We start from the raw sequence: 58,921 nt of genomic DNA, 5'->3' as shown, positions 1-58,921 counted from the left end.
CATCTTTTTTTACCCTCTACCCTACAGCCCCATTATGGGATGGAGGCTCCCCAGGGCCACTCAGAGAGTTGGAAGTTCATGTTTGCATTTATTAAGTCCTTACTGTACATTCAAAGGGCCTTATACAAATATAGCTTCATTGGTAAGACAGCCTCCTGGGTGTTGAAGCCATTAACTTATGCTGTTTGTAAGGTTATAGTTTTGGAAAGCCTAAACAGCCCAGTGGTCACGTCACACTGTCACCGGTCAGTGAGGTCGCCATGTGAATAGCTGCCGGTCATCTTGTCTCCAGTGGTGACACACAGAAACACCACACCATCCTCATTTCACACCAGAGTGGAGTCTCTTCTGAAACTGTCTCTCTCTCTCCTTTTTCCTGTCTCTCTCTCAGTTTCCCTCACACACACACACACACACGCATACAATGCAGAGAGACACAAAAACCCAGTCCCTCACACAGTCTACATCCAGATGCCTCTACTCTCCTCTCCTCAACCACAGTCTCACTGTAGTGGATTTAAAAGATTATTAAAAATTAGATTAATTCACATTGTTTAAATCACATCTGATTTATCACATCTGGTTCGGTGGGGTGGGGGGGGGTGGGGGGGTAATATTTGGTCACGGGCAGGGAAGGGAAATCTACTCAAGCCTGAACCCATGATGGGTTTCATAAGGAGCCATTTCTCGATGGTAGCTTTAGTACAGACACAAGAGGAGAGCAGCCTGGCAACAGTTCCTCAGTGAATGTGTGTGTGTGTGTGTGTGTGTGTGCCCGGCAGCAGGGCCTCTGACACGGAGAGCAGAGCAAGGAGTTCTTCAGCGTTGCGCGGTGGAGCGCTCCATCACCTGAGTGACAGAATGAGGTCCTGCATCTCACACACACACGCTAACTAAACCTTCTGCGCGCATGCTCACAAACGCACACACACACTCCAACTAAACCTTCTGTGCGCATGCTCACAAACACACACACACACTCCAACTAAACCTTCTGCGCGCATGCTCACAAATACACACACACACACTCCAACTAAACCTTCTGCGCGCATGCTCACAAACACACACACACACACTCCAACTAAACCTTCAGTATGCATGCTCACAAACACACACACTCCAACTAAAGCTTCAGCGTGCATGCTCAGAAACACTCCTCTAACTCTACCACGCTGAACGTGCCCCCACACTTACACGTGCACACCAGCAAGGCAAAAAGCTTTGTCCTTGACACATTTGTGCACACTTAAGATGAAAGAGTAGTATGCTGAAGCAAACCAAATCAAAGCATTCTTCCAAACGCCATCAGAGCAGGGACGTCCCTCTCAATCCTCAATAATCTCTGGAAAAACTCACTCACTCCGAGAGCAGCTCCTCACCTCTAACCTGAACATGCCGAACGTGCCCTTACTGTGCTGTTCTGAACCCCATCTCTTGCCAGTCCTCTAACTCTACCATGCTGAACGTGCCCTTACTGCACTGTTATGTACCCCATCTCCTGCCAGTCCTCTAACCATAAGTACTTAGTACTCTAACCTGCCGAACGTGCCCTTACTGTGCTGTTCTGAACCCCATCTCTTGCCACGAGGTCATGTTGAGGAGAATTAGACATTAACTGTGTTGGTTTGACTTTAAACGCTCTCTCTTTACCCCTCGAAAATTATCTCAGGCAAGATATGTGTGTGTGTGTGTGACAGTGACAATGACAATCAAGGAATGTATAAGTAACTACTAGTGCTACTGCAGTTATACTTGTGACAATCAAGTATGTAGAAGTTATACAACTGTTTCCAAAAAAGTTGGGATGCTGTGTAAAATGTAAATCATGTAAATCATATGTTTAATTAAGACTAGTGCAGACAACATATCAATTGATGAAACAGATGTTTTGATTTTTGGAAAATATGTATTCAAATTTGATGCCAGCAACATGTTTCAAAAAGGTTGGACCAGGGGCATGTTTACCACTTGTGTTAAATCACCTCCTCTTTTAACAACAGTCTCAGCATTTGGGAACGCGGACATCACACACACACACACACTCGGTGCTGTTGGTGACGTGAACACTGCTGTATGGCTCTTAATGAGTGCTGTTACAACAGTGCGGTGGCATATTGTTGGTCTCTCCACACCTTCTCCCCTCATCGGTGAACACCTGTTCATATACACCTTTCTACCGTCGTGACTTAACAGCCTGTTCACTACACCCCCTAGTGGCTATAATGAGTCGAACAAAATAAACACACAAATAACTAAATGTACCGCAGAGCGGTACAAAATATGACCGCCACCCAGTCCAGCACATTTTTTCCACAAAAAGGCTGAAAGGCCTATATGATTCTAACTGTCTCACTAAATTGCATTATCCACACTCAATTCTCACTGGTATCTGCTAGACAACAAGTACCAAAACATGATTAGTTCATAGATTTCACATGTAAAATTAATTTTATACAACCCCACCTCCATCTTGCCTGTTCATAATTCTGAGAAATTCTTGATTGTTTGTGTTATGTTTATGTTATGTGTGTGGGTGTGTGTGTGTGTGAGTGTGTGAGTGTGTGTGGGTGTGTGTGCGTGCTTGTGTGTGTGTGTGCCTACGTATGTGCCTGTGCATGCAAGCGTACATATGTCTACTGTGTGAGTATGTGTCATACGTATGATTACTGTGAATGTATATGTGTGTGTGTGTGTGTGTATCTGTTTGTGCACATGTGTGCACATGAAATGGGTTAACATGACCCCTGGAGGCAAACATACGGAAAAAAATGGTCATCCTAGGCCCTACAGTTCTCAAGATATTCACAGAGAACTGTGTCTGCCCTACCCTCCTTTCGGGGGTCCAGTCCAGCGGGGGGGCTACAGATCAAAACGAAAAATGACGGTTCCATGCTATCCATGTGGGGGTTGATGCCCACCAAGTTTTGTGTACCCCGGTCTTTCAGTGTCCCGGGAATCCTTATTGGTGATCACTAAATGTACACATAAATTATTTTATTGTAAGGCCCCCCATGAACGAAAGTACACAAAACTTGGCATGCATTCGGAGGGTGTCATAATGATCCTACACTTTTAATTTTGTGCAGTTTTGACCTTGTCAGCCAGAGATATTGTGATGAAAACACCTAATTTTTTGCTTTTTAATTTTTAACTAGGTGGCGCTTTACATGAAATAAGTGGTAATGGGATGGGTTGACATGCCCCCTTAAGACCAACATACATAAAAAAGGTGGACCTCCTAGGCCCTACGGTTCTCGAGATATTCACAGAAAACTGTCTCCGGCCACCTACAGGCCAGTTGGTGTATAGTAACATAAATTAATTTATTGTGTGGCCCCCCATGAACGGAATTCCACAAAATTTGGCGTGCATACAGAGGGTGTCATAATGATCTTACACTTCCAATTTCGTGCAGTTTTGACTATGTTAGGTCACAGATACCTTCAATTACAACACCTCATTTTTACTTTTTTGTGTTTAACTAGGTGGCGCTATACATGAAATGAGTGGTTATGGAATGGGTTGACATGGCCCCTTGAGATCAACATACAAAAAAAAATGGTCCTCCTAAACCCTACGGTTTTCGAGATATTCACAGAAAACTGTGTCTGCCCTACCCTCCTTTCGGGGGGTGCAGTCCAGCAGGGGGGCTACAGATCAAAACGAAAAACGATGGTTCCATGCTATCCATGTGGGGTTACATGCCCACCAAGTTTCGTGTACCCCGGTCTTTCAGTGTCCCGGGACTCATTGACGGAAATTTGGGCATGCGAAAAAAAAAAAAAAAAAAAAAAAATTCTGACTAAACCTATATGACCGCCGCTTCGCTGCGCGGCGGTCATAATAAATGGCTCCTACATATATTATGTACTATAGATGATACAATCCCCAAATTATTCACAATTTTACACCAAGGCTCATCATACTTATATTATTGCATTATTTGGCCAGACACACTGAACACACAGCGAGGTAAAGAACACACTAACCCTGAACAGTGAGCTGCCTGCTACAGCGGCACTCGGGGAGCAGTTAGGGGTTAGGTGCCTTGCTCAAGGAGGTGCTCAAGGGCACTTTAGGCGTACTGGTCAGGGATCGAACCGGCAACCCTCCGATTACAAGTCCGAAGCCCTAACCAGTAGGCCACAACTGCCCCATGGTGCCAGTTAACCTAATCAGTCATAAAATGTTCCTCCTTATGTGCTCTTCAGCTTTATACAACTTTTTTCTTGCCTCAGTCACAACTGTTTGGAGATGTTGCTGACATCAAATTCAAGATGAACATATATCCTTCATAAAACAAATTTGTTTGATACTGTATGTTGTCTATGATTTGCAGATTATCACATTCTGGTGATATTTTACAGTGTCCCAACTTTTTTGGAAACAGGAATGTGCATGACAATCTTGCCAGATAAAACAGAGACCAGGAACCAAAATAGTATTTTCTGAGGAATTTGAGAGATATGAAAAGCAAAAACTATTTCACACATTTTTGTTTTTACAAATGATTTATTCACTCATACAGAAAAACAACATGGCATCAGACACACACTTAATATTATCTTCAGAATTCCCCCCATGACATTCAGTTGACTAGTCTAGTCTAGTCTAGGTGGTTGACTCTACGTTATCTGTAAGTGATAAAGTGACCTGCTGAAGGCCCTGTGCCACAGCAACCGTATCCATGACAACAGCGGAATGAAAAGGTGCTTTGAATAGATGTGTGAACTCACCGAGACGTCGGCCCACCCCCCTCTCTCTCTCACACACACACACACATCCAGAGGACAGTCGGCTGTGGACCGGACGCATGATGAACTGAGACCAGAGTGGTACCAGAATCAAACCCAAACTGGGCAGAGGAGTGTGTGTGTGTGTGTGTCAGAATCAAACCCAAACTGGGCAGAGGAGTGTGTGTGTCAATCTGCAGTACTTACCTATAAGATTCAGGCCTCATCTAGCCCACTGAAGATGCTCGGACCCACTCCCATCACACACGGACACACACACACACACTCTCTCGCTCACTCACTCAGACACACACATGGGTATTGGAGTGTGTTCGTTCATGGATCTCTGTATCAGTAGTGCATAGAGATATGTTTGAAATGTTCACTTCTCCCTGTGTGCTTGGTGTAGTGGGAACCACAGGACACACACACACACACGTGCGCACACACACACACACACACACACACACACGTGCACGCATGCATCAGACTGAAACAGAATGATGAAACGACTGAAATGACTGTTTTACCAACTCGCACATTTGGCCAAGTCCAGTTGCAGTTACATGCTAGCAAAAAAAAAAGCCCAGCTACTCACTACAAACACACTAGGTATTTGTTTGCACACACACTCACTCTTGTCCAAACACACTTCATATCAACTGAGTGGAAGAACTAACACACACACACTTCACGGCTTCTGCAGCAATTCTGCCAGAGTGATGTCATCATTGCCATTGCCTCAGTTACCTCATTCCTGCAACCTGATCAATTGGCATCAAATACAATAGAGTGATTATACACTGCTATTACACACGCACACACACACGCACACACACACACACAAACACACACACGCACACACACAGGCACACACACACAACAGACTGTCTTAATACAACATACTGTTGAAATACTAAGCAGGCTTTTGATTTTAAAGAGTATTACCAAGTCCTCTTGTCAAAAGGTAATACTGTTCGTCATTACACACACAGACACACAGAGGTGACATGAAGTTCAAAGACATCACACAGCATGGAATGGCCGCTATCCTGACAACCCATGAAGCCTGAAAGCATGTCCATTTGACAGCGGAGTTTAGCAGAGAGGTGGTATCTAGTTTAGCAGAGGTGGTGTCTAGTTTAGCAGAGAGGTGGAGTCTAGTTTGGCAGAGAGGTGGTGTCTAGTCTCCAGTTCAGTAGAGATGGTGTGGAGTTTCTCCAGTTCAGTAGAGATGGTGTGGAGTTTCTCTAGTTTAGTTGACAGGTGGAGTTTTTCTAGTTTAGTGCAGCTGGTGGAGTTCATATAGAAAGTCTGTGAGCTCAAACACCAGCAGTTAGAACTGAGTGTAAAAGTGGTGCGGTTGCCCCCACTTAAGGTTGTTCTCAGGGAAGCCCATGTGGAAACTGCATTAGCTGAGCCAAAATGGCCGACGTTGATGCAGCTGATGAGCCGTAGAGGCTGAGGTTAACGTCCATTCCAAGGCACTGTGTGGACAAAGGCACTAGGCCATCTAAGGCACAGTTATGAAGAACAATTCAAAATGGCTAAAATCATGAAACACACACTAAAATGTGATTTCACTCACACACTACAATCTAAACGTACAGTACAGAGCGAGATGGAGAAGTTAATGAAATGCTTCTGTTGCTCTCTCTCACACACACACACACATCTGAAATACTTATTTTACTCATAAACACATATGCACATTCACACACTCATCTGAAATGTTTCTGTTACTCAAACACACACACCTATATGCATACACATATATTTGATTACGTATCAGCGTTCTAGAGTAAAAATGTAATATGAAGTTAAAAAGTGAGATTTCTACAGGGCCTGTGTAGTGAGGTTAGTGGACACATTGCGTTTAAAGGGTGTAGAGTCTACAGGACTCAGGAGTGTGTAGAGATCAACTATCGCGGGGCTGAGCCGGAGTCTATGCTACTCTGGTACACTGACATCCCTAAAGACGTCAGGTCTGCGGCTCTCACATCAGACTGTGAGGGTTAACAGCGCAGTGTCATCATCATCGTCATCATCATCATCATCATCATCATCATCATCAACAGTGCCAGACCGCATGTCTGTTTACACTGGGATAGAAAAGCAGTCAAATATGGGACCAGTGTGTGTGTGTGTGTGTGTGTGTGTGTGTGTGTGTGTGTACCAAATGACTACATACTACATGCTATATCTGGGAGGGCTAGTTTGAGGGCCATTTAGGGCTAGTTGTGGGGACTCTAAGGTCAATACTAGCCCCTCTGTCACCTCCTGTCTGCCCCCTGCTGGCAGACTTGAGATGGATCACATCTCTGAACAGAGAGACCATGTTGAGGAGGTTGAGAATCTAATCTCAAGTTCAGGGGCAGTCTGGAGTTTTCTGTTTCACGTTCCCATGGGAACAGGGGTGTGAGTGCTCATCTACTTCCTGTTGCCATGGAATGAGATTCAAATCAGAATCACAAATCCAAAAAAGAACAGTGGGACAACTGAGACAATCTATCATTCCTCTACAATACACACACACACACACACACACACACACACACACAGTCAGGTGGTCCAAACCGATAGAATCCTACTGCCTGGTCTGTCTAGCAAGTTTTGTTTTGAAGCTGGTGAGTGAACTTGGTATTTACAGGGAGAAACGTTCCAGTCATGACTAAACCTTCTTAAAACGTGTAGTGTGTGCGTGTGTGTGATGTGTGTGATGTGTGTGTGCGTGTGTGTGTGTGTGATGTAAACGTGTAGTTTGTGTGTGTGTGTGTGAAATGCTTCCACATATCCACCTCACCAATCTCATCTTTCTTCTTTGTCAATGTTTCTTCACTAGCATGTCAAGGAGTGTATTTGTTCGTCAGTTTGTATATGTGTGTGTGTGTGTGTGTGTGTGTGTTGCTTTGCACTCGTGCCAGCACCTACTACAGTAAAATCACATTTGCTTTGTCCGCATTTCGTTTGTTTGTTTGCTCGTTGCTGTCGTCCGTTTGACCGTTATCTTCCAGTACTCGTGTGGACGGTGACACACCTGCGCTGCGCGGGCCGGGAGGTCAGAGTTCACCAGCGCGTGCGTGCGCGTCGCGTGGCCTAGACGGAGTCCTCCTTGAGCTGCTCGTCCTCGGGGGCGTTGAGGGGCGTGGCTGTGTTAGGCTCCTCCCCCTCCTTCTCGCGGCTGGCGTTGTGGGCGTTGGCCTCCTGGTCGAGGGCGTCGGCCGCGCCGTTGAGCTCCTCCGCGCGCTTCTCGCGCTCCAGCAGCGTGTAGTTGATGCCCATCCCCACGAACAGGAAGACGCTTGCCACCACCAGGATCACGCCGCACGCCATGTACGTGTACCGGTAGTTATGGTAGACGTCCTTCAGCTTACCTGCAGGGGGAGACACACACACGCACACACACACACACACACGCATATGCAGACACACACACACACACGCAGACACACACACACACACAGATACACACACGCAGACACACACACACACACACACAAGAAAATGTCAGGAAATGTCATAAAATATAGTATATAATGTTCTAGGTTGTTTTTCACAAACTTTACATGTTGTTTAAGTATATAGACAAACGTATACATATCAGCATCAGTTACTCAATAGCACCACAGGAGCTCCTAAGGCTCTCTCACAACACACACACACACACACACACGCACACTCACACACTTACACACACCACTGCCCAATCAATGCCCATGGACTTAATATTGAGTGTTTATCTGTTTATGTTATCTTTGGCAATAAAGATAAAGATAGCCTGTCTGAAGTACTTCAAGTGGTCATTGTGCTAGAAAATGCTTACTTACTTACTTACTACTACTACAACCCCAAAACAGAAAAAGTTGGGACGTTGTGTAAAATGCTAATAAAAACAGAATGTCATAATATACAAGTCTCGTAAACCCATATTTAGCAGCAAAAAGGACATAGACAACATATCAAAATGAAAATTTTGACTATTCCATGGAAAAAATATGTTAATTTTGAATTTGATACCAGCAACATGTTTCAAAAAAAGTTGGGACGGGAGCATGTTTACCACTGTGCTGCTTCACCTCTTCATTTAACACAATTCTGTAAATGTTTAGGAACTGAGGAGACCAGTTGCTAGAGTTTTGAGAGTGAAATGTTGTCCCATTACTCCCCGATATAGGATTTCAGTTGCTCAACAGTATGGGGTATTCTTAGTCATGTATTTCATTCCATTATGCACCTAATTTGACAAATCTGGACTGCAGACAGGCCATTTTAGCACTCTTCTCAGGGGTGGGCAACTAATTTCCCCAAGGGGCCACATGACAAACTGGGACTGTTGTGGAGGGCCGGACCCAAAATACAGAACTCAAGTCTGAACTCCATTCTGTTCAATTCTATTCTGTTCTTGTATAACATTAAGTAAATCATATGGTTTTGATTACTACTCGTATAAGAACAGATGAAAATGTGAGGGAGACAAAGGAAAAACAGCAATATTTAGGCTAATATATGTCCAGTATTTAATCCTCATTCTCGAAAATTATTTTTTGACTTTGGCATAAAGAAAACTATTTTGAAAATGTAGGCTATGTTTTTGCTTTAACTTTATACACAACTGTGATTGGTCAACTCGCCCTGTGTGTTGAGCCGGCTGCTTCAAGCAACCTGTGGTAGCATCATACTCAGGGTGCGATTTGTAGGGGGGGATGGTGAGGATTTCCCCCCTCTGGTTTTCCTATCCCTACCTCTGCTAAATTATTTTTATCGTCGGGGGGGACAACATTTATCCCCCTCTGCCCCTCATATTGATTAATGATACTTCATATAAGTAAAGCGCTGCAACGTGAGAACAGTCTAGTAGGCTAGCCTACATAATAATCTGACATCAGAAACGCACCGTCACCGTCAGCACTGATGCTGCTGACACAGTGGCTGCGTGATAACTTAATTTGGCCTTGATCGTGCAGGACATTTCAGAATGTCGAGTGTGTAATCCATCATAAATGGCTAGGTTCAATGGAAAAGTTAGCTGGACAAATGAAAGAAAACGAGAAGGATTCAGTGAAGCATAATAATGTTTTAGAACCTTCAAAATTAGAAAACTGATGCAACTGAGATGGAGGACAACTGCACGTAGAGTGGAACGTAGGCCTATTGTTCGAAGGAACTTACATTAAATTAGGGGATATTTGCTGAATGTCACAAAAAGTGTTACAGAAATTGCTTGGCATCACTTATTCAATGGCTCTCTACCGAAACACCTGTAGTTTGCGGAGGACGAACGAGAAAGCACTCGTTTGATAAATCAGCCAGTAGTAGACAAATAACTTTTAGAAATAATCTGTACTGCAAAAACGAATGTTGGTGGGTATTTAAACTATCTAGCGGGTGTTTTAACAGCTGCAAGAAATAGAAGCTTCATGGTCTTTATGTTCTGGTTCGTAAATTATTTTCATAAAACTTCAAGTTGCCCTATAACTTAACTCTCCAAACTCTTCACTGCACTGTAGGAAATTAACTGACAGTATGATAGGCAATTTATTTTATGTAGGCTACAATTAACACATTTATTTTTTCAACTTTTGCAATATTAGGCTACGCACTTGGCTACTGAACGCAAATCAGCAGGAGAGAATGCACGTAGCCTACGCAGCGTGTAGCGCAAAGTGTAGGCTATTTGGTTACCAACTAACACTGTTAGCCAATTCACTAACTTAAGACTTCAGTGCCATCATATACAACGTTTTTTTACACAACAAATACAGAAAGGATGGAGGCAGCAAAAGTAGAGAAGTCATTTCAGATGGGGCAAGAACAAGGTGAATTTGTATGCTTGTCAAAACGTAGTCCTACCCTGCATTAGAGGAGCTGATCATCATACCAAGCACACTCGCTGTTTAAAGTCATACACCACGGTAAACTAAAACTAAAATGTTACAAAGGTGGCAAAAACAATATAGGGTATTATTAGCCATGACATTACTAGGCTATTAATCATTCGTTCATTTTTTTTTTGGGGGGGGGGGTTACAAACTTATTCAAAATCATTCCCCCCTCTGGTTTTTACACAAATTGCACCCTGATGATCATACTAGTTTGCTAACATAAGCTTTGCAAATAAACTCAGACAGATTTTGGTTACAATGACGGGGTTATCCGATTGTAATCTGTCAGTAACGTTTTGAAATGAACACTTCGTATCGCCAACGAGCGCGGGCCGTATGTTGTGCATGTGTGCTCCATGGAGAAATACTGTTTAAATATGTGCAGAATTCCTTTTGACATTGTTTTCCTAAAATATTCAAGGTCGTCCCTGGAAAAGACATTGCCTGGATGGCAGTATATGTTGCTCAAAACCTGTATACATGATTTAGAATTGATTGTGCTTTGCCAAATGTGCAAGATGCCCATGCTGTAGGCATTAATGCACCTCCAAACCGTCATAGATGTTGGGTTTCGCACTGAGCGCTAAAAAAAGTTGGATAGATTGGATAGGCCCTCTCCTCTTTAGCCCAGATGAGTCCATGATTTCCAAAAGAATGGCAAACTTTGATTGGTCTAACCACAGGACCTTTTTCCACGTGACTTCAGTCCATTTTAAACAGGCTCAGGCCCAAATAAGAGGGTGGTATTTTCTGTATCATGTCTAAATACAATTTTAGCTGTTACAATTTTGGCTGCAGTGCCATACAATGACAGGTCTTGAAACAGGTCTGGTGTTGATGCAGTGACATCTGAGGTCCAAAAGACCACGGACATCCACTTTGTTTTTCAGCTCTTTCCCTTGATTGCAAATATTTCTCTGGATTCTCTGAATGTTTTAATAATATTATGTCCTGTTGATGATTAACTCCCCAAATACGTCACAATTTTATGAAGCATTAAAGAAGCATTAAAATGACTTAAGAAGCATTAAAATGACATTGTTTCATCATTTGTGCACACAAGTTTACACAGAGTGATAAATACCCCTACATCTTTACTTCTAAGAGACCCTACCTCTCTGGGATGCCCTTTTTCATACCCAATCATGTTGCCACTTACCCTAATTAGTTGTGAAATATTCTTTTGTTTTCTTTAACTTTTCCAGCATTTTGTTACCCCATCCCAACTTTTTTTGGTATCAAATTCGAAATTAACATATATTTTCCATGAAATAGTCAAATTTGTCATTTTCAACATTTGATATGTTGTCTGTGTCCGTTTTGCAACTAAATATGAGTTTAAGAGATTTGTAGATTATCACATTCTGTTTTTATTCACATTTTACACAACGTCCCAACTTTTTCTGTTTTGGGGTTGTACTACACACACGCACACACACACACACACACACACACACACACACACACACACACACACACACACACACACTCCTGCTCACCCAGCAGCGGTGGTCCCAACAGCACGGGGCCGCACTCCACGATGGTGACGAGTCCGACGGCGCTGGAGAACCTCTGCGCCCCGACCAGGTCCATGAGTGTCTCGAACAGCACGGAGCTGAGCCAGCCGAACGCGATCCCGAAGAAGATGGCGTAGAGCGCGAAGCCCAGGTAGTCCACCGACAGCGGCGCCAGCAGGTGGCAGATGCCGTTGTACAGCACCGAGGCGGCGAAGAAGTACTGGATGCGTGGACGCACCCAGCGCGTGTTGGCCACCAGGCCCATGGAGGGCCGGGCGAACATGTCGGTGAAGGCCAGGATGGACAGCAGGAAGGCGGCTTTCTCCTTGGAGATGCCCTCGTCCTTGGCGTAGTTGCTGAGGAAGATGAGGGGCGAGAAGAGGCCGAAGAACATGACCACGTTGCCCAGCAGGTAGAGCAGGAAGCCGCGGTGTTTAAACAGCGTCAGGTCAATGAAGCTGTTGATGACCTCAATGGCCGATCGCTTTTGGGCAGGCTTTGCTACCGCGCTGGACTCCAGCTCCACCTGGGGATCACACACACACACACACACACACACACAAGGCTGTGAGTATGCAGTCCTCCGGCTGTGGACCCAACACACAGAACTGCTTTAATCCCAAACCCCCCCCCCCCACACACACAAACACTGGGCTAGGTCTGTTATGGACATTTCCCCTACACACACACACACAGAGTTATGTCTGATCTGGATCCCCCACACCCAATACACACACACACACACACACACACACACACACACACACACACACACACACACACACACACACACACCTTGGGGTCCTCTGTCTTGGGTGGCGGAGCCTTGGGTCCGAGGGGCCGCATGAGTGCTCCGGCCACACAGCAGTTGAGCAGCAGGCCGCCCAGTATGAGGAAGCTGCCCCGCCAGCCGAACTGGTCATACAGCCAGGTGTTGAGTGGCGACAGAGTGGACAGGAACACCGGGCTGCCCGCCATGGCGATCCCGTTGGCGATGGGCCGGCGCTTGTAGAAGTATTTACCGATCATCGTCAGGGCGGGGTTCAGGTTGAATGACAGGCCCAGGCCTAAGCACACACACAGGAAGTGACATCAGACCACTACTTCCTGCTAAAGTCTCAAACTGCCACACATTCAGAGACCCCCCTCCCCTCCCCCCCAAAACAGAAAGATAGACACCACACACACACGCACATGCCTTCCACACATTCACACCGACACACACACATACACACACTGACCTCCAATGACGCCCACACAGAAGTAGAGTCCCTCCACGCTGTTGCAGAAGGAGGCTGCCACTAAACCACAGCCGGACAGAAGCCCCCCACACATCATGACGGGCCGACTGCCATACTTATTCACCAAGATGCTGCTGATTGGTCCTGGGACAGACAGACACAGTGCAGGGCCGGTGAACAGCCAATCAGCTACGGACACTACTCACCAGGATGGAGACTGATTGGCTAAACTTCAGTTACTGAAACATGAAATGTATGAACATATGAACATGTAAGAACATATTATTTTGATAACTACTTTAACTTTTTAATTACAGTGGTACTTTGATTACATACTACATTTGATCTCTGAGTCTAACTGTAGCGCCATCTGGCCTGCTGTTTGGTCATTCGACCACCAGATGGCAACCTGACCTAAGGGTGAGCACACCTGACTGATGACTTAACAGGAAACACACACACACACAGTTGTGCACACTCACAAAAGATCATACACACTTGCACATAAATACACACAGTTGTGCAAGTAAAATGAGCACACAGACACTGTGTGTGCGTGTGTGTGTATATGTTTGTCAGTATACTTATAGAGCTTCAAGTTTGTGAAAGACAAATCGATAACTATAACATTATACTTTATTTTAGAATATTAGCTTCCTGTATTAGCTTCCTGACGTGCGTGTGTGTGTGAGAGAGAGAGAGAGAGAGAGAGAGTGTGAGTGAAAAGCATTTGAGAGTGTCTGGACCTGCATGAGATCCCTTCTTGTGTAACTTTATTTGGCTGCTACTTCTTATCTGTACTGTGTGTGAGTGAGAGAGAGATAATGTGTGTGTATATGGGAAGAGAGGGGAGGAGTAGTTTGACTGGACTACTCTACATTCTGTTAGTGCTAATGATAAAACAGTGGCGCGCGCGCGCGCACACGCACACACGCACACACGCACACACGCACACACGCACACACGCACACACGCACACACGCACACACACACACGCACACACACACACACACACACACACACACACACACACACACACAAGGACCAGTGTATCCATGTGAGGTGAATGCCCGGTAGGTAGAGTTGTGCGCGTGTGTGTATGTATGTGCTCATGCGTGCATTCGTGTGTGTGTGAGAGAGAGTGCCATTTTGAGTGGATAATGAGAGAAGGCTGGGACGCGTTTAGACCCTCTGATTACAGTAGAGCTTCTGTAAATACGGGCTTGTTTCAAACAGCATCATTCAATGTTTCCACTTTAAGGTGGGTGTGTGTGTGTGTGTGTGTGTGTGTGTGTGTGTGTGTGTGTGTGTGTGTGTGTAAGAGAGAGAGTGAATGTGTGTCTGGCTGTCAGTTTCTGATTCCTGAAGCCTTACACACCATACCTGCAAACTCAGAAGGGCTGAAAAAGTTGACATATTTCCTCTCGTGTCTACTGAGGCTGCAATGATCACATTCCAACTAAAGGGGCGGGTCTGAGCAATAGGCGCGCTATGTCAGTCTACTATAGAAGCCTAGGTCTCCCTTGTTGCGTGCTAATTATCAAGAATTATGATCTATATGCTACACAGAAAACAAACAAATTAAACACCTATCACTGAGCAAGTCAACATATTTTGCTAGGTCCACTTTCAGATTTGTTGCAAATAACTACATTTGGCCTTGGAAAGTCTGCACTCCCTGAGAACGTCATGTCTACCAATCATCGACACATGGAAAATATAATGCTAAATGAAATAACTTGTGAACAAGCCATAACTTTCCAAGACATTATTAAACTATTAAGCCGAGCTAAATTCACAGTCGCACTCAGTGCAGAGTCGTTTTGTTTTGCAAAGCAATTCAAAACGGCCAGCTGCGGGAACGTGAATTTGCGAGTAAACACTTGTTAACCTCACCTCAGCAAGTCTTAACAATATGATGTTTTACCTTGAGTTTATAGTCAGAGTGTAGCATGTGGCCCATGTTAGCTAACATTTTCTTTTTTTCCTTGGTCATATCGCTGCTGCAGGCCATAGCAGGCAGGCTATGCGTAACAGAAAGTGAGAAAGATAAAGCTCGCCCTCAGAAACAACTGATAGGTAGGTCTTCAAAAATAGCACAAAGAGAGGCCAATCACTTGCCTATCAATCTCGCATGAAATCGACGATAGTCTCACTCCAGATTATGGAAAGTTGACCCCCCCCCCCCCGAAAAAAAAACTCTTTGGATCTACACGATTCACGTGAATGACATATTTTGATTCAAAAACGGCGATTTTCGCCGAATGGTGACTAGTTTGCAGGTACACACACACACACACACACACACACACACACAACTAACTCACTCTCATTCTCTCTTCCGCAAACATACACTCACTCACTCAGTCAAACACACACACACACACACACACACACACACACACACACACACCACATACCGTAGATGCAAATGAATCCTGACACCCTCTTTGTCTGGGTGAGGACAGAGTTACACTCTTTCCCAAAAGAGGACAAAGACGCCTGTGAGTATGCGCACACACACACACAAATACACACACACACACACACACAAATACACTCACACACACATTACATAAAGCAGAGAAAGAAAGAGACAGAGAGAGAGAGAGAGAGAGAGAGAGAGAGAGAGTATGAGGGATAGATGAAGAGAAGAGAGACATGGATGAGAGAGAGAGAGAACTAGTGAAGGAGGGAGGGAGGAAAGGCATGGATAAGAGAGAGAGAGAGAGAGGGGGAACTAGTTAAGGAGGGAGGGAGGAAAGGCATGGATGAGAGAGAGAGAGAGAGGGAACTAGTGAAGGAGGGAGGGAGGAAAGAGAGAAGGAGAGAGAGGGAGTAGGAAAGCAAAGTAGTAAAGAGTGTAAGACACACACACACACACTCACGTTGCCCCTGACAGAAAGTGTCTCTGGCATCATAACTGTGAGTGTGTGCGTCTGCATGTAGGCCTGTGTGGAAAATATGCGTGTGTGTATATGTCTGAATGTATGTGTGTATGTATGTGTGTGTTTGTGTGTGCGAGAGAGAGAAATACTGACCACAGTCTAGCCATAGAAAAGGCAGACTAGGAAAGTCATGGTTGCAAGACAGCAAAGAACATGTGGTCACTGCACAACAGCTGAGATTGAGACTGAGGTGCACTTACACACACACACACACACAAAACAGATACACATACACATGGGCACCAATCCACAGCATTACAGGAACACACCACACATACATATACATGCACAGGCACACACAGACATAGAGAAACACCATACGTGCACACACAAACACACACACACACACACAAAACAGATACACGCACACACATACATACATACATACACACTCACCAGGTATTTGTTATTCCTGGATGCATATCTATTCGCAATGTAATGTATTCCAATCATTCTCTATATAAACATATGTTTAAATGTTCTGCTTTGGCAATACAAAAATCATACTAATTTCATACTAATAAAGTTCACTTCAATTGAATTGAATTCAGAGAGAGAGAGAGAGAGAGAGAGAGAGAGAGAGAGAGAGAGAGAGAGAGAGAGAGAGAGAGAGAGAGAATATCTAGGGGTGAACATGCTGGACTATGTGTGTGTGTGTTTGTGTGTGTGTGTTCGGGTTCATCAGTGCTGTCTTGGCCCTTCTGCAGAAAGAACTGTAAATATTTATAAAACAACTCTGCAGAAGCATGCCCCATACACATCAGTATGTGCATGCGCGTGTGTGTGTGTGTGCGTGCGTGTGTGTGTGTGTGTGTGTGTGGATATGTGCCAGTGGTGTTGACCTCTTTGACCTTAAACCAGAATCCCACTGATGTCCCATAATTTGAATGTCTATGTCTGTGTGTGTGTGTGTGTGTGTGTGTGTGTGTGTGTGTGTGTGTGTGTGTGTGCGAGAAGACCACGAAGAGCAGCTGTTTCCAATTAACCATAATTAGGCTGGCTGTGAGCAAAGGCAAAGACTGTGTGTGTTTGTGTGTGAGAGTGTAGCGGCTTATTCCAGTGACCCTGGTCATGAGGTGAGCGCATGCATGGACGTTCATGTGTGTGTGTGTGTGTGTGTAAATGAGAGAATCATTTCAGAATATCCTCTCTGTAATGAGTGATGTAGACATACTGGGATAATGTAATACTTGTCAAACGTGATTAAATGTTATATGTGCATGAGTGAGTGAGTGAGTGCATCTGTGTGTGTGTGTGTGTGTGTGTGTGTGTGTGTGTGTGTGTGTGTGTGTGTGTGTGTGTGTGTGTGTGCGTGCGTGTGTGTGTATAATGAGTGATGACCACACTGTAGAATGAGTAAAAATTAATATCAAACACACTTCCACAGTTTGTTTACGAACAGGGCGGGGCTTATCTGAAGGAGACCTGGGAGAAGGATCCGGAACAAAGTCCATAGGCCAGCAAATTACACACACACACACACACACCCTCTTCTCCCACCTCCTTCCTTTCTCAGTCAGGTGTATGGTCTTACGGGAGGGCTGCATCAGGCACACACACACACGGGAGGGCTACACCAGGTGCGTCACTGAAGCGTTCCGTTGGCAGAGCGAGAGTAAAGATGGCTTTAGAAGACTGATCTCATTTTTCCAATATACACAGCACTCTCAAGCCTACACACACACACACACACACACACACACACACACACACACACACACACACACACACTCCAAATGCGCAGCCACATTTACTATTCCAGTCTGCAGGATAGACAGAGACAAAGAGAGAGAAAGAAAGAGAGAGAGAGAAAATGACAGAGGGCAGAAGAAAAGGAGAAAAGAGGGATCACACACCCCGCCCCCGGACTCTTGCTGCCGGGCAACCAAAGGGTTCTGTTCGCGGAGCGTAAAAGTAGTTTTAGAACACTTGTCTAATTTTTCCGCATGTGAGCACCACTGACATTTCTAGCGTAGCCAGTCTCACTGATTCTAGTGGAGGCTAACTACTGCAGCCTACACTCCGCTAACGAGCGCTTCAGTAACATGTGGCCAGGCTGGTAAACTCCGCTAACGAGCGCTTCAGTAACATGTGGCCAGGCTGGTAAACTCCGCTAACGAGCGCTTCAGTAACATGTGGCCAGGCTGGTAAACTCCGCTAACGAGCGCTTCAGTAACATGTGGCCAGGCTGGTAAACTCCGCTAACAAGCGCTTCAGCGTGTGGCCCGGCCCTATCTTTCTCTTCCTCCCCCCATCTCTATTTCTCTCTCTCTTCCTCTCCTCCCCCATCTCTATCTCTCTCTTCCTCTCTCCTGCATGATATTTATGTCCTGATATATTACATTAATGCAGAAAAAGGAATAAACGCCATCATTTCTCTCCAAGTCAGTCTCCCCCTCCCCCTTCTCCAACCCTGCCTCACGCTCTCTTTTGCTCTTTCCCTATCATTGCCCCCCCCCCTTCTCTCTCTCTCTCTCTGATTTAAATATTAAAAATAAAAATAATGGTAAAAAAATAATACAAATGTATACTAATTAGGCAAAATAATACAGTGAAATGTAGGAAGGAAAATAACTCACTTTCTCAATCTTTAACACTCTGTCAGGAATTCTATTGCTATTGTCGCACAATTGTGCCCTCCCAACAAATACGGGAGCTTGTCTTCATTGGGTAGCATGGGGAATTGGGGAGCAATCTTGTCAATGTGGTCAAAGAATTTTCTCCTAACCAGGGTGTAATTTTTACACTTTGTGAGGAAGTGTAACTCATCTTCTACTACTCCTTCATGGCATTGTAGACATAGCCTTTCATCTCTTGGTTTCTATGTCTGCCTGTGCCTCTCTCTCGGCAGTGTGGTTCTCTCTCTCCTCGGCAGTGTGTTTCTCTATCTCCCTCTCTCCTCGGCAGTGTGTTTCTCTCTCTCCCTCCTTGGCAGTGTCTCTCTCTCTGGCAGACCAGCTGATGTTCTCTCTCTCTCTCTCTCTCTCTCTCTCTCTCTCTCTCTCTCTCTCTCTCTCTCTCTCCTCTCTCTCTCTCTCTCTCTCTCTCTCTCTCTCTCTCTCTCTCTCTCTCTCTCTCTCTCTCTCTCTCTCTCTCTCTCTCTCTCTTCTCTCTCTCTCTCTCTCTCTCTCTCTCTCTCTCTCTCTCTCCTCTCTCTCTCTCTCTCTCTCTCTCTCTCTCTCTCTCTCTCTCTCTCTCTCTATCTATATCTATCTATCTATATATATATATATATATATATATATATATATATACATATACACACTTTCTTTCTCCCCAACCAAATCTACCACAAAGCACAAACCACAGAGTTACACACAGACACACATATTTTCAAGGCATGCACTAAATTACACTACTACACTAACTAATAACACATGTTCTCACACACTCACACACACACACACACACACACACACACACACACACACACACACACACACACACACACACACACACACACACACACACACACACACACACACACACACACACACACACACACACACACACACACACACACACACACACACACACACACACACACACACACAAATATACTCCTACACTAACTAATAAAACTGAGATCGCACAAGCAGAGACAATTTCTGTCAATCAATAGTCTACATCAGCAAGTGTCAAACTGATGCATAAACACACACAGACAAACACACACACCAGCCCCCTAGTACTCACTCACACACACACACACACACACTACCCTAGTACTAAATCCCCCGGGTCTTAGACTTCCAGCCCCCTAGTGCTAAAGTACTAAATGACCCGGGTTAGATATTGCTTGCATGAGTAAAAAAAATCCCTAGCAGCTTTCAGCCATTCCTTTGAGAACTACTACTGCACTGGTAGACACAGGCTACTTTGGCGTGGGCCTTGGCTAAATTATGCATCAATTAGGCTAATGATGGCAAGAAGAATAATCACGTTATATTCAATTCTGACTCAACACAGTCCTCACGGGGGATTACCAAGTCTCTAGTTTAAAGGCAGTCGTTGGAATCCACTTCCGCAGTTCTGTAGGTTGCGGATTCGCTCGCAGACGCGCACAGGCATTGAGCTCAGTCTGCCAACTCTGTTGTTGACGGCACATTAGCTAGTAGCCAACCATGTGCACCTGGATCACGATTTCTTTTTTTTCCCATTTTCTAACGCTCCGAATTTTCACGACACCTTTAATGATTATCAGGCGAGTGACAGAAGCGCTGTATGCTCCGTTGGTCAGTGAGCTCAGAGCGGACAACGGAAATGATGACCGTCATCTAAAATGATTTCCCGACTTTTTCTCCTGAGGAAATCTTACTCCCAGCTGCGACACGCCGGAATACTTAAAGCCCTTTATTAACTGAACCTATATTGTACACGCACGCACACCACTCCCCCCATATCTGAAAGGGGCTACAGACAGACAGACACACACACACCACACATACACTAGGGGAATCCATAACCTCATGTCATCCTGTTTGCTTACTAAGGAGGACTCTGCAAGGTTTATTTGTTGAAACTGACTGTGCAGGGTTCCTGTTCCTCTCTCTCTGTGTGTGTGTGTGTGTGTGTGTGTGTGTGTGTGTGTGTGTGTGTGTGTGTGTACAGTAGAGCTGTTTCAGGAAAAACAGCAGCTGCACCCAGCATGCAAGTCATGACCCACAGCACACACACACACAGGCGCACACACACACACACACACACACACACACACACACACACACACACACACACACAAACATACAGGCACACACACACATGCTCTCTCTTGCTTTCACTCTCACACACTCTCGATCTCTCTCACTCTCTCTCACACACACACACACACTCACCTCCGCCGTACATGACGGCCAGTGTGATGGAGGAGATCCAGGACACCTGTGAGCTGGTGGCGTCGAAGATGATCTCGATCTCCTTGAAGAAGACGGTGATGGACTTGGCGAAGGCGTAGGAGAAGCCGATGGAGATGAAGGCGCCCACCACCACCATCCAGCCCCACCCCCCCTCAGGGGGCGTGTAGCCCACCGGACCACCCGTCGCTGGAGCCATCGCTCAATCCCGCACACACACACCTGGAGGACTGGAGGAGAGGGAGGGGCAGGAGAGAGGGGGAGAGATGACCATTAGTGACCATTAGGAAAACATTAGGCACAACTGGCCTCAGCCTCAGTGTGTGTGTGTGTATATACGTATGTGTGAGTGAGTGTGTGTGAGTGTGAGTAAGTGTGTGAGTGAGTGTGTGTGAGGGCTCTATCTTGCACACCAGCGTAATTGACTTTGTATACTCGCGATTTTTGTCTTTCCTATTTTGCAGTCAGCACATATTGGAATTTTCCCTCCACAGGTACATGTGCGCCCACAGGGGCGTTTCAGCGAAAAGAGGTGGTGTGTTCCGGCGCAAACGGTCCCTGTTGATATTTTGCAGTTTCAGAAAATAATTCCGCCACAGACCAGGAACCTCCTGGTCTAAAGTCAGTGGCGCAAATTCAGATGCTATTTTAAGGGCGCATGCATGGCCACAGGCCTGCAGAAATGAATGCTATGCACAGATGGAAACATTCAAAGCCTTGATAATATTTGTCAGTTTCCCGGTTTTGTTTGTGCATTGGTCAACTAAAAATTTAGTAGCCTATATAGTACATCTACATGCAATATCTTTACAACAACAACAACGCCTCATTACGACCTATTCATTTGGACAACTTTATACAGCCCTATAAAGGCTAAAGTTACCTTTAGTTTTGTTCCAATTTACCGTTGTGTATGGCTTTAAACATTGTGTGCGCTTTAACATAAGCCTATAAGCATTATTCCAGCTGCGCTAAGGTTTTGACAAGCACCACAATTTTGCCTACCTTGTTGTAGCCCATCTGAAATAACTCCAAACTTTGCTATGTTCCCCCCATCCTTTCGTTGTTTTCAAAAAACGTTTTATATCCATGATGGCCTTGAAGTCTTGAGTTTGTGAATTCGCTTAAATAAGCTTAATATGTGCTGTTAACCAGCAACCATAGACAGTAAAAGAAAGCAGCAAGTAGCCTTGGCTACAATTTCTGTAGTTGCTGCGTCCATTCATTGTTATTCTCTCTCCTGCTCAAACAAAAGTTGTGCGTGCATTAAGTTGAAACTCTACTTTACATAAAATAAATATTTTAAATAGCCTACTGTCATGCCGTTAAGGCGAGACACTACAGGTGAATAGGGTAACATTTTTAACAAGCAGATATCACTATGAAACTTACCCAGTTGATTACTTACATTAATATGAGAAAAAAATGTATTACAAGTTTTCTGTAATTTAATGTTTACATATGCAAATTAGGCATTATCTAATTAAATATGCGCTAATTTGCATACATTTTAAAACAAGAAACCTGAGCATTGGATACAGCCAGGTTCAAAATTATGTTTTCATTGTGTTCAGATAATAGATGTTGAAAAATGTACAGAGGGATTTATGAATATCTACTTTAGTTATCCTGTAAATCAGAATATAATGTCAATAGCCCTAAAAAATCGATTTTTGCCATGTTTTTAGGCATAAAATGTCATGTAAGTCAGGCTAGGAATAATATATCAACAAACCCCTCTGTAAATATCTTCGAAATATAGTTAGGCATAAGTCTAGAAAGTTTGGTGTATGTAAGTGCTTCTGAAGTGGAGTTTCCTTGCTCAGAGTGGGAGAGGAAACTCGTTTTGAGAAAACAGCCTTGAAAGACAGCCAATGAGATTCCGTTCTCAGCCTAGACTCGTCTTTGAACTTTCGCGATTGGTTGCTGATACAAAGGAAGTGTCCATATATGGATCACATAGCGTGATGCAGGAAAAACAGAGCTTTCCAACGGTACTACACACAATATGTTTTGGGTCACAGTCGCGGGAGTGCATGCAAGGTTAGAATGCTAACTTTTGCTGAATTTAGGATAAATATACAGGCGCGAGTAGACACAATATAATGAAATAAACACCTAAATGTGTAAATCGGACTTTTTTGTTGTATTAGTGTGATAGAATACATGCTAAGGTAACAGACTAGCTCAAAATCTCGAAATTGACCAGTGCATGAAAAAACGATGTTTTCACCTGCCGTGTCTCGCCTTAATGGGATACTGTGCACAGTTGGAAAGTTAGGTCAACTTGGAAACTGTTTCTCGTTGTTGGTAAGGTACTGCCATAGCTTACACCTGCAGGAGCGCTTGCTTGGGCGTCTGTGTTGCGCAATGCACTTTGCTCCTCTCATATATATTACGCAGTTCCCATTTCTCCAAACCATACATAATTACAAGGACAAGTATTGCTACACGAGGGAAATCAGTGTGGTGTCCGATGTGAAAAAACAGGTATAAATCTAGCGAACACATTTGTTGATGACATAAATTAGGAAATATTAGAGGACTTAATGAGACGTGATGTTGAACTGCATGCCGATGCCATTTAACCCAAATGCCCCAGCAGCAGCACGGGAGAGGAGAGCTTATCTGACAGATCTGCATTGTCTATAGTGAGGTAATGTTAGATTATATTGCAAAAATATCACCATGCATTCATAACCTCGTGATTCAGTGAGAGTGATCCCAAAACATCGGAAAGTGACATTTCTGTATTCAATAAAATCAATAGCAAACTGTTCCCAACTGACTATAGCGCTGTGAACCGTTCCTGGCTGCGCCTGGCAAATCCTCCATCATAATAGCATAATAGGGAATGTGAGATGACGCGCTGAGATGACACTCTGATTGGTTTATTGTACGTTACGCCCAAACCACACCCATGAATAATGTAGCTACTACAGACCACCCCATTTTAGATTTGCGTCGGGCGCAACAGTCATTATCCCGCCGGTAAAATAGAAACAGCGCCCAAGATCCGCCCACAAAGCGATTTGCGCAGTCAATTGCGCTAAAGTGCAAGATAGAGCCCTGAGTGTGTGTGTGAGTGTGTGTGTGAGTGTGTAACATTAACATTTTAATTTAGCGTACTCACTTAAAGCAACACCAAAGAGTTTTTTGTACCTTAAAATAATGTTTCCAAAATCGTTTCAGTGGTTCATCAACTCGTAACAGGGTAAACGGCAATTCTGCATTCGCTTCGTGGCCCTCTATCGGCTATAACCGCACTATGTAAGTTTGCCAGATCGGGTAGCGGATCTGTAGTTCGATGGAATGAGACATAAGAAACTACAAATTTGACTTGCATCTGATGTCGCAATACATCGTACTTTTATAAGGCATGCAAAATATTCTACCTTGTCTGTGGACATCGTTATTTGCAAAGCCGGTGCTGGATAAACAAATAGCTTGCGTGCGACAGAGGGAAAGTTCTTTGGTGTTGCTTTAACATGCTTTTATCCAAAGTGACTTATAGAATGAGGAATCACAGTAAAGCTGCAGTATAGAGGAGACCTTAGCTAGGAATCACTACTGCATCTGTACTATTAGTAGAGGATGAGAGTGTAGACAATAAGTAGGTCAAAGTGTGCTAGGAGGAGGAAGTGGAGGAGGGTCGAGAGGGAAGTATATGGTAAGTGTGTGTTAGGTGTGTGTTAGGTAGAGAGGGTGGTGCATGGTAAGTGTGTGTTAGGTGTGTGTTTGTGTATGTTAGGTGTGCATGGTAAGTGCACTCTTTAGGTGGATATGGTCTATAAATGCAGCAAGTTGTAAACAGCAAGTTTGTGCGTGTTTTGATGGTTCATTAGTACACATTCTCAGGTGACTGGTTAACTCATTCTGTTATCACAACAAGCAACTACAGACTTTGAGACGTGTGTGAGTGTGTGTGTGAGTTTGCACTCTTTTGCGGTCTCTATCTCTTTATCATGTTTTGTTCTCTTTCTCTCTAAGAATGAGAGAAGTTGAACTATAACCCCAGAGGTCAAACACCATTTCTAAGGTTGTAATCATTTGGGCTCCATATTCAAAGAAACAACAATACAACACACACACACACACCAAAGTGGCACTAGGCACAGACAACTGTTTCTTCTGTTTCTAACTGTTTCTATATCACCAGCCTAAACTTCTATACTTTGTTCCCCTCAATAAATGATATATGTCAGGCACACACACACACACTGTACACACACACACACACACACACACACCAGACTCATCCATCACCCTAAATAAACTCTAAATGAAAAAGACTGACCTCCCCAAGACGTACAGTAAGGCATTTTCCCAGGATGCACCACTACAGGAGTGATGGATTGTGGGATAGTAGAGTAGGGTTTGGGGGTCTTCAGACAGAACTCGCACCCAGACCCCAGACAGCGGCAACATACATCAGGGCGTAGAGTTTGTGTGTGTGTGTGTGTGCTTGTGTGTGTGTGTGTGTGCTTGTGCTTGTGTGTGTGTGTGTGTGTGTGTGTGTGTGTGTGTGTGTGTGTGTGTGTGTGTGTGTGTGTGTGTGTGTGTATGTGTGTGTGTGTTTGTTTGTATGTGTGTGTGGAGGGGGCTGGCCCATTGTTGCCATGATACAAAAAGGCCTCGTTATTTAGGGAGAGAACCTGATCTGAAAGACCTTTCAGTGATAAGTTTAAGAGAGGGATGGAGAGAGGGATAGAGGGATGACAGAGAGCTAGAGAGGGAGATGAAGAAAAAGAGAGGGATAGAGAGATGGTGAATGGAAAGAATGAACTGAATGATGGAGAGAGTGCAGAGCAGAACTACGGAGAGATGAGACCCTCTCTCTTGGAAAGGGTGAGCATACCCCAACTGTGTGTATGTGTGTGTGTGTCAGTGGGACCTTTTAGTTTAAACCCAGAGCATTCAGACCTTTAAATTCACCCAATGTTCTCAGACTTCACGAGAGCATCCAGACCTTTAAATCCACCCAACACCATGACACCTAAACGCAACACACACACACGCACCTGACACAACAGAATTAGAAATAAGGCCCTTCAAATGCCACATGAGATAACCCCACAGAATTCTGGGATATGGGAGTGCACATTCTGGAAGATTCCAGCGGAGCCAAGAGGATCTCACAGCACACAGTCATAAACAACATTGTGTCCAAGTCCCTGCGTCTCCACAAGAGACCAAAATAAACATGCACTTGCAGAAGCTCATTTCACAAGTAAATATTTTAGTTTTGACGGGAAAAAATAAATGTTTAAATAAATGTTTACTGGTGTCCCATCTGAGACACTGTCCCAGTGTCTCAGATGGGACACTCAAGTGAGATGACCTGTGTCGTGACCTTTCAGAGGCCCATCTGTACTTTGTGTGTGTGTGTGGGGGGGGGGGGCATACACACATGTGCAGGCAACACACACCCACATACATACAGCCACACACACACACAGCAACCTGATGACCTAATAAGTATAGAAGAACACTGCAGCTCTGTGTGTATGTTTAAGTGTGTGTGTGTGTGTGATTTTAGAAAGTTGCCATGGTGAGAAGTCTTTCTCAGGAACTTTTGACATCATCAGTATTTCCTGTATTCTGTTTACACCTGCTCCTTAGTCGCATACTGATGACATCAACACACCCTGATTCCCTCAATAGGCTACATGCACAAAAGGCTCTCTGTGAGCTTGTTTGTTTCCTGTGGAGCCAGGTGTGTTTGAACCTGCCGCTATTGCTATTGTGATTAGTGTCTACACGGACCCGGTTGGGTGTTGCACCAGGGAATCAGCACGTTCCGATGTAGAAGGATTTATGCGAGTTTTGTGTGTGTGTGCTTGCATGTGTTGTGTGTGCGCGTTTGCCAAGACACTTGACCACTGTTGTTTGCCAAGGCAGAGGTGAACAAGCTTGTTGAGGCCCCAATAGATAAGGCTGCAAATACCCATGTTCCAGTGCACGCACGCACATGCACACGCACGCGCACACGCACACACACACACACACACACACACACACACACACACACACACACACACACACACACACACCCAAACACACACTCAAACACACACTCAAACACACACTCAAACACACACTCAAACACACACTCCTGGTCAGGGCTGTTTTATAAGCTCAACTAAAATGAACAGATGAAACACAGATGGGTGAAGGAGAGATAGAGCAAGAGAGAGAGTGAGGGAGAAAGAGAAAGACATAGAGAGAGAAAGAGAGAGGGAGGGTGGGAGTGAGTGAGGGAGTGAGAGAGAGAAAGAGAGACAGAGAGAGAGTGAGAGAGAAAGGGAGAGAGAAAGAGAGAGGGAGGGAGTGAAAGAGAGAGAGTGTGAGGGAGATAGAGATAGAGCAAGAGAGAGTGAAGGAGGGAGAAAGAGAGAGACAGAGAGAGAGACTTTCAAGATTTTCACACTTTCAAGATTTTGACAATGATGATAAAATGGCCATACTTCTTGGTGAGGGGCCCTCTGCTGCCTTAGCAGCACAATTTATCTTAACATGTGAGGATCTGAGGGACTAAAACAAATTTGTGCCTGTGATGCACACACACACACACACACACATTTACACACACACACACACACACACACACACACACACACACTATTATACTCTTGTTCTTTACTGCTGTTATTTTAAGACCTTTTATGTCCACCCTGATGTACCCACCTCTCCCTTTGTTTTTCTTTGATGGATTATGTTCTTGTGTGTTATGTTGTATGTAACAATAGCTTTGACAACACTGCCCCCATACAGTCATGCTAATAAAGCAACTTTGAATTGAATTGAGAGATAGAGGGAGAGGGAGAGACAGAAAGAGTTTGTGTATGAAAGGTGATTTAGTGAAACAGACACATCAAAGTGAATAGATGAACATGGTATAGAGGGAGTGTACATTGTACACTGTAGGTTGCTTTTTACATGTGTGATGCTGGTGTACGTGTGTGTGTGCGCGCATGTGTGTGTGTGTGTGCGCATGTGTGTGTGTGTGTGTGTATATGTGTGTGTGCGCATGGGTGTGTGTGTGTGTCTGAGCAGAGTGAGGTGCTGTACGCGTCAACTTCCTACAGGAAACACATCATGACAGCCCTGTTTCAGCATGCTGTTAAAAAGTGTGTGTGTGTACGTGTGTGTTGGAGCGTACGAGCATGACTCAACACGCTGCTCACGTACACCACGTCTCTCTTTCCTTCCCTCTCTCTCATTAAATAATAATAAAGTGGTCAGACAACATCCACATCCACTCTCACACACACACACACACACACACACACACACGCTGTCACACACAAACACATACTCTCACTCTCACACACACGCTCTCTCACACTGTGAATCGCTGTGATCTAGCCATGTCTCGTTGAAGGTACACTTTCCCAGACTGTATTTCGCGGGCAGGTATTGCATTTATCAAGGGATTTGCAGTTTTACCACCGCGTACGTACCAAGACCAATATCCCCCAGAAAGAACTACAACACACCAAAACCAACGTTCTGAGGGCAGCGTTCTGCTGGTTAGCAAAGACTCTAGAGCTCCGCTTTGTAGGCTACGAGTAGATACTTTTTCACTACTTTGTAATAACTTTCTGCGGCCGGCGTTTCTGGAAATGAACGAGGGTAAAACCTTTTTTAGACCTGACTTGATGAAATTTAAGACCTCGAATGAAAATCTTTTAGACTTTTTAAGACCCCAGAGGAACCCTGGGGAAAAAGCACCAGTAAGGCATTCATGAGTCAGACGATTTCTTTGTCACAGTTGGCCTGTCTCTCGGGGCACACACACACACACACACACACACACACACACACACACACACACACACACAGAGAAAGAAAAGAGGAGAGAAGAGAGAGAGAGAGAGAGAGTGTGTGTGTGTGTGTGTGTCCATCACCCTCCTAATCCTGGGGTGTGGCCTATGATTGGCTGTGTGGCATCACAGACACAACCCATGAGTCCAGCCTACCTCTGCTCTGATTGGCTGTCAATCATCTGGGCCCATGCCCAGGAAACCAATCAAAAAGGCCTGAGAGGGTCTAGTGCGCGTCTGTTTCCACGTTAGCAGTAAAGTCACTCTGAGTGGACTGACTGTGTTTTCCTTAGTCAAACACGGCAACACACCGACACACATGCACACGCGCACACATACACACACCACGCACACACACAGGCAGAGAGAGTCCCCTTGAGGTATTACCCTTTACAGGAGATGTTGCATGTGTGTGAAGAGAGGGATGAGCCTGACCAGGAGTTACGAGAAACATGTGAAACATCTATCCAAACACACACACAGACCTCAGCCTCTGCACGGAGTCCTCCAAATGTGTGTTTAAACCGGAATGTTTCATTAAAAAGGAATGTCCATTTAGAATAAATCTTGGTCAAATGTTTGTTTTATAGTTTGTGTTGAAACAGGAATGCACATTTGGAATTAGAGAGGAATGTTCATCTCAATGGGAATGTTTATTCTGAAAAATGGTATTGTCTCAGACTGGAGAGATGACCATCGGAGAGTTATTATGTAATCTGTGGTCCACTGATTCAGCAGTCCTGGCGATGACCATCTGAGAGTTATTATGTAATCTGTGGTCCACTGATTCAGCAGGCCTGCCGATGCCAGCTGCTTTGTAATACGTGGATTTGCAGTGCAACAGTTGAATATCTGTAACATCACTGAGCACTATTATAAAGAAAAGCACTTTTTAATGATTAATAAAGTTGAATCTAATCTAATCTTTGTAATACGTGGATTTGCAGTGCAACAGTTGAATATCTATAACATCACTGAGGCGGCTGTACACGGTTGAAGCTGCTGAGGGTTGTAATCTTAGGCCCCATCAGGCGCGCGCACACACACACACACACACACACACAGACACAGACACAGACACAGACACAGACACAGACACAGACACAGACACACACACACACACAGACACACACACACACACACACACACACACACAGACACACAGACACACAGACACACAGACACGTTCTGCCGCTCAGGTAGTGCCAAGTTATTTTCAGTGTGACCTGGAAGAGTGATGGAGGGATGAAAGATGTCAGGAGGAGGAAAGAGAGAAATAAGAGATCAGAAAAGAAAAGAGAAGGGAAGAGAATTGGAGAGAAGAGAAGAGGAGAGAAGATGCTCTATTTCTTGCTGGAAGAGTTCCTATTATGCTGAAGGGACACTCATCTCAGTGCATACCCACATCTCTCTCTCTCTCTATCTCTCTCTCCTGTTTACTCTCTCCCCCTCTCTCTCTTTCCTGTTCTCTCTCTCTCACTCACTCTCTCTCTGTGCAAATAAAAGTTGATCATACAGATACATTCACAATGCCAGATTGGTTTCATAGTGAAGCATTTTGTATTATACGAGTTTGTATCTGGTCGCACTATAATTTTAACATCAGTAAGACTCTTGACGTTGTGTTCTTCAGCAAAATCTTTTTCGGTGAGTCTGTGTGTGTCTTTAATGGCCATTGCTGTGTGCCATCAAAAAGTTGTGACAAATACTCAGATATTCATGTTGGCAGATTGATTTCAGAGTGCCATAAAAATGAACACAAAAGGTAATTCAATTGGTCATTGTACATTATTTGTATGACAGTTAATTGTTGTATTAACACTTAGACTAAACTCTAGCAATTTGAAATTGGTGTGGTTCTACATAGCTACGAGTGTCAAAGGAGTTCAGAAGGATTCAAGAAGGATATTGGATTTCAAAGGATCCCTTGTGTTGGAAATGAGTGTGTGAGTGTGTGTAAGTTCTTTTAGGAGAATGCACTAAAGATCATGATGACCTTCACTAAAGGTCACACCCTTCAGGAGCAGTGACCTCCTCCGTGCCCTGAGCCTCATGGCACGCACACACACACACACACACACACACACGCACATAACATTATTAGCTTTAAACGTCCCATGACTGGCGCCAGCAAAGTATTATGGGTAATTAGGGAATTGGAGCCATACCGCACAAACACAGAAAGTTATCGAAAACAATGTGAGGGTTTAAAGCACAGGTAATGCTGTCTCTGCTATGTGTGTGTGTGTGTGTGTGTGCTAATTAGGAAACTGGAGCCATACTGCACAACCTATTACGGTTATGAAAGAGAGCATGGGCATGCTTCTATATTACTGAGAGAATATGTAGGCCACTAAGATGATGAGTGTGTGTGTGTGTGTGTGAATGTGTATGTGTATGTGGGTGTGTGTGTCACTACACAATAACATGCAACAATGTGACATTTTAGTGACTGCTAATGCCATTGTCCCTACACACAATATCCACCAGTTCTGCAACCAGTGTGTGTGTGAGGTCTAGTGTGTGTTAGAGTATGAACTTGGCTGTGAGTGTGTAAATGTGTTCCTGTCCACAAATAGCATACGGCAGTGTGTGTATCTTCCCGCTGACGTAAAGGTCAGAACACGGCACACACTCTCAGCCCAGCGGGTCACTGTGCTGGCAACAGTTGCCCCCGACGACAGGATTCCATAGAGATCATGGCTACAACTCACACTGACGAGACCAGTGCCAGAGGCACACCAAAGGGCAGACCTGTGTGTGTGTGTGTGTGTGTGTGTGCGTGTGTGTGTGTGTGTGTGTGTATGTGTGTGTGTGTATGTGTATGCGTGTGAGTGTGTGTGTGTGTGTATGCGCGTGTGTGTGTGTGTGTGTGTGTATGCGCGTGTGTGTGTGTGTGTGTGTATGCGTGTGTGTGTGCGTGTGTGTATGCGTGTGTGTGTGCGTGTGTGTATGCGTGTGCGTGTGTGTGTATGTGTATGTGTATGTGTATGTGTATGTGTATGTGTATGTGTATGTGTATGTGTATGTGTGTGTGTGTGTAAGAGAATTTGACTGCACCAGGACACTGGGACCACTGATACGGTGAGACTGGTGACCCGTGAGGACGTGCGTGTTCTTTCGTCGGAGGCAGAGAGGTTGCTGGGAAGATAATGACCACTCACACGTTATCAGTGTCTGATTGGCTGGAAAAGGTCAGCTGACCAAGTCTCTGAGCAGAGGGAACACCGGGGTCATGGAGAACACACACAGGGCTGTGAGGTTTAATCTCTCTCTCTCTCCCCCTTTCTCTCACACCACACACACACACACACACACACACACACAAAAGCTTTCTCTCTCTCCCTCTACATAACTGGTCAACCAAAAAAAGCTCCATACTAGCAGGCTGAAAGGGGGACACAGCGCCACCTATCGTTATGGAGTCAAACATCCCTCAATACATCGACTCCCATCCCATGCTTGTATAGGGGGACAAGGACAGTAGTCAACTGAATGGATGTTATTCAAGCTCTAACTCTGCATGTAAACATACTGACTCTGAAGGAGGTGTTACACTGCTCTACTGCACATCTATCCTCTTAAGGAGATGGCACACTCCTCTAGTGCACATCTGTACTCTTAACTCATTGAATGCCAAGCTGTTTTCGGAAGCTTTGTCCTTGAGTGCCAGCAATCTAGACCATTGTTGATGATTTTTGTACAGCCACAGCATATTCTGTGTTATAGCTATGAACACGTAGAATAGCTCGATTAAAAGGTGAGACTTTAAGCTCTCAGTGGGTGTAAACCGTGTATTTCTACACGCCTCTGTTCCTGAGAAATCCCAAGCTAAACAGTGGCTAGTTTTCATCGCTGTTTTTTTCTAGAAATGGAGATATAACGTCTTTCATGAAATATGAAGTGTTGCCTGTCAACTTTCCGGGAAGTGATCAGCGAGAACTGGCGAGACTGCCACCTGGTGATAGACCCACGGAAATGGCCTGGTTTTGACCTGACGTGCACGAGTCACTGATTCGACCCAAAGCGGCAACCGAGTTATGATAAAATGTCCAGATAAAATGTGCGTTTTTCATGAGTTTTCGATCATCATATATTTCATTTCTATTCATCACAGAGTTCCCAAAATCACATATAAGGTGTGTTAGAGTGTCTAGTTTCGTAATTTAAAAAAAAAAAACACACACACGCAGGACTATAGCAGGCCTCTAACACACACACACACACACATGCAGGACTATAGCAGGCCTCTAACACACACACACACACACACACACACGCAGGACTATAGCAGGCCTCTAACACTGACACACTCTCACAGCAGGACAAGCAGGAGGGTGTACTGGCTTTTTATGGATGCTTACGGAGTCAGGTCCAAGGAAAAGTCCTCTATGTACTCTAGGAGGGAGAGTGTACACACACATACACACACATCATTTAACAACTCTGAGAGACACACACACACACACACACACACACTGATGATAAATATACACACACACACACACATACATACATACACACACACGCTAGTGTTGAGTTCATTCAGATGTATTTGTGGAGATGAACCCAGACCTTTAATGCAGTGAGGCCTTTGGGGAACACCAGCTGCAGTCTCACCCACACACACACACACACACACATACACACACACACACACACAGGTCCTGGTTAGTCCATTCAGGTGCATTTATTTCCATTTTCCATTCACAACTCATAATTGCAACACTAGTGAACCCTGCAATGGGCAATGAGTATGGTTAGGGTCACTAGCGAACCCTGCAATTAGTATGGTTAGGGTCACTAGCGAACCCTGCAATGAGTATGGTTAGGGTCACTAGCGAACCCTGCAATGAGTATGGTTAGGGTCACTAGTGAACCCTGCAATGAGTATGGTTAGGGTCACTAGCGAACCCTGCAATGAGTATGGTTAGGGTCACTAGTGAACCCTGCAATGAGTATGGTTAGGGTCACTAGCGAACCCTGCAATGAGTATGGTTAGGGTCACTAGCGAACCCTGCAATGAGTATGGTTAGGGTCACTAGTGAACCCTGCAATGAGTATGGTTAGGGTCACTAGTGAACCCAGCAATGAGTATGGTTAGGGTCACTTCTAGGCTGTGGAACCATTGGCCTTTAAGTTTATATGCTAATATCGGAACACTCTTTCTGTGCATTGTGGAACTCACACACACGATACGACTCCTTCTCCCTATTCTCCCAGCTAAACCGCCTGCTGGAACGCACTCTGCGTGTGTCTGCGTCTGTGTGTGTTCGGGAGTATGACGTTGTGAGTGTGTGTGTGTGTGTGTGTGAATATGTGTGTATGTGTATGTAAGACACGGTACTGTGTGTGTGTGTGTGTGTGTGTTCTGCCAAGCGTGCTTTGTAACGCAATAAAGCAGTGAAAGTCTCAGAGCTCCATCAATGAGGCCTTTGAGGGGACTCAAACCCCCCATCCCCCAGACACACACACACACACACACACACACACACACACACACACACACACACACACACACACACACACACACACACACACACACACACACACACACACACACACACACACACACACACACACACACACACACACACACACACACACACACACACACACACACACACACACACACACACACACACACACTGGCACACACAGTGGAGCGGGCATCACTTCAGCAGACACTGGGTGGAGAGCAGGGTGGCCTACATACAGTTCTCTCACACACACACCCACACACACACACAGCCCCCGCAAGCCCTGACCACAGGAGCTACAAAGAGGTGCTGGGAGGTTTTAGTGGTTTGTCTCTCTCTACACGCACTCACACTCACACACACACACACATTATCTCACACATGCAAACACAAATACACACACTCACTCTCTCTCCTTCTCACACACACACACACTCAACTGACACACTTCCTCTCTTACACACTCAGCTATCTCTCGCTTCCTCAGTCACTGCCAGCTCCAATGCTAATATGCTGACTTAGCATGACATTAGGCCCCTCAGACACGACAGAGAGAGAGAGAGAGAGAGAGAGTGTGTGTGTCAGACGTTTGTGGTGTAGGCCAAGTAGTCTTCGAGCAACAGAAGTGTGTTTGAACTTTTGGGGAAGCTGACCTGGAAGGACCGAGATTACCCTTAGCTCCGCAGGAGGAGACAGGGAGGGACACACACACACACACACACACACACACACACACACACACACACACACACACACAACTCATGCAGAATACCGCACCTCTCTCTACACACACACACACGCACGCACACACACACGCACACACACCCAGAGGAAATGCTTTCAGCTGACTGAGTTGCTGAGCAGCAGCAGAAGGAACCAAAACTGTGTGTCTGTGTCTTTTCTGTGTTTGAGGTATGTCAGTACACACCATGCCCCACAGGAAGTGACATCTCACCTCACCTCTACCCCTTAACCTGACTGCGTTAGCACAATGAAAGGGTCTCTAATTGGACACCCACCCACACACACACACACACACACTCATACACATACACACACACTCACACAAGTTACTGATGTGGCTCATCTGTGGGCAGGATGTCTCAGGTGGGTGTGACCTGAGCAGGAGCTCATCTGACGATGGCACACCCTCCTTAGAGACCCCCCCCCCCCCACACACACACACACACAAACACACACTCCCTAGAGCCACCCCCCCCCACACACACACACACACACACACTCCCAAGAGCCCCCCCACCACACACACACACACACACACACTCCCTAGAGCCCCCCCACCACACACACACACACACACACACTCCCTAGAGCCCCCCCCACACACACACACTCCCTAGAGCCCCCCCACCACACACACACTCCGTAGAGCCCCCCCCCCACACACACACACACACACTCCCTAGAGCCCCCCCACACACACACCCACACACTCACTAGAGGCATGGCACAAAGGTGTCAGCTGCCCACACACACACACCACTGTGCCACCCTGGACCCACATCAAACAAGACCGGATTTTACAGGAAGCCCCAGAAAACACACTTCACTGTAGGTTACACTCGGGTAAAGGGGCCTGGCTAACACACACACACACACACACTGGGCCTGGCTAAAGGCTACAGACTAAAGACTACAAAACAGTGTGTGTGTGTGTGTGTGTGTGTGTGTGTGTGTGTGTGTCAGGGCTGACAGGGGCGGGATAAAGGCTACAGGCTAGGGAGTGTGTGTGTGTGTGTGTGTGTAAACCAATCCACTGAATCACCTAATCTTCTAGGTATGCTTTTAGTGCTTAGCCAACCACATCAGATAATCTGCCTGGATTAACTACTACTAATGTGTTTAGTCAACGACAGAAAATAATCACTATGGATTATATGAACTACAATGTGCTTGACTGTAAAAGATAACCCAGTAATCAGAGGGACACAAGTGTTTAGGTCACTGGTGAGAAGGAGTGACCAGTGATGGCTAAACACCAGTAATCAGATGGACACAAGTGTTTAGGTCACTGGTGAGAAGGAGTGACCAATGATGGCTAAACAGCTGTGTGGAAACTATGCAGTAGCTGCTGCCTAAGGGGAGCTGTGCGAGAGCGCCACCTCTGGTCAACTGCCGGGTGACTAGCCCAGTCCTACAGTAGGTGATGTTTTTGTTCTTTGGACCTGTTTGTCACACACACACACAGCCCGTTCCAGACAATGTTTTTGTTTATCAGGTTTTTTCGCACGCGCACACACACAAGAAGCCCCGTCTTAAGTAATGTTTTTCACACACACACAAAGCCCCGTCTTAGGCAGTTGGCCGTCACTCTCCCTTACTCACAGAATCTCTCTCTTGTCCAATCCCCTGATGCCCCTTGCTTTCAACCTCAAATGACTGAGACCTGAAACATTCCTCTGATGCCCAACAGTCCCAAAGAACAAAAACACCACCTAAGACAGTGTGTGGGTGTGTGTGTCAGCAAATAGCATAGAAGTACAAAAACATCAGCCTGGACAGGGGTGTTTGTGTGTGTGTGTGTGTGTGTGTGTGTGTGTGTGTGTGTGTGTGTGTGTGTGTGTGTGTGTGTGTGTGTGTGTGTGTGTGCGCCAACAAGCCAAAATTGTGTATCAGTGAGCTTGTGTGAATGCATGTAGATTTGAGTGTGTATGGGTCATTTTGTGTGTGTGTGTCTATGTCTGTGCATGTGTGTGTGTGTGTGAAGTGTGTGTGTGTGTAGTGAGAAGTCATGCGGACCACTTGTCTTTGCCTAAGCTGCTATCTGAACTCTTGGCTGTGCTTCTGAGGGGCAGTCAGGTCCACTGCTCTCCTCTCCGCTCCCCTCTCCTTGTGTGTACGTGTGAGAGTGTGTGTGTGTGCTTCTAAGGGGCAGTCAGATCCACTCCACTTCGCTCCTTTCCTCGCTAATGTGGACTCAGTCATCTCCTGCACCAGTGCCCGGTCCCCTTCCCTCTCGCTAAGCGCTAATGAGCAGCTAGCTCCTGCTGCTAGCACAGCAGGCTAACCGTGCCCTAGCCACAACAACACTTAACTAGAGCCCAACACCGCTAGTGGCAAAGTAAAACAGCACTTGACCACAGCCCAGTACTGCTGTGAGGGCACACTAGCAGCTCAGCCTTAGCCACAACAGAATCCAGCCTGCACTTAGGCTAGTCAAGGGTCCAGCCTGCATTTAGGCTAGTCAAAGGTCCAGCCTGCACTTAGGCTAGTCAAAGGTCGGTCCAGCCTGCACTTAGGCTAGTCAAAGCCCAGTACTGCAGTGAGGGCACAACAGGGTCCAGCCTGCACTTAGGCTAGTCAAAGCCCAGTACTGCAGTGAGGGCACAACAGGGTCCAGCCTGCACTTAGGCTAGTCAAAGGTCCAGCCTGCACTTAGGCTAGTCAAAGGTCGGTCCAGCCTGCACTTAGGCTAGTCAAAGGTCGGTCCAGCCTGCACTTAGGCTAGTCAAAGGTCGGTCCAGCCTGCACTTAGGCTAGTCAAAGCCCAGTACAGATGAGGGGGGCATGTGGGGGGGCGCACAGGAGGGCATCATAGCCTCAACACACCATCACTCTACCAAGTAGAGGTGTGAATCGTAAGATCTCCTGATTCCATTCCATTATCGTGTGCGATGAATCCCGATGCGTCAAATAAATGTTTCTATTAAAGCCATGTAGGATATTTGACTTGACAATGCATTAAGTTACTGTATAGTTTAATATAATACAGTTTTCTATGTTGCTTCATATTACTTCAGAAACAATATTTTTTATACAAATTACTGCATTTCCTATGCAGTATGACAAACTTCACATGGAACATCCATTTTCATATCATCAAACAATGTAAACAGAAATGTTGTTAGGCCTACATTTAGCGAACACATCTTTACAATTTCATGCCAACACTAATCACCATATGTCTGTACAGAAATCAATTTTACATTTTCTTCATAAAATTACATAGCCCTACAGTTACACAGTATATTATAGGCTAAATGACATAGCCCCAGTTACACTGCATATTATAGGCTACATGACATAGCCCTACAGTTACAGCGCATATTATAGGCTAAATGACAAACCCCCAGTTACACTGCATATTATAGGCTACAACGCTACATGACATAGCCCTACAGTTACACCGCATATTATAGGCTAAATGACAAACCCCCAGTTACACTGCATATTATAGGCTACATGACATAGCCCTACAGTTACACAGTATATTATAGGCTAAATGACATAGCCCCAGTTATAGGGATCGACCGATATGGATTTTTTAGTGCCGATACTGATTTTTTTCCATCAGCCTTAGCCGATGACCGATACAGGCTGCCGATTTTCTTGAGCCGATATTTGGAGCCGATACTGCTTTTATTTTGCTCCCTCAATTTACATCATACAAATGACACATAATTACACAAATGAAGATAACAAATGTTATAAGTCTCAATTTAAAAAAGGAACATTATTGAATTTATGGATGGGTGCACTGGATATGGTTAACTGTGCAAAATGCAGCCACATTTTGCAGCCTTGATGATGCATTGCTTGCTGACTATAAGACATAATTCAGGTCATCACAAAATGTCCTTTGTCAACACATTTAAATAATTTATCAAAAAAAAAAACAATAAGCCTGAAAAGTAGCTATTGAATTAGTGCTTGATTTGTAATTTAAGACTGCATGGTTTAAATTTTTCTATGTCTATATTTTTCTAAAAAAAAGCTGCCAGATTTGTTAACCACAGAACATAAATCAGCAGAAGAAAATAATGTGGTGTCAGATGTTTTTGTTCTAAGCGGCATCAACGTCAAAAGGTATAAAACATATCTCTCAAAGTTTTAAAATCTCTCCTTCAGGTAGCGCAGCACTCTCATATCCAGAGCCGGACAGTAACGGAGTACATTTACTTGAGTACAGTACTTGAGTACAATTTTGAGGGATCTGTACTTTACTCGAGTATCATTTTTGGGGAGTACTCATGACTTTACTCAAGTACATTTGAGAGGCAAATATTGTACTCTTTACTCCACTACATTTCTATACATAACCGTGAGTACCCATTAGGCTACTTCTTCTAAAAAAAAGAAAAAAAGAAAAATCTCGGAAGCCTCAATTTGTTGTTTCCCTCTCAAACGTGATTGGATTGTGCAGGCAACACTGATTGGGACAGCCTATCAGCAATCACCTTCAGCTTTTCGCCAAAGTCAACTCCATGGCCAGATTTAGATAAGAGACGAAACCATGGACGAAACAATGGATGAAGACGCAGCAGGTCCATCCCGGGAATGTGCCAACCTGTGGCCCCACCTCGCCAGACTATTTCAATTTTCTGAACAAGTTTTCGCTTCAAGTGTTTCAATTACAAAATAGTATTTTGTATTTGAAATACGTATTTTAAATACATGTATTAGAAATACTGTCCATCCCTGGCAACATGGTAAAAAGATGAAAATGACTTGATTTTACTTTCAATTCCTTTTACATTCTCCAAGGTATTAACATTAACTTTTTTCATAACTCCATGTAGGACGTTTCTGTACATAAATGTAAGCACAGTGGCAGTAGTAATGCAATATTTAGAAAACGTAGGCTAGCCTACTCTTGTACTCTTGATACTCAAGTACTTTTAAAAACAAGTACTTCAGTACTTTTACTTAAGTAGACATCTGACTGTTGTACTTTTACTTGTACTTGAGTAAAATTTAGCAAAGGGTATCTGTACTTTTACTCAAGTAATAAAGCTGTGTAGGCTACTCTGTCCGCCTCTGCTCATATCGCTGTGATGCGTGTGTCCCACTGAGTGAGACAGACACACACACAAACTTCTGTTTGGTAGCTGACAAACCACCATTGAACTGGATTGATAATGATAACGTTAGCAAACGGCTCTAAACAAGTAAGGCATACACGGTATGTCTGGTACATGGTAAACGTCAACACGAATTAATAGGCTATTCAACTACATAGGCTACGTCTCTCATTATTAAAGCTCTGATATCACTGATGGCAACTCCGCCCAGCTCGAAGGGAGAAGGGGAGGGAGACGCACACACCACACGCGTCCAAAACTCAGGTGGTCGCTGAATAAAACTCCCACAAATATCACGGAACAACGTCGGCATTACTTAATCATATGATTGACCAGTGTTCGTAACAGCTACCGCTACCGCATGGATACGGATAGCCTACAGCTTAGCTATTTGCAGCTCCCTAAATACAATGGCAAGCAGTTTTATAAGAGTCATTCAGGGAGGGTGACACACACACACACCACACGCGTCCAACACTCAGCCAGGTGGTCGCTGAATAAAACTCCCAAAAATACCACGGAACAACGTTGGCATTAGGCCTACTTAATTATATGACCAGTGTTTATAACAGCTACCGCTACCGCATGCATATGGATAGCCTACAACTTAGCTATTTGCAGCTCCCTAAATACAATGGCAAGTTTTAAAAACGAGGCATTAAGCATTAAATAAAGTAGCCTACCTATCTATCTATCATTCGCGTTTTCCATTTGGACCCACAAACTTGCTTCCACCTTCAGAGTGTATGGCAATATTTCAGCTAAGTCAAACAGATGCTTTGAAAGTTTAAAGTTTACTGTTGTCTTGAAGAGCAGGCTTTCAGCACTCTGCTTGTGGGGGAGGGGCAGTCTGCACGTGAATTGCAGCATCTCCAGCAACACAGAGCTGCCTGTGGACGACTGTATGTAAATAATGCAGGGAAAACTATCGGTGAACGCAGCCGCTTATCGGCCGATGCCGATACAAGTAAAAAACGCAAATATCGGCCCGATATATCGGTCGATCCCTACCCAGTTACACTACATATTATAGGCTACATTGCCTGATGAAAGTGGAAAGCTAAGAGACAGCTACTACTGTCCCTTCTATAGTTATTGCACATCTGAAATCTCCAGGATCTGACAAAAAGGTTTGGTTTTTCACAGCCATGCAAAGGCCTGTGAGTTTTTCAGTCTTTGAACAATCATGCACAAACCGTATCTCTAGGGCCTTATCACACACACACACACACACACACATCTCTAGGGCCTTATCACACACACACACACACATCTCTAGGGCCTTATCACACACACACACATACATCTCTAGGGCCTTATCACACACACACACACACACACATCTCTAGGGCCTTATCACACACACACACACACACACATCTCTAGGGCCTTATCACACACACACACACACACACACACACACACACACACACACACACACACACACACACATCTCTAGGGCCTTATCACACACACACATCTCTAGGGCCTTATCACACACACACACACACACACACACACACATCTCTAGGGCCTTCACACACACACACACATCTCTAGGGCCTTCACACACACATCTCTAGCGGCTCTACAATTCCCCAGCTTAACTTTCCATGGTAAGTTTCCGGAAATTTACCGGAAATTTTCTGCCCCTTTGCAACCCTAGGTGCAAGGCCACCGCAACGCCGTAAATATTTCGCTGTAAACACCCAGACGAGGTTCACCATTACAGGAACGGACCTAATCGTAACCCACGGCCACACTAACAATTATACCATCTCAAGGGTTCCAGGAAACAGCCAGCAGCTATCTTCTTTGGAAATGGAGAGAGAGTGAGTCAGAAACACATTCAGAGAGAGACAGAGAGGATGTGAGAACGAGAACAAGAAATGGTGTGAGAGAGAAAGAGAGAGGGAGAAACAGAGAGAGAGAGTGAAAAAAGTGTGAGAGAGAGAGGGAACAGGAAAGAGAGATAGAGAGAAAAAGAGCGAGTGAGAGGGAACAGGAAATAGATAACAAGAGATAGGAATCAGATAAGAGGAGATATCAGATTGTCAGATTGAGCCTGAAAGTAGAGAGCAGTGCATGCAAGAGACAGTGAGACAGTGTGAGAGAGAGAGACAGTGTGTGTGTGTGTGTGTGTGAGAGAGAGAGACAGTGTGTGTTTGTGTGTGTGTGAGAGAGAGAAAGGGAGAATGAGAGAGTGACAGCGTGTGTGAGAGAGAGAGAGGGAGAAAGGGAGAATGAGAGAGCAACAGTGTGTGTGAGAGAGAGACAGACAGAGAGAGAGAGGGGAGGGGGGGCAGAGAGACAGTGAGACAGAGAGAGATGGAAGGAGTGTTAAAGGTAAACTATGCAGTATTGGCAATTTCCTTACTGTTTTCTCAGCTTTTGCTTCTTTTTCGCTGGCTCGGTCATGACGAATGTCTGAGAAACTCCATCGCTACCTTTTTCTAGCCGGTGCCTGGCGTGTATGTGTATTTGAATGCAGTAAAGCAATTTGTTACACTTGTTATACTTCCTGACACTGAGGCCGTTAGCCCGCCGCCCCAAAGTTGCAAGGGTGGTTTTTCCGCTCACAGGCGCTAGGGGGAAGCGAGACGGCCACCATTCAACCCGAAAAAAGTCATATAACCATTCCAATGACTCTGAAGCTGTTAAATGAAGGTAAATTAAGCTAAAAAACTTGCATATTAAGCTAAAAAAATTGCATAGTGTGCCTTTAATAGAGAAAGGCTGAGAGAAGAGGATTGTGGGTAAAATCCAACAAGAACAGAATGCCATCTGACCTGGGTGGAGAACAAGAGAGCATTCACACACACACACACACACACACACACACACACACACACACACACACACACACACACACACACACACACACACACACACACACACACACACACACACACAAACAGAAAGACTCTGCCACCTGTGTGAGGTCCAGCAGGTCAAGACCAAGGGAATAGAGCAAGGGCATCGTCCAACAGACTCACATGCGTCTGTCAATCACACAGAGCATTCTAGGAAGCCCGCATGGCGCACACTAGCCAGGGTGAGGATGTTCTGTGTGGTGGAGCAGCACAAACACAAGGTGTCCAGATAAGAGTCACAGGCACGCTGATGTCAGCAGACGCCACTACTAACGCGCCGTCCTGCCCGCCCTGCTGAGCTGCTGGCACATAACAAGGTCCCTTTCTGCTCAAGCACAAAGTCTGGGGCGTGCTCCAAAAGTTCAACTTCCTGCCGTCAGTCATGAGAACTATCCACACGTGATAATGTGGCCGTCTCAGCTGTGCCAGACCCATTTCAGAAATGACCATTTCTCATATTACCAAACAGTCTGATGGTTTAATATTAAGACACAACTGGCCAGGCCTTCAGTGCTATGGTATTACATCAGTCTTCACACTGATGAGGAAATGAAATCTTTCACTTGATCAAACCAGGGCACAGTCGTTTCAGAACATAGACAGTAACTTTAACTGGCACAAGAGTTTACTGCGATTAAAAACACCAGTTATGACGGTAGTTACGGGCAACAGCTGAGTGTGCATGATGTGGGAGGATATGGCTGCTGAGCCAATGGCAAGAAGGGCGAGAGACTCACCACGGCGCGCTGACTGAGTAAATCTCGCGGGCAGGACAGCGGCTCTCTTCTGTTCTCGCCTCAGATCTGAGGAGCGGGAGAGGAGGGGGAATGCATTAGTAGGATTTCATCACGTAGGCACCATGAATCTAAGCAACGAACTGTCGCCCACCAATCGCTCGTTTTATAGCACAATCATTTGCACGTGATCCCACAATGATGCAACTGTAAAGAAATACAAGTAGAGAAATAGGCCACGCGCAAGGGAAATGCTCTGATGATGCTTCTCGGGGCAAATATAGCCACAGCTCCGCTCGGCGGAGATGAGATGCGAGGCAACACAAGATGTTCCTGACATTTAAATGTAAACGACAGACGGGGGCTGAATCGTGGGATCAGGTTGGGATAGGAGATACACTCAAGGTCGCCTTTCCATTCATGAGCAGTGGGCGACGAGAAAACACCTCCCCCATTTGGAGAGACCCTCTCCCCCCTGTTTCAAACTCTCCTCACACCCTCCCCCCCTCGCTATTGTGTCGGCTACTAAAAAACAGCTAGTAACGGCAACGTTAAAAGGTGATCTCGGGAAGGCAACATGCTGGTGCACAGGTATGCGCACTGCAGAGGGGCATGTCAGCCTAACACCGTAGTAACACTGATCGTTATCCACAGCCTTTAAAAGAGGCTAAACATGAAAACACTTTTTAAAGATTATCGACAGTAGGCCTATGCAGAATTCAGTTGCCCATTCAAACAGCGGGTGCCGGCGTGGCAAACAATCCGTGAGCTGTCCAGTGCCGTTCACACATGGTTATATGGATGCTGAACTCAAAGCACGGCTAGCGGACACCTATTGAATGTCATTGTCACTACCGCACTCAACGTCGAAAAGGCGTTGATGATATTTGTCCACATACCTCTAAATGGTGCTTCTGTAGCGAGAAGAGGACCGTTCTTCGCGTCGCCAACTCTGTCCGTTCGACACGGGGAAATGTGTTCATAGGAATGCGAAAACTTTCCTGACCGCGCTCGTATGAAATGTCGGCATGGGTTCTGTGAACGGAAGTGCGCGTGCGTCTGAATCCCCTCCTACTCCAGCAGCAGCAGCCGGACACGCGAGCCTCGTCAGTGACAGACACGCACAGATCACCTGCGCTGTGCGCCGCCACTTCGCCCTTTAACTGACAGCGCCGTCGTAGTAAGAGGGTACAATTTATAGACCTAAGACTGCAGCTCTAGTCTGCACAGCCTGCTGCTCATCGGTGAACGTTAACGTCAGTATCACAAGACAAGGACGAAGGACGATTTGCCACTAGCCAATCACACAGAGCTAGTGACAAATGGTCAGAAAGGGCTTTAGTTTTTTAGATACCCCTACCGGAGGTAGAACTAAACCAAACAATGTTTTATCCTAATCTCTAAGGTCTCTCATATATAAAATGGATTCTTGGCTAAAAATATTTTACTGATAAGATTGTTAAATTAACAGATATTGTTATACACCCCAAAACCAAAAAAGGACTAAAATATAGCCTGTCCGTATTGGAGTTAAGGCATATTAGTGCAGATCAATCACACAAGCTCTGAGAACTTTGAAACTTGGCATGTTTATAGTCAGGAAGTTGCTTTACAGAAAAGACTGGATGTGAATATCTTGATGTATGGAATGAATAGAGACATGTAAACACATACCTAAAATAAGCGGACATGCAAAAAATGAATATCTATGCAGAATGTTTTCATTTACTTTGTAGCTGTTTTACCAGGGATTATCTTAAAAACACATATAATCGCTTATAGGAAAGGTGGGGTTGTTCTGAATCCAACAATACCAAATATGTAAATATAGTATGACGAATCAGGGTGTTCTGTCAGTCAATGTATGAGGTGTCCAACATGAAAGAAAACCATAGCCAAGGGGTCCGCAAAATCATTTGCTTGAAATTATAAAGTTGAGTTTTATCATTTTAAAAATTAATATCTATTGGATGATGCCCCTTTTCACCCATAAAACAAGCAAATTGTGTCTATTTGCTCCTACCCACATTTAACTTCACTTAGGTCATGAAGAACCATTCCTACCAGGCTTGGAATTTCACCATTTTAGGGGCAAGGCCACTTGGCCTTCAGTTGGGCATATTTGGTGGAGGGCACAAAGGCCACAGGGCACCAAGGCCAAAGTTAAATATAGCTGCAAGCAGCAATGCGGGGGCCAAGCAGTGCGCTATAGCAGGAATGGCGTTGCCATGGCAGGAGCAAGCACTCACAGCAAGTTTGATTGCAATTGGATAAAGAACGGCTGAGAAATAAGCTCATTTACTTTGTTAGAGCGCCCCTAGATGCCAAATTACACCAATGTCCTTGTGTGTTCTCACAATCAGCTACCATGTCCCTCTACCAAGTTTGGACTTCATACACCAAAGTGTTGCTGAGATGTGAGCTCACATTCTTTATTACAGCACCCCTAGAGGTCAAATGAGACCACTTTCCTTACATGTCCTCACAATCAGCTAATATGTCCATGTATCAAGTTTGGACTTCATACAACGAAGCGTTGCTGAGATTTGAGCCCACTTCCTGTATTACAGCGCCCCCTATAGATGCCAAATGATGCCAATTTCCTACTGTGTCCTCACAATCAGATACCAAGTCCCTGTACCAAGTTTGGACTTCATACATCAAAGAATTGCTGAGATACAAGCTCACATCCTGTATTGCAGCGCCCCCTGTAGAGGCCAAATGACGCCAGTTTCCTAGTGCATCCCCACAATCAGGTACCAAGTCTCTATACCAAGTTTGGACTTCGTACATCAAAGCGTTGCTGAGATACAAGCTCACTTCCTGTATTGCAGCGCCCCCTATAGAGGCCAAATGATGCCAATTTCCTAGGGCGTCCTCACAATCAGATACCAAGTCCCTGTACTAAGTTTGGACTTCATACATTAAAGCGTAGCCGAGATGTTAGCCCACTTCCTGTTTGGCGGCATCGTCGCCATGTGTGATTGACTGTCACGGGCAAATAAACTTGAAATTAAAAAATCTGACAAGTATTGTTTGTGTGGCTCGGTCTGAAGATCATCTCCGCCAAGTTCTGTGAAAATCGGATGAAATTTGTAACCGCTGAAACTTTTCATAGAGTTTGGACTAAATCCAATATGGCGGAGGTCCAATATGGCGGAAAGTGACGGGATAGGGGTCGATGAACTCAAGATTGTTCAAGGATTCAGACGCTACCTCAATTGTGAAAATTAGACAAAAGAGTCAAGGATCACGAGCATGAACGCATGTCCAGCTTTGAACTGGTGGTGGCGCTAGAGTGTTCAATGTATATGCACGAAAATTGGTGCGAGTGATTGGGGCAGTGTCCTGACTAATGGTATCAAGTCTTGTTATGTTAACTCAAAGCGTCACCTAGATGTTTGTCCACTTCCTGTTTGGTGGCTTCATTGCCATATTGGATTGGCTGTCACGAGCAAACAAAAATGAAATTAAAAAATCTGACCAGTATCGTTTGTGTGGCTCGGTCTGAAGATCATCTCCTCCAAGTTCTGTGAAAATCGGATGAAATTTGTAACCGCTGAAACTTTTCGTAGAGTTTGGACTAAATCCAATATGGCGGAGGTCCAATATGGCGGAAAGTGACGGGATAGGGGTCATTGAACTTAGGTCGGTCCAGGGATTCCAACGGTGCCTGATATGTGAAAATCGGACGTACCATTCAATGGTCACATGCATGAATGCAATCCAGGTTCGACCCATTGGTGGCGCTAGAGTGTTGGGCATAGAGTTCTGGAAATTGGTGAGAGTGATCATGGGACAGTGCTGAATCAGTGTGCCTAATTTCATAACTTTAGACCCAGCGGTTCAATTTTCGGCCAGATTTTGACCTGTTGGTGGCGCTAGATGGCTGGGTTTAGAGGTCCGTAAATGAGTGTGAATGGTCAGTGGAGTGTCCCGAAACTTTCTGCCAAAAAATCTGCACTTTTTAGCCAGGCGTTCTATGGGCTGCCATAGACTCCAATGGCAGAAGTGTAATAATAGGAAAAGCTAGTAACTCAATGGGTGCCTTCGCAGCTTCGCTGCTTGGCCCCCAACTATACAGTAGTATGCTATAAAAATGATCAAAGTTGTATTCACTGCTAGACCTGCATCACTGTAGCCTATGAAACATTACAAAAACATAAAACATGACATATTACATATAACTGTAAATCATCTGATCATCTAATATTTTCAGATATCTAGGCTATATTTAACATTTATTTTATATTTGGCCTGTTATGAAATCATGTATTGAACAATTTAAGCACAGCTCAGCTTTAAGAAACTCAAATAGCCTGCTTAGCATTTTGTGATCATTAAGGCTACTTTCACAAACTCTTATAGTCAGCTGTCCTCTGATTTACCGATATCTAGGCGACATTTGTAATATTTATTTTGTATTTGGCCCGTTATGAAATAATGTGGAACAATTTAAACACAGTGTAAAACTTAAATCCCAAATTTGGAGACATCCATGTTGAAATTTACTGCAAATTCAAAACGGGATTAGTCTGGAACGGCTAACTGTACAGGGGACTGCTTTACACCTTTCTGTTCGGTAAGGTCTGCTGTTTATTCTGATATTTGGTTTGTCATATGTTAAACGAAGGGTTCGTGAAGTATTCCACTGAGATGAATGGGTAGGGAGATGGACGCAAAACCTTCAGTAGAATTTATGATAAAATTTAATGATATTATTTACTTTTCTCGCGAACCGTTCACCACAGCAATTGTGTGTGTGATGAGTAGTTCAACTGAGAAGAATGGGTTCATTTGGACGCACTTTCTTTCTTGCGCTGTCACTTTCTCCACTGCGTAATTTGAGCTGTGAATGCTAAGATTATTTTGACAGGCCATAGGCTAAATATATATCGCTATTAGTACAGGGCTGCCAACTTTTCAAAAAACCTTGGAGTGAGATTTGGTGGGGCCAACCAAATGTTTGGCTCATTCAGCATTATACCGTACAGTAAAAAAAATGTACATCAGTGGTTCTCAGGTGTAGGGACCAGGCATGGACGGATTATGAACTTTCGGGCCCCTGGGCCCAGATGTATTAAGGGCTCCCCACTAATTATTGCATATGTGGAAGGGGGGTTTGGGGGTACTCCCCCAGAATTTTTTTAAATTTGTTTAATGTGATTTCCTGTATTCTGGTGCATTTTGGGGATGGGCAATACTAAATTCAATCAGATTCATAGCCTACATCCTGATGTGTTGATATTGAGGCAATGATTCCATGCAAAGGCTTGGGCTTCAGGGCCCCCTCACACCTTGGGCCCCTGGGCCTGGGCCCGGAAGGCCCGTGCAGTAATCCATCCCTGGGACCAGGGTCCCAGAGTTTAATTAACATTGGTATCAAAGAGATCTACCACTAGGACCATGGGCATCGGAGGCATTCTGAAAGTGGGTGGGACATTTCATCGGGGGGGGGGGTATGGGGGTCCTCCCCCAGACATTTTTTTTTGGACTAGATGCAATTTCCTGAATTCTGGTACATTTTAACAGGTTATTTAGATACTTCTATGTAACAAGCCTACGAAATTAATAAAAAGTAAATCATGCATAATTTAAAAATAACTCAATATATAGGCTACTTGGCTATTCAATAAGGTTTCCATAACAGCACCGCGGACGTTCAATGAACGCATGAAAGCGGATGGTTTGTTTGAAATCCCGACACTCTTTCAACTACATGGAATGTAATAGTGATCATCAAATACCTCCCCAGATTTCAGTGCCCATCAGTCCCAACATTTAACAATATAATCAAACAGTCCAAAAGCAAATTAAATATCAAACTAAACCGAAAATGTCATGCTTTTGAAGGCCTACCATTATGCCGCTCCAAGAAACACATGTCTCAAAATAAAACTCGCATAAGAAATAAAGGGCTGTCTTGAATACAATCCTGCCTCTAAAGGCCTGTACTTTGTCTTAAGACCCCGGCCATAATTTGAGGATTTACAGTATCTAAGTAGACAAACTGGCTTCAGATATCCAACAGAGTGAATAGAGATTGTGCGGTCTTAGCTGTGGTTAGTGACGTGATGCTGTTAATGGGGAGTTTTACCTAGCCTAGCGTAAACCTATAGGTTATTATTTATTTGGCGTACCTATAAGGCTTTTTACCTTATCAAAACTGAGGGGGACGACTGATCTCTTCAACACTGCGGGGGATTTGGCGCTTGTCACTGTGTGTGTGACAGAAGCGGAATGGGAGAATGCGTGTAACAAAAAAAAAAGTTTATGAGCGATTTACGTGCAAATGGGAGAATCCAATGAAAATGACAATGAAGCACTAAACAGATGCTGAAAACAGCACTGGTATTTCGCACGGCAAAAGTGGGGGGGTCCAAACTAACAATTTTAAAAAGTGGGTGGGTGTTTTGTAAGAATTTAAGAAATGTTTGTATATTAACTTTTAAATGCATCAATCAGGTGCACTTTCAAAATAAATTCAGAGGTCAGACTTGTTTATTTTAATATTTGTGCTGTAGCCTAAGCTATTTTGCACTTCAGAATTATAACTGCACACACAGGTGGAATAGTTATGGTGATATTGCAAGTGGTCACCTGTGTTATTCAGCTAGTTTATTTAAGATAATATATTGGTCATTGTAATGGCCATAGCCTATAGCCTACATGCTATTCCTTTTTCAGGATGTACCCATATCTGCATGATGTAAATGTTTGCATATGGCTTATGTCAGGCTTTATATCAATATTTGTGTCTCGTTATTTGATTTTCTTCATATTTTTGCATTAATGTCACTAGGAAGCATGCCAATATAAATATATTTATTTATCTGTAATGGGATTGGCTGGAACCTGACAATATAAGAACCATGATAGTGGGATAATCTATGGCTGAGCAATTTACAAAAATGTATGTAGGCCTACTGACAAATAGTTTACTTTAGAATACATTATAATTTCGCCCCAATGAGGCTATGTAGAAATGTGTTGCAATTTCAAAACCGGATAACTCAGGAACCATTTATTGCACAGAGGCATGCTTTATATCCTCGTATTCGGTACGGTTTGCTGTTTATTGTGATATTGGGTTTGCCACGTGTTGTGTGAAGGGTTAGTGAAATATTAAACCGAGAGTAATGGGTGTGCACTGTGTGCAAAATGCAAATATGATTAGCCTAAATTGCACGTCGGTTTAATTTTAATTTTCTCACGAACCATTTATCACAGCAACTTGGCGCTAATATCATTGGAAAGCTTAGATTCCGCACGTTCACATGATGTGTGATATCATATGTATAGGTTTAGTTTAGTTGAACCTCATCTGCCAGGTATTTGACCTACCAGGTTGACACTTCAGCGTGAAAAATACTCAATAATACCAAAGTCCTTTAAGGCAAGTCCCTCCACTCGGCGGCCATATACCAACGTTTTATGAGCACTCATCGGGCACAGTCTTTGGGTCGAACTGCGCATGCGCAAGGCTTCACGACACCAATCTTGCTCCAGCGGCGAGATCACAACACATGATTGGCACGATGTCTTCACAACACACCATATGATTGGCTCAAAGTATTCACATCACACCACATGATTGGCTCAATGTATTCACATGTCGACGTTTTGCCGAGGAAGGGGTGGGATATGTGTAGACAACGGCCATATTGGCGCCATATTGGAGTGACAAACTAGCCCCATGCATTTCTATGGAGTATTTTCTGAGTGCTGTGTCTCCACATTAGAAAGTCTCTGATAATCCTCAAAGCATACCTGAAGCCGGGGAAATGCGGGGGGAATGCGCCTGGGATGGCTTCTGAAGTAGCATCGCAAATGAGAGAAAATTTAGAAAATTCCACAGACAGGGGGTGCTCTTGAACCCTCTCACCGTCTCTGAAAGCATAACCGTGGCTCAACAGGTAGATCTATAGATAGGCTAAACTCATTTTTCAGGCATCTGACCGACCGGGTTGACACTTCAGCGTGAGAAATCGGGGGTGTGGCGTGTGAGTGTGTGAAACTAATCAAATGCGTGTGTCTCACGGCCAATGCGTGAGAGTTGGCACCTATGTTAGTAGGACGCAAAGCAGAATATTTAAAGAAGGGGGCACCAAGGCCACCGTGGCCTGTAAACCTCTGATTTTCAAAGGGGCGTCACGGCCAACGCAAGGGGCTACGACGGCCATGGCCGTCGTGGCCGTCGTGAAATTCCCACCCTGATTCCTACTACTGCTTAGCTTGGCTTATTTGTTAGCCAGCTAGCTGATGAATGTGTAGGCCACAACTTCAGAGAATACAAATGACATGCTTAATTTTTACGGTTATGAGGGGTCCTCGGAAAATGTTCTCCCCCAAAAGGGGTCCTCGGAACCAAAAACATTTAGAACCCCTGACATACGGTAAGTGCTGCTCTATATTTACATTTAATAATGATACATTTCATATGTCCCAGTATTAAACAATTCATATGAAACACAGATCCAATTGAATCAGGTTAACATTGTGATGGAACACCTTTATTAAAATATTTATATGGTCAAGTCATTACTGAATAATGGAAAATAATATTGTTAGCTTTTGTCTGTCCAGACCAGCAGTGGACAGTAGAGCCTACACTGCTTACTTCACCCCTAAGTAGCTAAACAGTTAGTTGTAGAAACTACTTTCCCTAGCTAAGCCTAGTAAGAAAGTACTTAGCCCTCTGACCAATGTTGCATGTGTAATTCAACTTAATTTGCATTTCAATGAAAATTCTGAAATGTATATCACTTTTCCTTTTCACTAGTCTTTTAAATTATGGAGAATGTCTTACAGGCATTGGATCCAAAGCTTTGTATAATTTGTGGGAAACATTTTGAAAAGGGCAACAAAAAAGATTCCTCTGTCCAAAACCCCACAGTAGAAGGCCTCCAACGCATACTTACCCTTGCTCAGCAGAGAGAGAGATGGTGATGTCCATTAAACTCTGGCTCCATATACAGATGATATTTCCTCCAAAATCAAAGTTTTATATCATGTATCATGTAGAGCGAACTACTGCAGTAAGACAAAAATCAGTGAGCAGCAGCAAGTTGCAAATGTTGAGTGAGAGCACATCTGCACCTTATTACAGCGGCGCTCGGGGAGCAGTGAGGGGTTAGGTGCCTTGCTCAAGGGCACCGTGGATGTGGGCATGGGAGAGCAGTGCTCAACCACTTTCTCCGCCTTTTTTTTCCTTCTGGGTCGGGATCGAACCGGTAACTCTTCGGTTACAAGCCCGAACCCCTAACCAGTCCACTGCTGTCCCCAGTACCAGAGACAAGGTCCTTCGGGCAGCTTCTGAAAGGCTTGATGAAGATGTACATTCAAATTCTTTCATGCCCAGATCTCTTTGCATATGATGGCAAATACAAATACCTTGCACACTACATCTCTAAATGAAATATAACAGCAGCCATAGAAAAGAATCAAAAAAGCAGACCAATGTCTATAACAAAGCCTTTATTAAGCTTACTGAAGACATTGATAAAACAGTATTGTCCAAAGCAGGGGTGGGCAACTAATTTCCCCAAGGGGCCACATGACAAACTGGGACTGTTGAGGAGGGCCGGACCCAAAATACCGAACTCAAGTCTGAACTCAATTCTGTTCAATTCTATTCTGTTCTTGTATAACATTAAGTAAATCATATGGTTTTCTTTACTAATCGTAAGAACAGATGAAAATATGAGGGAGACAAAGGAAAAACAGCAATATTTAATCTATGTCCAGTATTTAATCTTCATTCTCGAAAATGATTTTTTGACATTGACATTTTTTTCAGTTTTCAAAGACTGATATAAAAAAGTACTACAATATCTATATAATTAGGCTAGGTCATGAAAATGTGAAGGAGTCAGTACAACCGATAGGCCTGTCAGTGCCACCATTTCATCAACACTCAGCAATATTTTAAAAATGTAGGCTATGTTTTTGCTTTAACTTTATGCACATAACTGTGATTGGTCAACTCGCTCTGTGTGTTGAGCCGGCTGCTTCAAGCAACCTGTGGGTAGTAGCATCATACTAGTTCGCTAACATAAGCTTTGCAAATAAACTCAGACATATTTTGGTTACAATTACGGGGTTATCCGATTGTAAACTGTCTATCTGCCAGTAACGTTTTGAAATGAACACTTCGTATCGCCAACGAGCAGCAGTAGGCTAGGAGTTCGTTCTAACAACCTTTGCGGTGGTGAGCGACGCAGACATAAGAGACACAAAACTTTGAAAGGTTTACGCCGACGTAAAGGCAACTGCATTGTGTCGACGCAGGAGCATAAATTCACCAGCATATCAGTGAGGGTGTTTATGTCGTATGCATCCACGCACAAATGTATGGGCCTACAAATAGCAGTCGCTTTCAAAATAAAAACAACAATATTGATTTGCATGCATTATCTCTATGCTAGGCTCTTGACTATTGTTCTTTCACGGACCTTAGGCGGGCCGGTCAGGGAAAGCCCACGGGCTGGATGTGGCCCGCGGGCCGTATGTTGCCCATGTATGGTCCAAAGATATGAAAGTGAGGACTCAATTATTTGACTGATAGCTATGACAACATACCAAAGACCATTGCTGAAAAAGAAGGTGTGTCTATTGTTCAACACTGAAACTACACTTCCACAGACAAGTCAGAGTCTTTCCGAAATCCAAATATTACACAGGGCTGCAGACATATTGAGGAAAAGCATGGGTCAGGTAGAGCATGACAGTGAGTAATATGTCAGCAGTGACTGTCTATTATGTTTCCAATGCAGCAAGTATGTACCCAACATCCTGTATGACTTTGTGAACTGGTGTGTTGATTAACATGCCCACAGAAATGACCAAATGTGATGATGACCCAGCTTCAAAGGAGAATCTGTGTGTTATCGCAATTTGTCATGATCTCATTGAACAGAGCGGTCACATCCATACGCCAATCACACTGGGATTTACCATTTTGATACATCATGAGTTTGGTATAAGACAGTCATCAATGAGCTCAGTGCAATGGGACACTGTTTCCTATACAGAAGTTAGGCACTTCTCACATCTGTTGCAGCAGACCAGATATGAAGGACAGAGAGTGGTGTCTACATCCCAACTGGCCCCACTGGAGTTGCTGAACATGGAATTTTTGATGCATCCATCAGCAACTTTGACCAAAATGAAGACACCCTGGATGTGAAGCGTAAAAGAATGGACAAAATGTACCTGTAAAGTTTATCTCCACATCAAACGTGTTTAAGGAGGTGAGGGACCCCTGAACCTGAGGGAGGCATTTATAGTACTGTATCTGCTGTGGAGACTTGGCCTCTTCGGAACAAAACAGACGTCATAGCACGAGTTGTACACTTCCCAACCAGGGTGTCTTTATTTTGGTAAAAGTTGTTGATGGCTGCATCAACAATTCCATGTTCAGCAACTCAAGTGAGAACAGTTGGGATGTGGACACCACTGTCCTTGATCTATATTTCTTGTGTTGACACACCTCTTGCTCAGCAATGGTCTTTAGTATGTTCTCATAGCTATCAGTCAAAGAGTTGAGAGTCCTCACTTTCATACCTTTGGACAATACTGTTTTATTAATGTCTTCAGTGATCTTAATAAAGGCTTTGGTATAGACATTGGTCTGCTTTTTTATTCTTTTCTATGGCTTCTGCTATATTTCATTTAGAGATGTAATGTGCAAGGCATTTTATGATATTTGGTATCATATGCAAAGAGATCTGGGCATGAAAGAATTTGAAGATGTACATCTTCATCAAGCCTTTCAGAAGCTGCCCGAAGGACCTTGTCTCTGGTATTTGCGACTGTTCCAGTTGAAATTGCTGTCACAGGTTCTGGTTTAGAGCTGGCCTTCCCACAAATGAAACAATCTCAGTATTTGAAATGATGATGTTTCAGCCCTACTCAGCCTTCTTGGTGCAGATGTGCTCTCACTCTACAAGTTGGAATGAGAAGCAGTGGCGAGTGTGTTTATCCCTGTGCTGCTGTGAAAGTGCTTGTATGGCAGAACACTCAGTCCTGCCCAGTGCGTGTTTCTTTTAGGAGCTCCTCTCCGCCAGATAAGGAGCGGTGTGTCGAAAACCTAGATGCCTGCTGCAGGGCTTAACCACACACACACACACACAGCTGCACTGTCTTTCTTTCTCTCTCTCTCCCTCTCACACACACACAGCTGCACTCTCTCTCTCACACACACACACACACATACAGCTGTACTCTCTCTCTCTCTCTCACACACACACACACACATACAGCTGTACTTTCTCTCTCTCTCTCTCACACACACACACACACATACAGCTGTACTTTCTCTCTCTCTCTCTCGCACACACACACACATACTGTACTCTCTCTCTCACACACACACACACACATACAGCTGTACTCTCTCTCTCTCTCACACACACACACACACACATACAGCTGTACTCTCTCTCTCTCTCGCACACACACACACATACTGTACTCTCTCTCTCACACACACACACACACATACAGCTGTACTCTCTCTCTCTCTCTCTCACACACACACACACACATACAGCTGTACTTTCTCTCTCTCTCACACACACACACACACACATACTGTACTCTCTCTCTCACACACACACACATATACAGCTGTACTCTCTCTCTCTCTCACACACACACACACACACACACACACACACACACACACACACACACACACACATAGAGCTATACTCTCTCTCACACACACACACACACACACACACACACATAGAGCTATACCATACATGGGCAACATACGGCCCGCGGGCCACATCCGGCCCGTGGGCTTTCCCTGACCGGCCCGCCTAAGGTCCGTGAAAGAACAATAGTCAAGAGCCTAGCATAGAGATAATGCATGCAAATCAATATTGTTGTTTTTATTTTGAAAGCGACTGCTATTTGTAGGCCCATACATTTGTGCGTGGATGCATACGACATAAACACCCTCACTGATATGCTGGTGAATTTATGCTCCTGCGTCGACACAATGCAGTTGCCTTTACGTCGGCGTAAACCTTTCAAAGTTTTGTGTCTCTTATGTCTGCGTCGCTCACCACCGCAAAGGTTGTTAGAACGAACTCCTAGCCTACTGCTGCTCGAGAATGAAGATTAAATACTGGACATAGATTAAATATTGCTGTTTTTCCTTTGTCTCCCTCACATTTTCATCTGTTCTTACGATTAGTAAAGAAAACCATATGATTTACTTAATGTTATACAAGAACAGAATAGAATTGAACAGAATTGAGTTCAGACTTGAGTTCGGTATTTTGGGTCCGGCCCTCCTCAACAGTCCCAGTTTGTCATGTGGCCCCTTGGGGAAATTAGTTGCCCACCCCTGAGCTATACTCTCTCTCACACACACATGCTGCTTGAGGGTGTGCCACTGGGCTGCAGGAGAATGAAAAGCCACTTGAGGAAACAGCACCTGAGTCTTCTCAAATTAATTAATTAACTAATGTATAAGCACACACACGCGTACACACACACACACACACACACACTGGCAACAAGCATTAACACACATACTCTCTCACACACACCCTCACAGCCAGGTGTCAATACATACACACACACACACGTGTGCAAGGAAAAGAGGTTCGATAATTTTTTTTTTTCTTTAGGATTTTTAAGATAGGATCCTTGTTGCTATTGAAAGGCTAGAAGATAGTTAGCCTACTAGTTGTATGTGTGTGTGTGTGTCTGTAAAAAAATGTTTAACCGTTAAGAACTGATCAAGTCTGAGCACGTATGAGCGTTATTGGCATATGGTTTACTGCAGGTGCAGTTAAAACCTACCTGTACTACCAAGACTCACGTCAGATGTTTTATTCATTTCATGAGAACAAAGTTCAGTATTCTCTTATGTTCTCACTGTGTCAGTCATCGTGATGCTAAACATATACTGTAGCAGCACATGCACAGTGCTACCACACGCCATCACTATACGAGTGGAAGTAAGCGTCTGCTTGTGTAAAGAGTAGGCTGATTAGTAGCATCATGCTCTGATAATGAGATAATAAGATTAACTCATGGATGGTAGCTCCATTAACCTCTTAGTGGGGGGGCGCCCAGTGTGTTTGTGGGTGTGCGGGTGGGGGTAAAGACGGAGTAGGCTAACTAGACACAGTAGGGGCCGTCAATGCCCATAGGTTATGGCCTGAATAAAGCTCTGTGCTTGAAACGTTTAGCCCCCCACCACACCGCTTGTGCTTGACCGCTGCATTGAGTTGGGAGTGCGGAGGGCCAGTGGAGAGGCTTCTGCCCCCTGATGTGAGCCTTTCTTTGGGCCACATCATGGGAACGCCCTGATATAATGAAGACCCCCCCAGGGGAAAAGAGTGAAGACGCACTAGTGTAAAGGACCTGTATGGGACTGTCTGTCCATGTGTCCATGTCTGTATATGTGTGTGTGTGTGTGTGTGTGTGCGTCTGTCCATGTGTCCATGTCTGTATATGTGTGTGTGTGTGTGTATGGGACTGTCTGTCCATGTGTCCATGTCTGTATATGTGTGTGTGTGTGTGTGTGCGTCTGTCCATGTGTCCATGTCTGTATATGTGTGTGTGTGTGTGTGTGCGTCTGTCCATGTGTCCATGTCTGTATATGTGTGTGTGTGTGTGTGTGTGTGTGCGTCTGTCCATGTGTCCATGTCTGTATATGTGTGTGTGTGTGCGTCTGTCCATGTCTGTATATGTGTGTGTGTGTGTGTGTGCGTCTGTCCATGTGTCCATGTCTGTATATGTGTGTGTGTGTGTGCGTCTGTCCATGTGTCCATGTCTGTATATGTATGTGTGTGTGTGTGTGTGTGCGTCTGTCCATGTGTCCATGTCTGTATATGTGTGTGTGTATGGGACTGTCTGTCCATGTGTCCATGTCTGTATATGTGTGTGTGTGTGTGTGTGTGTGTGCGTCTGTCCATGTGTCCATGTCTGTATATGTGTGTGTGTGTGTGTGTGTGTGTGCGTCTGTCCATGTGTCCATGTCTGTAT

At 44.6% G+C, this 58,921-nt stretch overlaps 1 protein-coding gene across 2 annotated transcripts; it reads right to left on the bottom strand.

Moving 5' to 3' along the window:
- Positions 1–7,611: 7,611 nt before the first annotated feature.
- LOC143115449 (monocarboxylate transporter 1-like) lies at positions 7,612–44,964 on the bottom strand. Of its 2 annotated transcripts, XM_076277501.1 has the most exons (7): positions 44,809–44,964; positions 43,913–43,978; positions 21,157–21,404; positions 13,374–13,517; positions 12,928–13,199; positions 12,115–12,658; positions 7,612–8,107 (listed from the first exon to the last, which is right to left on the bottom strand). In XM_076277501.1, exons 3-7 carry the CDS (start codon positions 21,371–21,373, stop codon positions 7,830–7,832), a joined length of 1,455 nt encoding a protein of 484 aa, XP_076133616.1. In that variant the 5' UTR covers positions 21,374–21,404; positions 43,913–43,978; positions 44,809–44,964; the 3' UTR covers positions 7,612–7,829. The 2 variants fall into 2 exon arrangements, with proteins under 2 accessions (XP_076133616.1, XP_076133617.1); XM_076277502.1 differs by lacking the exon at positions 43,913–43,978 and having other exon boundaries at positions 44,809–44,954.
- Positions 44,965–58,921: the final 13,957 nt, after the last annotated feature.

The sequence above is a fragment of the Alosa pseudoharengus genome, unplaced genomic scaffold (assembly GCF_046254945.1).
Source record: "Alosa pseudoharengus isolate Yale_2024_CS ecotype anadromous, Long Island Sound unplaced genomic scaffold, YU_APseudo_1.1 YU_APseudo_1.1_scf_9, whole genome shotgun sequence".
NCBI lineage: Eukaryota > Metazoa > Chordata > Actinopteri > Clupeiformes > Clupeidae > Alosa > Alosa pseudoharengus.
This window is presented reverse-complemented; position numbering and strand designations above follow the sequence as displayed.

Coding starts and splice junctions, on each gene's coding strand:
- LOC143115449 (XM_076277501.1), bottom strand. CDS start 21,373: ATGGCTCCAGCGACGGGTGGTCCGGTGGGCTACACGCCCCCTGAGGGG. Junction 13,200..13,373: donor CTGTGTGGGCGTCATTGGAG/GTCAGTGTGTGT, acceptor GTGTGTGCTTAG/GCCTGGGCCTGTCATTCAAC. Junction 12,659..12,927: donor CCAAGACAGAGGACCCCAAG/GTGTGTGTGTGT, acceptor TGTGATCCCCAG/GTGGAGCTGGAGTCCAGCGC.